Genomic DNA, 59,277 nt, shown 5'->3' on the forward strand with positions numbered 1-59,277 from the left:
GTGTCTTGATTTTGCTCATAAGTTAATGCAGAAAAGCCAGAATGTGGAAGTACAAGATGAATAATATGGGTGAACATTGATACAATGGATGTAATCAGTCTGTGTGATGGGTTGAGCTAATTGGTGACTTTGAAGTCTGAACATTATGTTTTAGGATGTTTTGACTGGAATAACTGAACTCTCATCACTCACCTGTGCTCCGTTGTCTGGCCTCTCTGCAGCCTCTGATTGGTGTTTTAATGCCCTTCTGATAAGACAATAAAATACACATTTCAACAAACAGGATGGATTCATGTTTTAACCATACAAATGTCCAATGGCAGAAGTTCAGACAGAATGAACAAGATAAATTATCACAGCTAACAGAAGCAGTCTTCAGCCCACTGAAAATGCAATAAAGTGATGTTATGAACATATATTGTAATTTAAATATATATGATAAGGTCTTGATAAACATTCAAAAGGAGTCAACATTAGATATGAAGCCATTTCATCAGCTCTCTTTTAAAATGCCTGCCAGTTTCTCATATGAAAACTTTTCACTTACAAATATTCTGTAGTTTCTGTGCTCATGTATTTAAAAAAAATACATTAAAGATTTTCAAAAGAAGTCAATGGATGATGATGATGATGATGATGATGTTGAAGTTCTACTCGTGATTCTTTTGCTGAATCATAATTAGCTGCTGGGTTAGCATCACTGCTGCAGGCCAGAGTCACTGAACAGCCCTCTGCTATCTCACCAGATGAAGTCTGTTTGCATTTTACCATTGAGCTCTTGTCCTTTTGTGCAATAAAATTTTAAAAAGCATCTATATTTCTGCTGTAGACTGCTCCACCATTTTCCTCCTTTCACACAAAAACCAAAATATTCTCATAATCATTATTCGCTGCCTGGTGTGCAGATAACTGAAGAGCGTTTGTAACGCAAGCACAGACATAATTGTAACTCAACCCTGAATTTAGTACAGTAACTCATTACACAGAAAAATGTCATGTGATTACAGTAACAGGTTATTCTGTAATGCGTTACGCTCATCACTGGTCACCGGACAATTCAGGTACACAATGGACCCCATTTTGCCATCAGGAGTCCCAAAATTCTTTGTTAGTCTTGAGGCGACTGCTGTTGTGAATTGGCACGATATAAATAAAACTGCATCTCTGAGATTACTAGGGATAACACATAAATCAATGTTCAGAATTCAGACAACAAAGTCCATCTAGCTGAAAAAAAAAGAAAAGAAATAATGGCGGTCATGCTATTGCTGGTGTGTGGGAAACTCATCATATTTTTTGAGCAACTGGCTTGATAAAATACTTTTGTTCTGACTGTCATGATTACCATTGTTTTCTTTCTCACTCTCTGTGTGTGAGAGAGAAAGTCTGAATTCTGTTTTTATGTGACTGAGGCTAATCTCCCATCTGTCTTTGGCGCTGTTATCATGTGATTCAGAAATGACTGTAAGTTTTATTAGGCTGTGTTTTGAGTTTTGTTCAAAAAAGAATGACTTCATATCGGAAAAAATATATATCACATATGCAGGACACCTTAAACTAGTTTTTTAATTAAGCAGCAAGGCAGAACAAAATCAGGGCTGTATGAAGACACGCGGACTAAACCCCAATTCAACCAGACCCAGAACTGATCCAGAATTAAAACAGGACTACAGCAGTTCAAAATCAGGAATACTTAGGACTTAACCAAGACAGAACCAGAATTAAAACTAGATGATAGTAGCACTAAAAATCATCATTGACCTGCACTACACTTATTTTTTAATTCTTTTTTTTTTCTTTTCTTTTTTCTTTTTTAACCTGTCCCGTTTGGTTCTTTTGCCATCAGAATTATTGTCCAAAGGCGAAGAAAGATGCCCAACGGATTTACTTTACCAAATGGACCATCCCAGCCTTGCCGTAATGGTCTATTTGATTCACCTTTTATTGTTTATTTTATTTTCACTTGTTAAATACGGGACCGACTTGACTGGGGAAAAGAAAGGGGAGAAAGAACAGGAAAGAAAAACAGTGGGGAAGAGGGACGGGGATAAAGGGCAAAAAACAAAAACCAACAAAAGAAGCAGACAAAAAATACATATATCACTCACCTGGATCACCTGTTGAGAAAGAAAAAAGAGAAAACCAGCATAAGAAAAAAAAGAGCAACATAATAAACAACATCACGATGATCTATGGGAATATAACAGTAAAAACTAAAGATTATTGTGCAGCACGTAGGATCGACAGCGCACAGTGTGCTTTGAGGTAGGAGCCAAAAAGGGTGTAGTTTGTGTGTGTGAGTCCCCGTGTGTACACCTGTGAGCATGAGCGTGCTTGTATTTAAAAGGTTGCTTCATGTAATGATCTGCTAGAGGGTGTGGGGAGCCACAGCCCCGTCCTCCAGGGCATGAAGCAGGTATGGAGGAGATCAAGGCTCCAGACATCCAGAGGCTCCCAGAACACAAGAGACCAAGGAAGACCAACAGAGGGACAGCCGCGCCACTATCCCAGAAAGAGCTGAGGAGAGCCCCAGACGAGGGGTCACTCAGCAGCCGCGGAGAAGTCGGGGGGGGGTTGCAGTGACGTTCCCGTGAGCTCTGCCGGCAGCCAGCTGTGCCAGAGTGACCGAGCCCCAGGCCGAGAAGCCGAGGGTACCCCACCCCCGAAGTGGCCCAAACAAGACCCAGGCTCCAGGCCCCGACAAGCAGCCACCAAGGAGTGAGCCGGTGTGTACCTGGATGCCCATCCCCAGTCACAAAGAACCACCAACGCACCGATGACTGAGGGCGTCTGCCACTGGCAGGGGAAGTGGTGGGGGGGAGATAGGCCTCCATACCTTGGAGGGCCTGAGATGTCCCTAGAGAGGTGGCGTCTGATACCCAACCTGACATATAGACACAGACATACAGGCACACACAGATACAAACATCCATTCCCACCCTCATGCTCTCATAAGCAATTACTCAACACTCACCCAACGTGGAGACAGACATAAAGAGACACTGTACACACAGTCACACTCCCCAAGCGTACTCTAAGCCCCAGGTCTAGGTACCCTTGCCCCTAGAGGGGGAAACTGCACCCAGACCCAGGTGGTGTTACCCTTTTCCCTGGGGTGGAGAGACGCATACTGCCCCGGCTCGGCAGCAGCAGGGAGGCCCCACATTCCAGATCCCAATCGGACGGCCAACTCCTCATCCTAGCCCCCCCGCTCCAACAGGCTGCAGAGAACGGGGGTGTGTGAAGACTCCAAACCTCCCTCCGCCCGCTCAAATGTAGTGTTGATGCATGTGTGTTCTAAGGTGCATTTAAAACCCAGGAGGGCATGGAGCTACCTGCCAGAGCAGCAGGTAAGCGCATAGCCCCTCCTGATAGCCCTTGATGTCTACGTGTATTTAAAATTGAGAGGTGGGCAATGGCGCCAGGGGTGAGGTTGTGCACCCTGATGGTCTTTTGGGTACTGTGTAGCTTGCCCACCCCCAAGATCCTATATGTACGTGTAATGAGAGTGTGAGTAATGTGAATGTCTAAGTTGTGGGATAAAATTGAGGCACAGGCAGCCAGAAGGGGACAGAGGGGGGGGGATGCCTCCCTGCACCCTGGTGACACACCTTTACCCCAAGGCTCTGCATGTGTGGGTGATTGTGGTGGAGCGGGAAGAGGGAGGCAGCTGGAGATGGGGAGGGAAGGAAGGGAGGGGCAAGTGACCCCTCCCTGGGGCCAGCTCCCCCGCTGACCCCAGTAGGCACCCGCATACTCTGCAACCCGCCAGGGAAAGGGGGGCCCAGGCCCATCCGGACCGGGGCCCAGTGAAGCAGCGCCGCCCGGCCCCACAGAGCCCAGGACAGCCCACCCGACCCCACCACAGAGAAAGCTGTACCCACCCTGTCATCCACTCATCTTCCAGACTACACAAGACAATAGACGCCCAGGCTGAGATCTTCCTCCACCTCTCCTATATCTCCCCGTCCTGCAGAGTGAGTTCCTGAAGAGAGGAGACCTCCTGCAAGATGTAACAGCCTCCCCCACCAGTTGAAGAGCCCCCCCCAGGTGGCTCGATGAGCCAGCGGAACCCTGCGCCAGGGCTGGGCCCCCATACACCCACCCGCCCACAACCCCGGCAACATACCAACCGGGACCCAAGCCCCCAAACCCACCCAGGGGCAGCCAGGCTACCAGCTCAGTAACCCACGTCCGTCAGCACAGACCCTCCCCTAGCCCCGCTGCACGCAGCCACGAGGAAACCATCACCTAAGAGCCAACAGAGCCCTTAATAGGCCATGACCACAACCCCGGGTTGAGCCCTCCAAGGAAGATGCTCCTGGGGAACCCCCCCACGCCCTAAGCCTGTCCCTGCCCCCACACCAATCACAACAGTGAAGGTGGGACCAAACTATGACCCCCCCACCCCCGCTAGGTGATGGAGCTGATCAATGGAGCCCAGAGCAATTGATCTGATGTGGTGGCAGAGGCTATATCAAGACTATCTAACAGATAATTTCTATATTGGTTAGAATTAAGATTATTTTTATTTTTCCAGTTCATGAGGACTGTTTTCTTGGCTATGCATAGGGCAGTGAAAACCATATGGGCTATATTCTTTTCTGTAGTGACATAATCTAAGCTGCCCAACAAACACACTAAAGGAGAAGTTGGAATGTTACATTTCAGACACTTTGATAAGTCTTCACATATCTCACACCAAAACTTCTGAACTGGTGGACAGAACCAAAGAGCGTGGATATAATTGTCCGGTGAATTGGTTTGGCAGTGTGAGCAGTTGTTGGTAGACGTAAAGCCCATCTTGAACATCCGATGACCTGTATAGTGCACTCTATGTAGTGTTTTGTATTGAATTAATTGAAGACTGGGATTTCTAATTAAATGAAAGGTTTTTAAGCAAATCTGAGACCAGAAGTTTTGGTCAAAGTTAACTGATAAATCCGCTTCCCAGTTTGCAATAGGAAGTGATATTGATTCATCTGTTTTAGAAAGCATTCTGTATATTTTGGAGAGTAATTTGGGGGTTTTAAGAGTAAGAAATTGTACCACACTTGGTGGCGTTTGTAGTTCAACTTGACCCGGTTTAAATTTCTTTTTTAATATGGATGTAATTTGTTGATATTCTAAAAATCTTTTCTTGTTGATCCCATATTGTGTAACTAGTCTGTCAAATGGAATAAATTCCGTTTCTTCTAATATATGCTCTAAATATTTGATTCCTTTACCACTCCAATCTGGAAAGTTTATCATATTATTGTTTTGTAATATGTCAGGATTGTTCCAGATAGGTGTACGTTTGCATGGGATTAATGAAGACTCTGTCAACTTCAGAAACTCCCACCATGCTGTCAGAGAAGAGCTGATGTTGACGCTTTTGAAGCATTCATGTCGTTGGATGTTTGAGCTGATAAATGGTAGGTCTGAAATCTCTAGATTATTGCAAAGTGCTTGTTCTACATCTAGCCAAGGTTCTTCTAAGAAGGTATTATTTAGCCATCCTGAGATAAACTGAAGCCTGTTGGCTAAGAAGTAGTGCTGAAAGTTAGGTAGTTCTAATCCTCCTTTATCTTTGGTCTTTTGTAGTGTTTTTAAGCTTATATGTGGGGGTTTATTTTTCCAAAGGAATTTGGACATACATGAATCTAGAGATCTGAACCAATCTTGTGGCGGTTTAGTTGGGATCATTGAGACTAAATCATTTATTTTTGGTAAGACCATCATTTTTATAGCGGCAACCCTTCCCATAAGTGATATGGGTAGACATTTCCATCTAGCCAGATCACCTTCTACCTTCTTTAAAAGTGGGATATGGTTTAATTTAGTTAGATCTGAAAGCTTGGGAGAAACATTAATACCTAAATATTTTATATTTCCCGATTGCAGTGGAGTAGAAGAGGAATTATGGAAGGAGCAATTAATTGGAAGGACTGTAGATTTTGACCAATTAATTGAGTAATCTGATATTCTTGCAAAAGAGTTTATCAATTCAATGACCCCAGATATATTGGTTTGTGAGTTTTAGAGAAAAAGTAACACATCATCCACATAAAGGCTGATTTTATGTTCCACGTTCTTGCATTTTATGCCCTTAATTTCTGAATTCTGTCTAATTGCTGCTGCTAGTGGTTCAATAAAAATTGCAAACAGTGAAGGGGAGAGGGGGCATCCCTGCCTGGTGCCCCTCAGGAGATAGAAGCTGGAGGATGTTTGGTCATTTGTTTTGACACAAGCTGTTGGGGAATTATATAATATTTTTAACCAGTTAATGAAAGAGGATCCAAAACCAAATTTGGCCATGTCTCTGAGTATTGCACACCTTGTGCTTTTGGGCACTCCAGTGATGTTGCAGCTCTGAAATATGGCCAAACTGGTGGCAAGTGGCATCTTGGCAGCTGCACGCTTGACTTTTCTCAGTTCATGGGCAGTTATTTTGCGCCTTGGTTTTTTCACACGCTTCTTGCGACTCTGTTGACTATTTTGAATGAAACGCTTGATTGTTCGATGATCACGCTTCAGAAGCTTCGCAATTTTAAGACTGCTGCATCCCTCTGCAAGATATCGCACTATTTTTGACTTTTCTGAGCCTGTCAAGTCCTTCTTTTGACCCATTTTGCCAAAGGAAAGGAAGTTGCCTAATAATTATGCACACCTGATATAGGGTGTTGATGTCATTAGACCACACCCCTTCTCATTACAGAGATGCACATCACCTAATATGCTTAATTGGTAGTAGGCTTTCGAGCCTATACAGCTTGGAGTAAGACAACATGCATGAAGAGGATGATGTGGACAAAATACTCATTTGCCTAATAATTCTGCACTCCCTGTATAATGGCCAGGACCTTTGGAAAAAGCCCAGAAGAAAAGGGGTTAGTGGGATGGAATGGCCTCTTCTCCACGGCCACAGGATGGACTGGTTGAGGCGGTGCCAGGGGCCGCCGCTGCGGGGTGACCAGGACCAGTCAGCCCGTTACTGCTTGTTCCCACAGCCATTCCTGTTGTCCTAGGCTAGAGTCACCACCGCTTTGAGGGTCACTGGCCACTGGCAGCAGACCCACTATGCCATCCTGACTAAGAGCCCCTCCACGTACTGCTCAAATACCACATCACTGCAGCACCTCCCCTTGTGTGGGGGCAGGTTGTAGCCACCTGGCCACAGCATCATCCAGCCTCCTGGCGTACACGAAGGTGGTCTAACCCCATCCAACCCTCCCAGAAGTGTGTGTATGCAAGAGTGCTCTGGGAGGCACACAGAGTCTTTGCAGACTGCTAAGGATCAGACATCCTATCAATATGCAATCGATTATATAACTCTAAGAATATATGAGTATATATTTTTAAGCATAAATGACAATCCACAATATAAACCTAACAGACCCGACATGGCTCAGTTTTTAGCTTATTTTTCTGTTCACAATGACTCTGTGCTGTCACTTTTCATTTGGCACTTTGCGGTGGTCACTGCTCCTGCTCTCTGCTCCAGCCACTCCATCCTCCTCTCCGGCCCGGCAGCTACTGAAATAGGGAAAGCATGATTAGATGATGTTCACCGGCTGCGAAATCCACCCTTCCCTGACACCACACCCTGAACCTGGTGCTCCACCCCTCCCCTGCAGCCGAGCCACATCAAACTCCACGACATCGATCTATAAAAATTACAACCAGTAGTCCTGGCAGAGTCCAGCACCCACAGGGAATGAGTCTGGCTTATTTCCAGCTGGACAGCCAAGCTCTGCAAGGCTTGTATAAGGATGAAATGGCTCATAGCAATGGGCCAGACACCTCATACTTCCAAAACCCCTCCCACAGAATACTCCAAGGGACAAGGTCAAATGTCCTCTCGAAGTCCACATAATACTTGGTTGGGCAAACCCCAGAGTTCTTGACTGTCCTTCTGGAATGGTACAGTGTAAGCAGTTGATGACAACACTTGCCTAAGGATGATCTAAATGTTCCCTGCAGGTACTTGGTGGTGACATGGAAGAATGCCACACATATCTGTAGACACAAAAGCAGCCAAGCAAGCAAACAAGCAAGCAAACATCAGCCCAGTAATTATCAACAATCAGCACTGATGAATATGAAACTGTTATAGAAAATGCTGGGGTCACTCCAGATCACTAAATATACACAATACATTCATAAGAGTCTGTCTTACTTGTTCTTCAAGAAATAGAGTAGGCCAGGCCTCTGGATTTCAGAGGTATTGGACTCCATCTCCCAAATCTCCTTTCTCCTTAGGGAAAATATGACATCTATATTTTCTCTGGAGAATTTTTGATGTAGTTGATAATGAGAAGCAGGAACCATTTCCCTAGTCATGTTGAAAAAAGGAAGTAGTAATTTAATTGGTTGAATTTTTGATTAAGGAATAGATATTTTTTTATCAATACTTTGATCTGAATTAATTTTTAAGAACAGAATTACATGGTGTTTTATAGCTGCGCAGTACAGTATTGTGGTGGTGATTTGCATTATTGCCTCACAGCAGGAAGAATCCAGCATATAACTGGGGCATTTCTGTGTGGACTTGGCATGTTCTTCCTTTATCTGTGCTCATTCTGGGCACCTTGGCTTCTTTCCACAGTTTAAAGATATCCATGTTAGGATACATCTAAATTAGCCATAGGGATGAATGTGAGCGTGAATGTTTGTTTGGCTGTCTGTGTTGAACCTGTTACAAATGGGGTACCATGATGTACCCTACAACTCATGGCATCACTGATCTCCTTGACAGTCTGAGAAGCAATCTGTTGGTGTTGGATGGACCGAAAAGACATCTTTCCTTGTTTTCCAAAAACAACTTGAATTTGTCGGACCACAAAACAATAATTTTGCAATTTTGCCTGTCATTTTAAATCAGCTTTGGCCCCATGTTTGTATGTTTTCTGTCCTCAGTTATGGATAAAATCTGGGTTTATCAGTTTGAAAATCAATCAGTTATTTCATTTTGTTTATTTATTTATTTACTTACATTTTATTCAGCATTGAAACTTCTTTGGAACTGGGGTTGTACAATATCTGTCTAGACAATATGGAGTTTTGTAACTTCTGTTTTGTTTGACAAAGGGAAATTAATTTCATCATCGCTTTTATGTACACAACAGTTCTCCTTTTCACTTGATAGTTTTATTCATTCATTTATAAGACAAAGACTTAATATTGCCTGAGAAATTTAGTTCTCATATTTATGATATTCTCCTAACTGAAATAATAAATCATAATAAAATTGAAGTAACAAGTCAAAAAATACAAATGCAGCACACTGAACCAACTTCAGATATGTCTAGTTCATTTGTCATGAAAGAATAAGGGAGTAGGCCTCATCTGGCCATTTTTATCAGTCAAGCGTCCCATTAAATTTGCAAGACGTTCTCACTCCCAAAGCGTAACATTTTATGCTAGGTGACAAATCGTCAACATATAATGCTTCCGGGCACCCTAAATGACGAGGTCGGAAAAAAATGAGGAAACATGAGAACCGTTTGGAATCAATCTACACATGTTTGTTCATTTTCCTTAAGTCGCTTTGGAAAACACTATTTAACGTCATTAAAGTGCTGGATAAAGTTGGGGATAAAGTTATGGTTTGGAGTAGGGATATGGTTAGGGTTCGGGCCGGAATGCATAGCTGGAACGTATATTATCATGAGACCGTCTTTCTTCTGTATTTCACCCATAACCTGGCGCGCATCATAAGAATGCTGAAGGTCATCTTTTGCGTTCCTCAGGAACGCAGCCGGATGTGACAAATCATCAGGATGTTACGAGTGAGAATGGGGTGAAATTTGAATTTTTGAAAATGGTGACTGTGTATAAAAATGGTTCTGATTGTTAAATAGGTCATGCAAAATGTATGTAAAACCCCTTTAGTTAAAGTTGAAAGTCTGCACTTCAGTCACATATTGATTGTTTGATTTACAATCCACTGTGGTGATTTACAGTGGCAAAAAATGTGTCTTTGACCCAAACATTAGCAGGGTCCTACATAAAGACAAAATATGCTTAGTTGTAATATTTGTTAGTTTGGCAAATTTGTAAGAGTCAAAAGTCAAACCTCCAACACAGCACAGTGACTTATTGTCAATGTAAATAAAGTTGTGTAGCTAATGATAGGGAGCTATGGAGAAAAAAAAAAATTCTTGTCCTAAGGAGATCTCTTTTTTTCACCATACAGTTTGCCAAGAAGAGCATATCAAACCTATGATTTGTTCTTGGTTGTTTTCTTTTTTTCCCCACAGGGACATAAGGCAGTAGTGCAAACCACTGTGCCAAGATGCTTCTGGTAGATAAAGTTAATATGATATTTTCTTAGACATGCACTTGAGGTATGATAATCAAACCCTTTGACCTTCAGTGTACTGTGGGACCAGAGACCTCCACTCAGCAGAGCAACAATTATGTTCCAATGTGCAGCAGAGAAATATTGTGCAGCAGAGGGCCCACTTGGTTTACTACCATATCCTCTGACCACAGCACAGGTGATGCTGTACAAATTGCACTGCAACCTCAGCTTCCTGCACAGGAACGTGCAGTGGCTGATATCCCGGGAAGGTTTGAACGCTGCAAGACTGTAGGGGAAGATTGTAGCAGAAGTTAAAGGTAAAGGTTTTGTGGGTCTATTGGACCCAGTTTAGATGTTGGCTCCAAAAAGTGAAGAACACCATGTAGAGCAGGGGATTAGGTGAACATGAACATGATGAACTTTTATTTACCAATTTATATATAAAAGCAACAATATTTTCAGTCACAATGATGATATCAAAGGGTGGCAATACATTTTTTGACTTTTAAACAGGAAGAAGAAGTTGAATTATATATCAGAACTCTAAAAACATTGATAATGTCAATAATTACAATGTGTTTTAATCTCCTTCAACAGAGTTTCTCTTTAACACTGTAACTTTTCCTGTGAAACAAGAAAGCTTTATAAAGTGTTCTGTCGTTGGACTCTTTGGAACCTTTCTGTCAACCATCAGTTAATATGTGAAATTAAGTCAGCATGAAATCAAATTAGGGAAGAGGCAATTATTTTTTATTTGGTTGAGAAAGAAGTTGTTATTTCCTGATTTGGCAACTATGTAACTATAAGAGTATATAAACACTGGTACCAGAGATGTTCTTAACCTCCACGGTGAAGACTAAAGCTACTGGCTGACTCAGAAAAGAGAGAAGACCATCTACAGAAGGTCTGGTACAAACTCTTTAATGATCTTTTCTCCTTTTTTTAAAGAATTGACAGTAATTCGATTCTTCTGTTTTACACAGAGGCACCATGAAGCTGCTGCTTGTGTCTGTACTTCTTTGTGCAGTGATGGTTCTGACCCCTGCTGCTTGTGAGTATTGCTGTAAAGGATGTAAGTATATGTCATTTTGTACCTCTTTACATAATAAGTCACCATTTAATGTTTTAAATTGTTTAGTTCTTACAGATAAAGTTGACAGCAGTGGTGCAGGGGATTTAATTCCAACAGGTCAGTGGACATTTTACTGATTTTAACCAAAACTAATCACATGTCTAAAGACAAGAAGAAAAAACACACCTGTGTTTTGCATGATGTGCTTCTCATTTATAATACAGATGATATATTTTAAGAAGAGAAAGGACAAAAAACCCAACATATAATATAGAAAAGAATTATATATGAGCAAGATTATCTTTGTTATTTATTTTATTACTATTATTACTTTATTCTTTATTTATATTTATACATTTTAATGACAATTTGTGTTTTGAAATTGTGTTTGCAAGTTACTTTGTTCAACCTCACCTTTTAACCTCATTCTTAAATTTACCATCTTTCTTGATTTTGATTGTTTGTAAAAGGACTTTCTAAACTTTATTCAAAATAGGGGTATAAACAGATTAGGTATTACTGTAATAACTAGAATTATATGATTAATAATTATGAAAAAATGACACTTGCATACATATAATTACACTTTATAACTGTGAAGGAGTAAAAATGTCCTGTTTTCTTCTTTCATTGTATTTGTCATTATCTGAAATAATGTAAAATACGATTTCAGCTGGAGTCACATATAAAACTATCTATTTTCCTTCAGGAATAAGTGACCAGGTCAACATGTCCTCTTGTTGTCCTCGTGGTTGGACTCGGTTCAGACGTCGCTGCTTTGTCTATATTCCAACAGCCATGAACTGGGCTCACGCTGAGGTAAGTTTCTCTTAATTGTGTTGCCTTCAGTACTTGAGAAAAACATCTTAAAACACATTTGCTCTCTCTGTCTCTTGCCATTGAAGAGAAACTGCAGGTCCATGGGGGCCCACCTTGCATCTGTGCACAGCAGCAGCGAGTACCATCTGATTCAGAAGCTGACTGGCCCTTATGGCTACAAAACTACTTGGATTGGAGGAACTAATGCATCTGGGGTACTTTTATTCAATCATTACAATTTTTTTTCTGTTTCACAAGACTTTGGTTAGGCAGACTCTTTTGGCCTGCCTGAAATAATGCTATCAACTTCTGTCTTCTAGAAACATGTTTGGTTGTGGACTGATGGGAGCTGTTTCAGCTATACACACTGGTGCCCAGGAGAGCCTAATAATGGCTGTGGCAATCAGCACTGTCTGCAGATAAATTATAGTGGTAATTCAGAGTACAACATTTAATATGAATGCTTAATATATGAATGACTTATAAAAAATAAAAAATAAATAAATTTACTGATTTCTGCACTTGTACTTTCTTAGGTTCCAAGTGTTGGGATGATGTGCAGTGTGACTCACATCGGCCATCTATCTGTGCCAGGAAAATCTCAAGACACCTGGGCTGAGACTGAAGCATGAAATTCCTATAAAAACACAAACTGATGTACAATAGTGTTTGTGTTTTGCTTGCTCCAATTTCTTTATTTCATTTTGAAGCATTAAATTTTTTCTCTCATTGTAGCACCCAACCTAAACATCAAAATGACAAATCAACAAAAACTGCATTGTCTTTTAAGACCTTGTGTCTTTAACAAGAGCAGACTGGTTGTGTTACTACAGCGTTGATTTTTGAAAACTGTTCTTTCTTCTGTTTTTCATTTTTTTTCACTTGTTTTATGCAGCAATAAAGCTTTTAGTCAAGCATCTGTCTGTGTTACATCTCTTGTGTTTAGGAATATACATATTCAGCATTCATAAGACACATTCATTGAAGTTGGGGAATTTAACATTAACCTGGACGTCCTGATGTAAAGTAGTGGTGAGGTGACCATGAGGATTGGCTTTTAAAGGGAGATCACCCACCTGTTCTCCATTCAGACATTGTTTCCCTTATGCCAGAAGCTCCTAAACCCTCAACACCATCAGCCGCTGCTTGCTTTAGGTGCTGTTAACCAGAGTTGTTCATTCATCCTTCCTGTCCGTGGATCACTCATAACACAGTGCACTGGGTGTTACTAAAGTCCCTGTGTGCCTCTACCAACCCATCACTAGCCTTTGCCGAGTTTGGGTCTAGCTAGTTTATCGCTAAACGGGCGCACCAATTTAAAATTAATAATCCGTGGGCATCCTCCCGATTGTGACAGGATGTCTGAGCCGCACATAGACCCAGCAGAATTCGAACAATTAAAAGCCGAAGTGTTGTATCTCCGTGATGTGGTAGATCGACAGAGCACTGAGCTGGAATCCCTCGCTCAGACGATCATCCAGCTTTCTGCATCCATCACCACATTGCAGTGTCAATCCACAGCGTTGAGCGAGGAACTCCGGATTGCACTGCTAGATAAGTGGAATGGAAGGTTACTTGTCACTCTGGATATGCTTTTTGAATGTCAGCCTTGTAAATACTCCACCTCCCATGCCAAGGTTGCAATGTTAAGCTCTTTTGTGTCTGGTCCAGGAGTGGACAGCAGCCCTTTACAATGGCAAGTTTAATGCCTGCAGTAATTAAGCCTTGTTTGTGGAGGAGTTAAAGAAAACCTTTGTTCCCCCCTTTTAATGAAGTATAGGTGGAGTCACAGTTACTTCATTTACATCAGGGTAATCAGTCCATGTGCCACTTTATCTCAGAGTTCTGTGTTCTAGCTGCTAAATTAACCTGGGGAGATACTGCGCCCCGGTCAATTTTTATGGAGAGTTTGGCCAATTACATCCAAGATGAGATAGCAGGACGTGAAGCGCCCAAGACTCTGGGTGAGACTGTAGATCTTGTTTTCTAAGGAGCTTGGAAAGAAAAGATTCTGGACTTCTTTGAGTTGCTTGAAGACGTTTCACCTCTCATCCGAGAAGCTTCTTCAGTTCTAACGGTCAAATGGTGGAGAGTCCCAGATTTAAACCCAGTGGGAGTTTCCCCCAAAGAGGGACAAAGGACCCCCTGATGATCTTCTACCTAATCACAGGAGCCAAGGTGTGAAAACGGGTGTGGGTCACAATCAGCCAGGGTTTCGGGTGAGCTGATTGTGAAACCTGGCCCCACCCTGTCATGTGATTTCCTGAGGTCAGATGGCCGAGGGTGTGAGTGGGCGTTAAGGAGTCTGGGAAGGGATCTCAAAACTGGATTATAGATGGCAGACACCACCTCTGTTCAAAGATGGTCGCTCACAGTGGACATAGATGGCCTCTTTCACTCCTCTTTCAAACCATCTGTCCTCTCTGTCCAAAATGTGAACATTGGCATCCTCGAAAGAGTGACCTTTGTCCTTTAGATGCAGATGAACTGCTGAGTCTTGTGTTTAAATCTGGGACTCTCGGCCATTTGACCTTAGAACTGAAGAAGCTTCTCGGATGAGAGGTGAAACGTCTTGAAGCAACTTAAAGAAGTCCAGACGCTCTTCTTTGCAAGCTCCTTTGACTACGATGACCTGGATGACTGAGAACCTTCACAGACACTTGTTGCGTCTGTCTTTCTTATCCTCCCTCGCTGGTGTCTGCTCTTCTTTTCTGTGCATCTTTGCTGACTTTATAAACGCCCAATTAGGATAACCGCATGTTTTAAGTGCTTCCTTTACACGTGTGTGTTCCTTCTTTTCCCCTTCAGGCTTAGAGGGAACATGTTCTGCCCGGTGGTGTAGGGTCCTGATAACCGCAAGTTTGTGTTCCAGAGGGTGATGGGAGTCAAAGAGGAGGTACTGGTCCGTGTGTGTGGGCTTCCGGTAAACTTCGATGTTGAGGTTGTCATTCTCTTCAATGTGCACAGCGCAGTCCAGGAAAGGTAAACAGTTATCCTTTGTGTCTTCCCTGGTGAACTTGATGTTTTTATCCACAGCGTTAATGTGCGCAGTGAAGGATTCCACTTCTTGTGTCTTGATTTTGACCCAGGTGTCGTCTACATATCTGTACCAGTGACTGGGTACTCTCCCTTTGAAAGAGCCAAGAGCCTTTCTTTCCACTTCCTCCATGTAAAGGTTGGCTACAATAGGTGACACAGGGGAGCCCATGGCACAGCCATGTTTTTGTCTGTAGAAACCATCATTGTATTTGAAATATGTAGTGGTGAGATCTTGTAGTGTAGATCTTGTTCTGCAGATAGAACAACAAATTGTCCCATGGCTTCTTCATGCTCCTCAGGTCTTCCAGCCCCAGAGAGCTACAGCTCCACCACCTCCTCCATCCTCTGAAAGAGCAGCCGCTAATGCCAGAAATATTTCCACTATGGAGCTTATGCAGCTGGGGAGGCTATCCAAAGAGTAGAGTAAAAAGAACCTGTGAAGGCCTTTGTGCTTACTGTTGGTTGGTTTGGCATCTCTGCACCTAACAATCGGGTGACTGAGAGAAATGCCTGTAGTTATTCACTTTGGTAATTGTGAACATTGAAGGAGATGTCCTCCATAGTCACACTTATACTTGTGTTTCCTTAACTTGCATCCAACACTACTATGTTCAGTTTAAATCCAGTTTTCCTTTATGGTTTGATAGAAAATTTTGTTAAACCATTGCTCAACGTATGTCTGCATGAGAGGAGATAATTCTGACGTACTTGTAAGAAGATTTGATGAAAAGGAAACCAAACCTGTAACTAATTGAAAGCAGGTCACAGCTGCGTTGAGGGCTAATAAAAACAAGACCATGTAGTGTCCAGTGTGACTACATGTGCAGTGGGATATTCCAACACTGATTGTGTAACTCAGGAGGCAAAGAAGTTCAGACCTTGCTGCCAGTAAAACCTGTTGAAAGCAGCGAATCTGAGAGTCTTTGGTCATTTGCTTGAGTGTTACCCTAAAGTGTAAAATCAACGACCCCAGCATTTGGTTTATTACACATGGGCCAGAAGTGCAAGCCACAATACGTTACAATATGGCTTTATGGAGCAGACATGACCCCGTGTTCTCAGGTTTCTGCCATAGCTTTTATTATTTGCATAACACCTCCCCCCTCTGGCTTCCATATGAACTGCATCTGAATCAACAACTATTCATGCACATCATGACGTCCTCTTTTTTTATTTGTTTTTTTCTCTCTTTTGATAAATACCACTTCCATTATTATTCATACCACACCAAACTAATTATTAAATAATATATAGAAAGTTAAATTACAGAAAAAAATCCTCACTTTTCTTCAATATGAACTATAAAACAATTAAGCTTTTACAATGGGTCAACAAAAAAAGCAATTTTCTGTTAACATTACTGTAAACAGAAACTCTGTTTTATAAATGCAGGACAGGTTGTTCAATGAAGTACTAATTAAATAAATTACCATTTCTTTACCATCTGGAAAAACTAAGACACAGCCACAACTTTACTTTTTTGTTGAGCACAAAGCATTTTGGTCACAAGGTGGCACCAGAGATCACTAATCTCTCTCTTTGAACTTTAAACAAGATATTTAAACAACAGTTAAGCTGAATTGTCACACAGTTAGTCTGGGAAATAAAATCCGTGTTCCTACTGACTACTGGTGAGATAAAGCAACAAAAGTTAACATTGGAAATATAAAGAGATGTTTCAAAATTGATCATACATACAGCAAAGTACTCGGTATTTAATGAGCTGTGAAGACAAAGCAAGAAAAATATACAAACATGAAATGAGAAGTTTGTTCACATTAGATTTAAGAGATGCTGGTTGTACTTTATGGTCATTTTGGAGGTTTGTGGTGATGATTTATATTCATGGCAAGTCACTTATTACCCCCAGAAACAGAGGAGCCTGATGAAACACACAGCAGCTGTGTTCACACTCTGGGAGGTTTGTTAACGGTGCTGTACTGTGCAGAGGCATCCTCCACAGCAGCTTGGTGTTTTGATCTGTAGAGTAAACAATAAAATGATACTACTATTGTACACGAAGTATTAAAACATTAAATGTAAGGTGCAGTTATCCTGTGTGAGGAGCTGCTCACCTTCTAGCACTTCTGACATTCATGGTGGAGTATGTAACACTCTCTTCCTGGTATCTGTCAAACTGGGCTGAGCTGAAGTTGGAGTTAGCAAAATCTGGCTGGGTTGTAGCAAATTGTACAGCAGCATATTGAATTTCATCCGTCTGTCAAACACATGGATGAGAGTATTATTTTTTGGGGCTTTTTGACTTTTTGAAAATGGAACTAATAAACTAAAACCGTTAAAATCATAAAACTTTCTTCCCTCCTCCCCTCTTACAGTTAAATATCTGTTACTACCTCAAGGTGTCTTGACTTTGCTCATAAGTTAATGCAGAAAAGCCTGAATGTGGAAGTAGGAGATGAATAATATGGGTGAACATTGATACAATGGATGTAATCAGTCTGTGTGATGGGTTGAGCTAATTGGTGACTCTGAAGTCTGAACATTATGTTTTAGGATGTTTTGACTGGAATATCTGAACTCTCATCACTCACCTGTGCTCCGTTGTCTGGCCTCTCTGCAGCCTCTGATTGGTGTTTCAATGCCCTTCTGATAAGACAATAAAATACACATTTCAACAAACAGGATGGATTCATGTTTTAACCATACAAATGTCCAATGGCAGAAGTTCAGACAGTATGAACAAGATAAATTGTCACTAACAGAAGCAGTCTTCAGCCCACCGAATCTGCAGTAAAGTATTGTTATGAGCATTAGTTGTAATGTAAATATATCAGAAAAGTCCAGAAAAGTCTGGATAAACATTCAAAGGAAATAAACATTAGATATGAGGCCATATCTGTATGCAGCTCTCTTTTAAAATTCTTGCCAGTATAAAAGGTTTTGGCTCACAATCATTCTGCAATTTCCATGCTCATTTTTTTTTTTTTAATTACATTAAAAATTTGGACTGAGATGGTTAGTCATATGTTTTAATGCTAAACAAACCCTTTGCTGATATGTTTTTGCAGCAAGTGCACTTATTGCTTGCTTGTTTGTGTAGCGATGTTCTTATAATCTGTACTAACTGATCAGTTTCTCATTATGTACCATGATTTTTAAACTTGTCAATAACACTGCCAACAAAGTCTCAGAGAACTTTAAGTGTCTCGAGTGGACTAATAAAATGATCTCTTAGTTTTTGGTCTTTACTGTGCTCTCAGTGTGAACCTGTACATCTACAGAATTAATATCTGTCAGATGAAGTCATTTCAATGTTTTGTTTATTCCCAAAAGGTTGCCAAATTCTGTAACGTTACATAATAATCACCAATTAGCAAACAGCAAAATTAAATTGTTTATCAAAATTGTGATTACATTTTGCATTTTTCAATGCTGAAGGATTATATTACACATTTTTGTTAAAGATGCCATGAAATCACACAATGCGGAAAAAAACTAGATTATGAGGCTAAAACAATAAAGTTGAATATTTTTGACAAAAAACTGTATTTCTGACTATTTTCTTAAGATTGACTTGAACAAAAAACACCTTTAAAATCCAAATTAGTTATTAAAACATCCCACCTAATCCAGAGCAGGAGAAAGAAGAGTATGATGACCAGAGCAGTAACAGAGACTGAGAGCATGACAGGAAATGTCCATAAGCCTGGAAATAAGTGAAACAAAAACGTTGAACTTAATAAGTTAATCAATGATTGATCATTAAACAATACAATTTTCTCTAAAAATGTTAAAATATCAGGACTTAATGCTGTGAACTAAAACCAAAACTGGATAATCGAGGATTCCAGGATGTTTTTTTATTTTTTCAGTTTAATTTTATTTATGAAAAATCACAACAGTTCGCTCACAGTAGTTTTTATTGTGAGGTGAAAACCAAACAATAATAATATCAGTTTCAACATCAGTTGCATCAGTAACTTACCTGTCACAACAGTGAGAGGATGGGAGGTGGAGCTGCGACGTCCTCTTGTGTTCTGGGCTTCACAGTAATAACTCCCACTGTGTTCAGGTCTGAAGTCAGTGATGATGAAGTTCTGTCCAGATGCTTTTGCTGAGTTATCATTCTCCTTGTACCAGGTGTAATTAGCTGCTGGGTTAGCATCACTGCTACAGGTCAGAGTCACTGAACTGCCCTCCACTAACTCACCAGAGGGACTGACTGACACAGAGGAAAGCTTTGGAGCATCTGGAGGAAACCGAGAAAAATTACTCTGAAATTTTTTACATTCAGTGTGAGAAAATTTCCACCAAGAAAACATTACAGGAAACTGTTATCCAAACTGATCACTGATCTGTTTACTTACACTGGACATCTATGAATAAAGACACAGAGAGCTGATCCTCAGTCTTGCAGTCGTACATTCCTCTGTCCTCAGAGCTGATGGAGGTGAAATGATAAATACCTTCTGGTGTTAGAGGCAAGGTTTGGTTGCCTTTGTACAAAGTGTTATTAGCTGCTGGATCAGCATCTGTACGACACGTCAGAGTGACTGAACTGCCCTCCACTATCTCACCAGAGGGACTCACTGACACAGAGGGAAGCTTTGAAGGATCTGCAGATAAAAGATTTCTTTGTTAAAGTTGGCGTTTAAACTCATGTAACATTACAGCATGATAAACTGTAGCTGGTTTGGAGCTATGATATATTGTTGGTGACACAGTGAAATAGACTCACACACTGATGGAGAGCGGTAATCCTCGTATCCAGAGAAAGCACAGGAGATGTTGTCTCCAGGATTAAAGTAGTCTGTATAAGCAGACGTTTGCTGTGTCGTGTTTTTCTGTCCGTTCTTGAACCAGACGTAAGAAAGACGACCAGCTGGACTGCAGCTGCTTTCACACTTCAGCTCTGCCTCAGTCTGAGTCTGATGGACTGATATTATTCTGCTCACCTTCACCTGCAGAGCTGAATATGACAGCACAGCAGTGACATCATGTAGAGAGAGACTTTATGTGTGGATATGTAACTCTACATTTGATATCTGAGCTCACAAAACAATCACTTTTGTTTCCACTTAATTAAACCTGCTAACATTGTGTGTTCATCAGTACCTGTTACAGTCAGAGTTGTTCCAGGTAAACTGCTCTTCCATTCAAAGCTTTGTGTTTTGAATTTAAAGTGATACTCGGCTGAATCCCTCTCTGTCAGGTCTCTGATTCTCAGAGTGGAGCGTCCTCTCTCTGTTTCAATGACCTCAACACGACCTGCATAGTGGGAGTCTTTTCTGAGGTCCTCGGGGTGTGAGCGATGCTGCTGCTGATGACTACGTTCAGGACTGAACCAGAATTTGGACACAGCAGGATGTGTATGACTGTAGATGCAAGAAATGTCCACTGATGAACCTTTGAGGGCACAGATGCTTCTGCTGGTGTAAGACACTCTGTTACAGGTTTGATCATCAACACCTGAAATATATGAAACAGATTTGTTAGAGGAAGATTTGACTGCAGAACCACAGAGCAGGAGGCAGTTGGGACTTACTGTTGATATATTGGCTTTACTGAGATTTAATACAATACAATACAATACAATTTTATTTATATAGCACATTTAAAAACCCGAAGGCACACCAAAGTGCTTCACAGTAACATGTAGAGTCAACATAAATCAATAACAGGGTACAAATCAGGCACTAGCACAGACAGGATAGAGGCACTAACAGACCAGGAGATTTAGGTAAATACAAAATCTGCTGAGACAAAAACAGCAGTAAAATTAATAAAAAATAATAATAAATTTAATAAAATCTAATAAAAGATTTAACAGATTAAAATTTAAAAGATTAAAAGGGTGTTAACTGCTCAGGAAAGCCAAGTCAAATAGATATGCTTTTAATCTTGATTTAAAGGATTGGACAGAATCCAAGGCTCGAATAGAAGCAGGGAGGCTGTTCCAAAGTTTGGGTGCAGCTGAAGCAAAGGCACGATCGCCTCTGGTCTTCAGTCTAAGCTTAGGTTGGGCCAGAAGTAATTGATCTGATGATCTTAATGCACGACAAGGGGTGTGCAAATTAAGGAGATCAGTGAGGTAGCTGGGTGCAGTGTTATTCAGGATTTTAAACGTGAGTAACAAGATTTTAAACTCAATACGATATTTGATTGGTAACCAGTGTAGATCGACAAGAGCTGGGGTAATGGGGTCAAACTTCCTAGTTCCAGTAAGAAGGCGAGCCGCAGCATTCTGAACGAGTTGCAGCCTTCGAAGAGAGAAGGCTGGGAGACGACAGAGGGAATTACAATAATCTAACCTGGAGGTCACAAAAGCGTGGATAAGTTTTTCCAGGTCCCTATGTGGTATATAATGCTTAGCTTTAGAAATCTGGCGCAGTTGAAAAAAACCAGATTTAACTACAGATGATACTTGCTTATCGAGCTTAAAGGAGCTATCCAAATAAACACCCAGGTTACGCATAGAGTCAGAGAGAGAGTTAGCTAGGGGCCCCAGCAGGGCAACAAGCTGGTCTCGAGGAATATGGCTGTCGAACACCATAACTTCAGTTTTTTTCTCATTTAAAACAAGAGAATTTTCTGACAGCCAATCTTTAACCTCACTCAGGCAATCATACAGAGAGTTCAGTGATGCTGACAAATCATCAGTCAGTTGACAGTAGATTTGAATGTCATCAGCGTAAAAGTGATAGGAAATATTGTATTTTTCAAATATGGAGCCCAAGGGTAGCATATACAAAGAGAATAATAAAGGGCCCAAGACAGACCCCTGGGGCACACCACAGCAGAGAGGGGCAACAGAGGAAGAGTATCCTCCTATCACAACAGAGTAGGATCTGTCAGTGAGGTAAGAATTGAACCAATTAAGGGCAGAACCCTTGATGCCTACAACATGCTCTAGCCTCATCAAGAGTATATTATGATCAACCATGTCAAAGGCTGAAGACAGATCCAGTAAAACTAAAACGGCAGGGCGACCAGAGTCAGCGAATATAAGAAGATCATTATAGACTCTTAACAGGGCCGTTTCAGTGCTATGGTGAGGCTTAAAACCAGACTGGTATTTGTCTGTGATATTATTTGCAACTAAATAAGCCTGTATTTGGAGAAAGACGGCTTTCTCTAAAATTTTTGATAAAAACGGAAGCTTCGAGATTGGCCTATAATTGGCAGGGTCTTTCTGATCAAAATTACTTTTTTTAAGAACGGGGTGCACTACCGCATGTTTAAAAGCAGTCGGGACACAGCCCACAAACAATGATAAATTCATTAAGAATAAAATGCAAGGCCCAATTTCCTCAAAACCTTCTTTGATAATTCGGGATGGAAGGATATCATGCACAGAATTCGAGTTTCTCAGTTTTTCAATTATTCCCTTAAGAGTGGGGAGTGATAGCAGCTCAAAATGAGAAAAGGTGGACATGCATCCTAAAACCGGAACGGGATTCAGCACAAGAGAGTGAGAGTGTGAAGCCTTCAGTAATAAAACTTTCCCACTAAAATGATTAAGAAATTGTTCACAGAGAGCCTGAGAGGCCGAACTCAAAGAGTCCGGACAGGGATTTATCACTGAATTAAAAATTTTGAATAACATTCAGGGGTTGTGGCTATTAGTCTCAATAATGTCTGATAGGAAAGCTGCTTTAGCTGCCTTTACGGAGTTCTGGTAGAGAAAGCGGCTCCTACAAAGAATGTCATAGGATATTTGAAGCCTATCTTTTTTCCACCTCCTTTCGGATTGACGGCAGACACGACGTAAAGCTCGTATAGTGTCATTTAGCCATGGTTGATGAGAAGTTCTGGGACGCTTCATCTTTTTAGGGGCCACAATATCTAAGATGGCACAACTGGTGGATAGCATAGCATTGGCAAAATCATCAACCAATGGAGGTGTGTAACAGTTTAAGTCAGTGAAGTCTGGATCAGAAAGGGCAAAGTTTAAGAAGGTCGTAATGAAGTTAGCCACAGTCTCCGAATTAATGATACGTACAGGGCGATGACAGCCTTTAGAATTTAAGTCAATTGCACGTAGCTCAACATCAAACATGACCAAAAAATGGTCAGAAATACCAGCATTATCAATGTCCATAGTAGAAATATCCAGTGCATATGAGAGGACCAAATCCAAAGTATGGCCTTTAAGATGAGTTGGTTCCCTGACCCACTGTGTAAGATTAAAAGAGTCAATTAGGGCAAGAAAGTCCTTGGCTAGGGGGTCATCAGCACAACAAATATGTATGTTAAAATCACCAGTGATAAGAGCTTGATCATAACTCAATAAAAAAGAACCTAAGAAGTCAGCAAATTCACAAATAAAAGACCTATTGTATTTAGGTGGTCGATAAATCACAGCACATAAAGTCGCCGGAGGTCCGGCAAGCTCCAATAGTTGGACCTCGAAACTAGAGTAGGTAGGAGAGGGCAGCTGCCGAACTTTAAGTTTGTTTTTAAAAACGGAGGCCACGCCTCCACCTCTTCCCGAGGGCCTCGGTGAACTGAAGAATACACAGTCCGGTGGTAGTAGCTCTGCAAAGGAAGAGGACTCACCAGGACGAATCCAAGTTTCAGTCAATAACAGAGCATCAAGTCGAGAGGTGAGGAAGAGGTCATTTAAGATGAAGGTTTTATTCACCAGCGATCTTACGTTTAATAAAGCCATCCGAGAGATCGGCATCTTATCTCTGCTGGAAGTACGTCTTAGCTGGCTTAGATGCCTGTGCCGTACACCATCACTAGTGGACCCAATCCAAACACGAACAGGCAAAGAGATTACCGGAGAGACCGGACAGGCTTGTTTACCGACCGGACAGATCCAGCGATGGTTGAGCAGCCTGAAGGGTGTTGGATCCCGAGCGGATGGAAGTCGTATAATCCCTGCGGTGGTGAGGGAATTAGCAGCAGCTGATACTTTAAGGTAAGCCTTTAAGCGAACACGAAACCCACTCCGTTTGCCCCGCTTCCTATAGCGCTTCTTAGGCGGGGAGCAGAGAGGGGGACCGTATGAACCAGTGGAAGAGATGATACGTGGAAAGGTAGCGTCTCCCAAATTCCAACCTTGATCCAACCCAGCATAGGGAGGGAAACGAAGATTTAACAGAGTATCCCGGTCATAGGTGATTAATGCATAACCATCTGGGGGGCATAGTGCCAGAAAGATAACAAATAATAAACAAATATCAAGGAAATTGATATCCTTGAGAGATCGACAACAGAGACGAGGACGGCCTGCCGTACACACTGGCGCCATCTTTGAATCTGCAGTGCAATGTTTAAAATAAACATGAAGGTGCAGCAACATCTTTTGTGTTAGAAACAGAAATTAATGATCATTAATAAAAAGACTGCAGCAGCAGCTTTATGTCAGTGTAAGACTGAAGTAAACTCACACACTGAAGGAGAGGGAAGCTTCTCGTATCCTTTTACAGCACAGGAAATGCTGTCTGTATAACCAAAGTATTTTTCAAAAGAAGACTCCTTTCTGTCAATATTCACTTCGTTCTGGTACCAGACATATGAATGAGGATCAGGTAGATGACAACTGCTCTGACACGTCACCTTCTTCCATGTAGGATACAAGGTTGGCCAAGTTTTTATCACTTCTGCCTGGAGAACTAAAAATTAAACACAGCAAAATATAAAATACACACAACATTCATAGCTTGTAGTGTCTCAAAGTTCAAGCAAACCTTTTCATTTCGAAATTATGTTACAAATTTTTATATAAGAATCTGACCTGTGACAGACAGAGTGACTCCAGGTGATCCAGCATATTTCCCTCCTGGTTGGTTTGTCACAAATCTGAACTTGTACTCAGCTGAGTCGCTCTCTCTCAGGTCTGTGATTCTCAGAGTGCAGTCTTTGTCATCACAGTGATACTGAACACGACCTGCAAACTCTGCCTCTGTCCTCACATCCACATGTTCATCACCCTTCATTTTAGTAAACCATACAGCTTTTTCAACTACAGTCACGTTCCCATTTACTCTGGATGGGTACGTGTAGGTGCAGCGTATGTCCACTGTTGATCCTTTTAAGGCACAAATCTGAGTAGAGGTGTAAGTCACTGACCAACCATCCTGACCCTGTACTGCTGTAACACAGAGCACATCAGAAACAAAACAATGAATTCTGCTGCTTTTAAAGGTGTGTCCACGCTCTCTACAGTTAATCTGTATGTGAGCTGAGGCAGGAGGACACACACTCTGAAGGTGCAGTTAAGGAATTTAACCTGTGAACCACGAGGAGGCTGAACTGAAGACGGGGAAAAAAACAAGAGAAGTCTTTGTGAGAAAAGAGATGTGACAGAAATAAATGAGAAAAGCAAAACACTGATGTGTGCAAATTTCCAGCTGATGGGAAAGTTTCTTAAAACATTGCTCAACCTTTGTCTGCATGTGAGCAGTTATTTATGATGCAGTTGCAGGAAGAATTGTCAAACAGGAAAAGTGCTCTTGAAAAACAATCTGATGCTGAAACTAACTGCAACCAGGTTACAGCTGGGTCGGGTGAAAATAAGAATAAGACCAAGCGGTCTCAGCGTGACGGCATTCACACTTGTAAACTCAATACAATTAAAGTACTCATTGTGTAACTGAGGATACAAGCTCGCTATAAGAGAGGTCGAGACATTGTACTGTTCAAAATATTTTTAAAATATTTTACAGACTCTTGTTCAGGTGGTTTATTGTATATCAACATCATTAAAATGATACTTGGACCTTTGTGTGATTTTAGTGTAGCTTCACTGTTTAACTCAGTTTGTTTCTTTGTCTTGTGTCTGTGTGTTTTCTTGCTAATGTGACAAAATGGAGGCAGAGGAAAGTTTAACAGAAACTATCTTCTCTTCAAGTCTTGCATAAACAGAGCTGGAGTTTAAAATGTTTAGAAAGTACTAAACTACAAATGTTCCATATTTCTGTGTATTTTCTTATAGCTGATCAAGAGTCAGTTATCTGTAAAATATGAAAATGTAAATATAAAATACCTGACAAAGTGAGAAGACAAATGAATGCAGCTTGTGCTCCTTTCAGTCTCATGGTTGGTGTCCTCCTCTCTGCTGTGGCTGCAGACAAGTTCAAACACATCAGCTGATAAATGTTATATACAGGAAATGATGTCCATCATATTGATCTGATGTGTAGCTGATGGTGCTGTCCGCTGTAGTTAGTGTGCACAGTTACTGTAAATGCCTGAAACGTGATCGGAGTGCAGAATTTCTGCTTTGTGATCTCATTGCGTTTGAGACACAAACTTTTCAGTTTAACCTGCTGCTTCCTTCCTCTTTTTGACAACTAAAAGTGCTGCAATTTCATCATTTTACTTCTGCATGTGCATCCAGTGACAAGAATAAACAGCCAAAACTGAACTGAAGTGGTCTGCACAGCCAAGACAAATATACCACCTCACACACACTATTATTATTTCATTTATTTTATTTAGAAAGAGAGGCAATACATATTAATGAACATTTTAACAAATGTAAATATGCCAGATTATAGCCTTGGGCTAATTTCCATCTGCAGACCCTCTGGCAGGTTGGTGTTACACACAAGTTAGTAAAAACATACAGAGACACTATTTACAGATCATGTGACAAGGAGAAAAACAGTGATTACATTATACTAGAACAAACAATGACAAGAAGAGTGGACAACAGAGGACAATATAGAGAAAAACAACAGAAACGCATTAATTGTATTGCACAAACCCCAGTATTACACATGTCCTGACTGTCCTGATATTGCACTGACCCATTGCAATAATAGTTGTTTCCCTTTTTGTAATACACTAACTCTTTTTCACGTCCAATATAAAGCATGATTAATTAAACATGATCACATGTTTGTGTGTCCCTCAGCCACCCTTTTAAGTGACTCTTAAAGATAGGAAGACTTCTGCTTTTCCTCACTGACAGTGGAAGACTATTCCAGCAGCTCACTCCCTGATATGACAGAGCATTCTGTGAAAAGGTGGTGCGTCTAAATGCCAATTCACAATCACCTCTAACAGTGGCTCAAGTCAGTCGAGACCCGGCAATGCTGCTAGACTTTTACTTAATTAAGTCACTCACTGGTGGAGGCACCAGACCATGTATAACTTTGTATATTAGACAGGCAGATTTAAATAATTTGAAATTAGTAAAATTTAGAAACTTGTATTTACCTAAAAGTTGACAATGGTGATATGAAAAAGGTTTCTTATCTAATATTTTTCAATGCTTGTTTGCAGCATACTTCGATTGGCCCAATAGCAGCAAAGCTCATATAGGACCAACTTGTAACACAGTACTCAATATGAGCCAGTATCATAGAGTGCAGGAATGTAATCGCTATGTCTAAAGTTCTGTATATCAACATTTACACTTCACTGGTTTTTTAACATGTTTTTTAAAGGATAATTTTGAGTCTAGCACTCCCAAATACTTAAATTCCTCAACATTAATTCGTTTTTGTGCACCCAAGCAAACTTTTACTGCAGCCATAGTTGTTTTAGGTTAACTAAAAAACACTGATAGGGTCTTTTTAACATTAAGGCACAGGCAAGAGTCATTCAGTCATTTTTGTAAACCCTGTAAAGCCAATAAAAGCCGATGGGCTGCATCATCAGCAGTTTTGGGTTGTGTAAAAATTACCATATCATCAGCATACATAATCGTGTCCACATTTTTGCATGCATTGGGCAAGTCATTTACATAAAGTAAAATAACAACACATATGTGAGAATAATGAAACCCCATAGGGTAAACGTGACGTTCAGGTTCCTTTATTTATTGTAGGTAGATTTCTTCTGCAGTTGTGCTTCATCCATCCTTACTTGCACACTCTCAATACAGCCACAACAGACAACTATTGCCCATAGTACAAAATACTGAAAAACAAAGACTTACTAAAAAAAGAAAAAAAGAAGAAACATCGACCTGCCACTTCTGTAACTGACTCGTTTGCAGCAGTGCTTGGTTCAGCTGGTGAGCCACCAGTTAGCCAAATAGACCACTTAACAATTTGACTAAGTTTCTGTTTGTTACAGATATCCAAAACAAAACACTAAAGAAAAAGAAAAACAGATTCAACAAAAGCATGACAAAAGAAAATCATCATGGTTTAATCACTGTGGGAATGAGAAACAAACATGAATGTTGCTGGTGCCCCTTTTTGCACACAGCTTCAAATTACATCAGAATAAAGCTTTGAACCAACAACTGTTCCCAGATATTTACAGCATTCAACATATGTCACAATCTGAGCTTTAACAGAAGTATAAGAGAAATGATTTTGTGTGTATAAGTTATTTTATTGTAGTGTCATTGCCTTACAATATCTTGAGGCAACTGTTGTGATTTAGTGCTACATGAACTTAACATAAATTTAATTGAACTGAATTTCCTGTTGTTGAGTGCAAGGTTTGAGTAAATGACCATAAATGTATGTTATCAGGTTCTTCAGACTTATTTACTTGTATGGAGTGGAAGGCCTTTTCCACATTCCCCTGCTGATGTTAAAATGAGATCTATGCTGGAGACTACACTCTAGCTACTTAATATCATTACTAACATTTCAAGTGTTATAACAATTGCAAAAACAGTTAAGAGCATCAGTTAACTCACAGTCTTAATGGAAGCAATGCAGAGTGACACAGCTGCTATTCTTCGGGTCCCACAGGCTTGCTGCTCTAATACTGGACTCTAATACTGGACTCGGCTGAAACCAGCTTATTTGCAGCCATTTTGCTCTCCAAGTCTGCTTTATATTTCCGTCAGACTTTAAATTTACATTTTCAGCTCCTTACTGGCTATGTGGAGGTCAGAAGGTGTACCATGTTTAAAGACACGGTTCCTTTTCTTTATGCTGGATGTCACAGATTTAGTCGCCCAAGGTTTATTGTTAGGATACATTTTAACTCGCTTTGAAGGAATTATCATGTCTCTGCAAAACACAGTGCAACCCCCCCCCCCCAAAAAAAAAAACAACAGACAGCTGGCCGGGTGGCTGTAGCTCAGGTGGCAGAGCAGGTCATCAGCTAATCAGAAGGTGAGCTCTCCAGTCTGCATGCCAAATATCTTTGAGGAAGATTCTAATCCAAAGCTGAATCCCACAAGTCTCTTTAATCATCGTGCCCTCCTGGAGCATTTTTGTCCTTTTTTTCAACTTTTTTTTGGGGGGGGCGGTCATTTTGGCTGTCTCTTGGTGTGGATTATTGCAAGAAATCTTCTTTTTAGTCAAATTTTAAAATATAGTGTCTTTTGCTCTTACATGTCATCCATACTCTGCTGATGCATTGTGCATCCTTTCAAAACCTTTGTGTACAAGAATGTACACGCACAAATTCTGCCATGAAAACCTCATATTGCAATATGTTTTCTCCTTTTTTTAAAATCGCTGAATCACTTATAGCCCTTTTCAAAATAATCAAACATTAAATTATTTTAACCCTTTAAATGCCAGTTTAAACAGTTGAATAATTCTTTATTTATTGCAAAAACTCACAAAAACTGTTATTTTCCATATAATAAATAGTATGGGGATGGGACATTGGTGGTCATGTGTAAAATTATCAGAAAAGCTTTTCATTTTCAAAAACACATCGAATGTATTCACATAAAGAGCATACCAGTGACAGACTCCAGGGGAACCACACACTCTAGACTGAAGGTGGACTGATGTATGAGGTAGCTGAACTGTAGAGAAAGATCTAAAAGAAGCCTTTCTGAGAAAGGAGAAGTCATTGGAGAAATAGTCCCTCCGTTTAACACATTTGTCATTCTTCATTTACTGTGAGATCGGATAACTGCATGGTTAGTGTGAAAAATGCAGAGAAATGCAGAACTAAAGTGTGAAATACTGAACTGTGATAAAAGTATTTTGACAACAAAATGTTCCTGCAATGACTTTTGTTTTTTCAACTTGTTAAATGTCTTTATTCAACATTAAATTTTTACCTCGACCTGAACAAAACACAACATTTTAAAGCCATCACATGTAAAGGTTTGCTTAACTTTATTGTTTCCTTTAGAATTAAGCTGATAAACGAAATCCATCTGCAGCATCAGTGAAATTTTCCTTTCAGAAATAATGTCCATCACATCAATAAATACCCTGACGAGCTCACATGTAGCTGATGGTATTGTGCACTCCACTGTACTTGTTCAGCCAAATGAAATTTGGTGTCATCCACATACCTGAATCAATGACTTGGTGGTGTTCCACGGTAGGATATAAGGTTGGGGAAACCTGCAGTCAGCTGAGACTGAAAAACTCACTTGGATGTTGTTGTGTTTACGAAGTTCTATAATAAAGGAGGCAAATTAGTACATGCTGTTACCCTGTCAGACCAGGGGTGCCGCTAATGAGGCTGAGTAAGAGAGAGGAGAGAAGAAGAGAAAGTAGAGAGAGAGTTAACAAAGATAGAGTGCCACTGTAAAGCTTAAAATAAAGTGTTGAACCCAGTCGTCGCCTCCGCTACCTGATTTACAAACGCAACAAATTGGCGACGAGGACGAGCGCTTCAGTACCGAGCCCACCGCCCTTTTTGAAACATGCGGGTGAGCCGCCGATACCGTTTATGACGTGGCGCAAATTCTTTGAGAACTACATGCTAGTGATAAATGCTATGGGAGATGCGTGGCCGGAGGCGAGACGACGAGTCGTCTTATTACACTGCTTGGGACCAGAGGGACAACGACTGTTCTACACACTGCCGAATCAAGGTACAACGTTTGCTGAAGCCATGACTGCGCTTGAAAACCACTTTGTCCCTAAAGTGAATGTAGTGGCATGCAGGCACACATTCAGACAGCGAGTTCAGCGGGCTGATGAAACTGTGACCCAGTATGTTGCCGCCCTCAGAGCGTTAGCTGCGCCATGTGATTTTGGAATAATGGAAGGTGAGATGATTCGGGATCAACTTGTTGCTAATGCTAATCTCAGTGTTGTTAAAGATAAATTGCTGCTGGAGGAGGACCTTACATTGGACAAGGCAGTTACTATTGCGTGTCAGGTGGAGGCTGTGGTCAAGAATGCTACACTCCTTTCTGCTGCGCCCACGGCCCAGACTGCTGCAGTACAAGTAGGGATGCAACGATACCAATTTTTTCAAACCGATCCGATCCCGATACTTGGATCTGAGTACTTGCCGATACCGAGTACAAAAACTGATACTTCTGCCACACACAAGTTAAACTTAACCGGTAGTAAAGAAACGACCCCAGACAACTCTTTAACACAAACGAAACGTTTACTGAACGTAAGGGCAGAGACAAATACTGTACAACACATCCCTTTTTTAAACTCAAATGATATTCCAATTCCTTAACCAAATGAAATACACTGTATAAATGAAATAATTCCCTTTCAAATTATATTAAACAACCCAACTTATGTTATCACCTTTTGGTAAGTGACTCACTAATATACACTCCAAAACACGTTATATAAATCCACTAAACATACAATATTCACACATGGGCCCCACACACACTCACATTCACACTTGTTGCAGGCCTGTTTGCTGCTCACGCCGGACGATGGAGAAAAATCCTCTTCTCCCCAGTAAGAGCACAAAAGTCTGACTTACAGTTCCGTTGCTCGGTAGGTCGCCATTCACCAGTCCCACACTAAATCCACTCCCTGCGGACCCGATGCTGTCTCTGCTACAGCGCGTTAGCGAGTCACTGTCCAGCTCTCCGACAGTCCATAGCAGCTGCCTCCATGGCGCAGCCAAGCAGTCCGGGCTAGCCTTTAGCCTCGGCGGTTATGGCTGGAAACAGTTTTCCACGGACGGTGGTGCGACCGTTGAAACAAAAAGTCACTTCACCCACACACTGTTGCGAAGCTCTCACACGGTTAGCTTTCTAGTCACACACTCTTTTGTGCAAGTTAACCTCAGTAAAACTAGCCGAGTCTCTCACTTTGGTTCAGCTAACCTCGTGCATCTCTCCATGCCGTTCTCTTCTGTGAACTGTGAACACCTTATGTGGCGTTCAAGTCCATGGGAATTATGAGTATCTACTACCAAATTCCCATCCAGGCTACATTAGTATCGGTTCATGGTATCGGTTGACTTTTACGAGTACGAGTACGCACACATTTTACAGTATCGGCACCGATACCCGATACCAGTATCGGGATCGGTGCATCCCTAAGTACAAGCTGTGGAGGTGAAGGACGCACGTCTTCGGGGAAAAAGAGGAGCGCGACCAGGTCAAGCTCGGGGACCTACATCTAAAGAATGGCACAAAAAGGCAAGTGATAAAGAGCAACAGCGCCATTGCTTCAGATGTGGATCTGAGAAACACCTGGCTAATGATAAAAACTGTCCAGCAGTAAAAGTGAAATGTGATATACCTATATAAGAGGTCATATGTTAATGAACCTATGGATATTCATGTAACCACAATAAAAGAGCAGTGTTACGGGGGAGCGGACGAGAGCAACTGGGGTCAAGCGAAGGAACGGCGCCTGTCCAGTTCTCTCCCGTGCACGTGAAACATAAAGAACTTGCCTACTCGTGTCTTGCTTGCTGTGTAATTACATTGTCTTCAACGTTCCAGCGAATAGGTTCAAGCTACAAACCTATCACCGAGGAAGCCGCACAAAAGCTAGCAAGCCACCGCTATTTTCCCACTGATGTACAAATACCGTTCTGCTTTTATGCATGTTGTCATATAGGAATATATTTTGTTTATTAATAAACAGCACACAGTGGTCCCACTCATCCGTCACTGCCTCGCTTTTTCGCTGATTTTTTTTTTTTTGCACAGTACAGCATTGCATTCTGCAGCCTGATTGACAAATCTCCTCCGTGCTGTGTCTCCTGCGCTTGTCAAATTTATCATGTTTGGTTTTGATAACCATCATGTCCAATAGATAAAACAGCACAAAAACACCCATAACTATGACCCTCATTCGGAAATACACACCTGCACCGGGAGGGGAAAAAGGCACATGAAAGTGGCAGGCAGACGAAGACAAAACACGGCATAATACTTTTACGTTTTGCAATCTACAAAGGTTTGCACTTTGAGAATCAACTTGCGAGAACTGTGACTAAGGTTCATGTGTGTGGGGGATAAAAGTGTATAAAGTGCGTGGCGAGGGGCTAGTTATTCTGACAACCCCTGCTGCAATAAATGAGGGACCACTGTATATACTTTCTCTATGATTATTGTATTCAACCTGTTAACATTTAATATTGTTTTGACAGAACCAACTGATTCTGCAGCAGAGCATCCCCTGTTGCTTCTCCTTGCTCCCCAGTCCCTGAGCTCCTGCTGCACAGGTATGCAATTGTAGCATCAGATGTACAGCAGCACTGATAGCTTTTTACTCGGTGGGATTCCCTTATGATCACCTTTACTAAATATCTACAACTAATCTGATTATATCTTGTTTTTTTTTGTTGTTGTTTTTTTCAATGTTGAAATTAAAATCTAGTAGCAGCCTTCTCATTTCTGTGTTTTGTGCTGTTTTACAGGCCCAGAGAGGAGGACAGCTCCGAGGCAGATGAGGGACTGGTCCCACGGCGGTGGAGCTGGCCATCCTGGTGTCCCTGAAGAGGCCACGCCAGTCTCCAATGGAGCATTTCGTCCTCAGCCTTGTTCCTGCTCTGGAGAGCAGCTGGGTCCTTTTTATTCCTGTCTCTCTGTAAATAGTTATATTTTATATATTTATGTTTAATGTTTTTCTGTTTGAGAATTTTAATATTACTTCAAATAAATTTTTATAATGACTAATGTCTCAGTTCTACTACACAGCAAATGTTGGCACACGACTTGACACATGTAGAATTTATTTCATATTATACTAATGACAGAATATACTAATACAGTGGGATGCAAAAGTTTGGGCAACCTTGTTAATAGCCATTATTTTCCTGTATAAATCTTTGTTTGTTACAATAAAAAATGTCAGTTAAATATATCATACAGGAGACACACAGTGATATTTGAGAAGTGAAAAGAAGTTTACTGGATTTACAAAAAGTGTGCAATAATTGTTTAAACAAAATCAAGCAGGTGCATAAATTTGGGCACCACAAAAAAAGAAATGGAATAAATATTTAGTGTATATCAATGTGTGTGTCTCCTATATGATATATGGGGTGCCTTCGTCTGGACGTGTTTCCCATCCAGAGCTCCACAGCAGAGAGGGAAGTTCCAGCGCTCCTGGAATCCCTCTGTGATGGACCGCCAGTCTCCAGGTGAAGGCACAGCCATGAAGTCGTCCACTAGACAGTCCCAGATGGCCGTCGCTGCCTGGGGGGTGATCTGGCACACCGTGGACACACCGACTCTGAAACTGAACGCGATGGTCCTGAAGGAGTCCCCGGTGGCAAGGGACCTGGACAAAATTGTTCAAAATTAGTATTATGTGTACTGCAGTTACAAAATACATTATTCAAATTCCAAAATACCTTTGTGATGTCAGATTTAAATTACAAAACATAAATCTTACATAAAACATTTTGTAATTATAAGGATAATTACATAACATATATTAGATATAATATAAAACAGTCAGTTGTGTTTTGTTTTAACTTTACCATATCATAATTTGATTGGTAACAACTTTTACCCCTACAGTGAGCCAATCACTCACAATTCCTAGCAGGGGCGTCACTAGGTTTTAAGGACAGGGGGGGGCTTAGCCCCCAAGAGATGCACACGATATGAACGAACGTAGCGAATGAGCACAAAATTTCACAAACAGAAAACAAAGACTGAGAAATAGTTTTCCTACTTTTTTGGACATATAAAACATCCTAGGCCACTTTCAGTAGACATGACTGCAAGACTGTGAATCTTTTCTGACCCATTGTTTGACGCAGCCAGGAGTGCAGCCGACGCAGTGCACTGAAGGACCTTTCGCACAAGCAGCTGCTGACAGGCACTGTTAGGGCAACTTGGATGGTTGCCTTCAGAGAGGGAAACATGTCTGAATCAAGGAGGTTGTACACAGACAACATGTTTTTGGGTGGACATCCAGCCTCTGTTTTCCGGGTAAGAAAGTTTCTGGCCACCAGAACCTCCTCTTTTTTCAGGTCAACTCTGTAGTGCTTTCAAGTTAATTCAAGTGTGGTTCACTCAAGAAGTTCTCAGATTTAGGACTGCATGCCTGGATGCCTTTTAGCAGCCCTACATCTACACTGCAAAATCTTTGATCAAGCTTGCCAACCATCCGATCCACACAAGGGAAAAGTAACTCTCTTTTCAATGTGTCTGAGTTGTTCAATTCAGTGCGTGAACCCACAGTTGCCTCCAGGACAAAATCCTCCATTTTCCTCTGTTTGTGCCTTGTCTTGACACCTGGTTCAGGGATACTGTGGGTGTTACACAGGGCCTTGGTTTTCTCACACAACTCTGTAGCAAATGCATCTGAGTGTTTGCCCTTAAGTGTGTCACACACAGCTTGTTTGCAGATAAAAGCTTCTGCCAGGTCTAAAGTCTCTTTTTGTAGGAATTTGTGGAGTCCTTCGGTTACAGACAGAATCGACTGAAACATCAGTAGTGCATAGACTGCTGAGAACTTGTAGAGCTTTGCTCTGAGACCGACAGCTATGGGGGATCCAATTGCAGAAAGGCACTCCAAAATGGCAGGCAATGTCTAAAAAACTGCACTGATTGATCGCAACTGACATGCCCAGTGAGTGTTTGAAAGTTGCACAAGCTCAGTTTTTGTCAATCCAAGCTTTGCCTGAGTCTCCATGAACTTATGATGATTGTCTAGGGAGGTGCTGAAGAAAGAATACACACACTCCAACAAGCTGAAAAGCTCCACAGCCTCTGGGACAGCCTTGCAAGTATTGCACAAAACCAGGTTGAGTTGATAAGCATAACAATGCACATAGACAGCCTCAGGATGGAGCCTTCTAAAATGTGCTTGTACACCTCCAGTGGAGCCATTCATAACGGCTGCACCATCATATGTTTGTGCTACACACTTAAGCTCTGCAAGACCATTGTTTTGGATCTGCTGCTGAATCTCATTTGTAATGGACTGGGCATCAAATGATTTTATCTCTGCAAGTGCAAGGAAACCTTCACTGCCCCCTCTGACACATACCTGACACAAACAGCTAACTGCTCTGCCTTTTCATCCCTTGCCTCATCGGCCATGATGGCATAGACTTTAGACTTTGTCATTTCAGATACAATGACACTAGTAACTTCCTGGGCACAGCAGTCAATCATGTTATTCTGGGATGTTGGTGAGACACACTGTGCATTTGATGGGGGATTATGTTTTTGAAGAAAAGGATCAAACTCCTTCAAAAGCTCCATGCACGCAAGAAAATCCCCTCTGTTCGGGCTGTCTTCACCTTCATCATGGCCACGAAAAGGGAGTCCCTGTCTCCCTAACATAGAGGTGACTGCAACAATTCGTCTGAGATACTCTCTTCTTTCGACTATCTCACTCACATTTGCAGTTGCTATCATCTGTGCAACGTTTCCCTGTTTGCTAGTTCCCTGGTAGCTTTTCCATGTAACAACACTGTCCTTATGTGTTTGAGCCATCTCATGCTTGCCAAAGATGACTAAAGCTTTCTTCCAGTTCTTGCAACTGACCAAACTATCATGTTTGATGTTTTTGCCAAACACTCTACATGGGAAGCAGAAAGCTGCATTCTGGTTGACTGAATATTCTAACCAGCTGTGCTTTTCAAACCAGCTGTGGTTAAATGCTCGCTTCTGTGTACCAAAAGTATCATGTGGATAGCTCTTCAGCTTCACCTGTCTGGGCCCTGTGTCTTTGTCACCTAAATCAAACCCTGTAGTAGAATGAGTTGCTGCAGCTGCTTCATCATTTTTCCTCTCTTGGCCTGTTTGCTCTCCTAACTTGATCTTCCTCTGCCTCTCGATCCATTTGCCGCAGCTCCTCTGTCTCTCCTTGCTCTCTCTGACTTGAACTTGCCTGTTGACCTTTTTCTCCCTCAGCCTCTCCTTCTGCCTCACCCTTCAAGATACATTAAAACATACTGACTTGTAATGTAAATTGCTAATATCATGACTTCTGCTCACATGCCACAGTAATTTGTTGCTCCCAAATATTTTGAAGTTACAAACATTACATTTTGAGCACGCATGTGACTAAAATGGTTGCAATTTAAAGCCCTGAAAAATATTACTAAATTACTTGAATTGAAGTAATATTAAAATAGAACCCTCAAAAATCTGTGAGTCAGGCTAATTTGACTTATGTATGTATATATATGTATATATATGTATATATATGTATATATATATATACACACACACACACACATACATATATATATATCTTTGCTCTCTCCACTTTCTCACCTTGACTCTCCTAAATAAAAGCTCAAGTTAAACAGGTCTTATATGTTGTACCATGACTGAAATGTTTCATATTTCATATCCATATTGAGTTCCATAAAATTCTAATCAGACTGTCTGCATCACAAATGACTCCATCCTGTGAAATCTTTGACTCACCTCTCCAGCAGAGGTCTCTCCCCTCTCACTCGCTTCTGCCCTGACTCCTACAGGTTAATGGGGATGGAGGAGTGATTATTATTGTTTCCACTGATGATACCTGAATGAGCTCAGCTCCATTTTTCAGAGCTAAAACGAGTGACAGAAATTAACATTATGCTAACAATTTAACTTAGTGCGCTAGCTAGGTTTTTATTTATCAAAATGGGAGCACCTGGTTCATTAATTACATGGGACTCTCTGCTGTTAGCTGAAGCTAACTAATTGTTACTACCAGCCAGTGATGAAGACTTACTTTCTTGAAAAACTTGCGTATATCCATGATTTCTTGCTGTTTGCAGCATGTACGCTAGTGTGTCCGCAGGTGTATACGAGCGGAGTGTAAAGTAGCAGTGAAAACGAGGACTGGATTTTCAGCAATGTGGATGTCTCCTGTGAACAACTGGAACGGATTGGATAACGAAGCACTGACGCTACCTTAACAGTGTAAAGTGAAAGGGACCAACCGAGTTAAAAAAAAACTAAAAAAAACCCCAAAACCCCCACCAAATTATTTAGGGGGGCTTAAGAATATTTTAGGGAGGCTTCAGCACCCCTAAAATAGGCCTAACGACGCTACTGATTCCTAGACATGTCAATCAGGTAGGAATGAAGTAAGACATTAATAGAAATAAAGAGTTGTATGTTGACATGTAGCCCTTTCCTTGCTTAAATCATTGTTAATATTTTTGAAAAATTAACCTGTGATAAGACAGCTTATCAAGATAGAATATGCTAGATAGAACCATATAACTAAAGATGAACCAAACTATTCACAATTTTATCTAGCTCTCAGTTTAAAGAAAGGCTGCTGACCCCTGTTATAGAGTCTGACAGCTGCAAGGATTATATACAAATATTCAACTATACCAGAATTAAACCAGGACTAAAGAAAAAAAAAAGGAGTGAGTATCACTACAAAGATTACCAACAGTGGTCCTCATACCACAGTTTGATATCAGCAAACACTGAGAGCATACATTGATATGACACCACAGCCATGCTATCATTGCCAGTGGCGTGTCTAGAAAATTTTTGATGGGGGGGCCAGGTAGGGGCACAGATTTGGAGAAGGGTGGCAGATGTAATTGGCAGATAATGTTAAAAAAAATTCTACCAACCGTTAACCATAATTCAATAATACTATAAACCTAATAACCGGATGCGCTTTTAACTTTCATTAGAATAAGATTTTCACCACTACAGTGCAAAGTTTTTAGATACTGTGTTGATCAAGTACAAGAGATACAATCAGTGCTTTGTCAGTTTATTCAGCATTCAAGGACAAGTATTTTTACTGCACATATGTTTTGGGCAAAAAAAATTTTGAACATTAAACTACAAACATTTTTAACATACAATTGGCAAATTAGCCAATGCAATGCAAAACTTATTTAAAAAACAAAAAGAAGATAACCTTCTCACAAGCTGGTGTTTGATTTTGAAACAGGAAAAAACGAATGAAAAGACTAACATTTGAATTAAACCTGAAAGCAAGTAAATACTTTCTGTGCCTTCTTTTGATAATGTGTTTCAGTATAAATTGTGCACAAATAAACCTCTTGAACTTTTAATAAGACTCTGTTACATGTTAAGAAGACAAGAAGTACAAAAACATTTGTAAACAGCAGCACTTGTAGTTGCAAAATATTTATGTTTTGAAAGAGAACATTTACTCAAGTACCTACTCTATGCTTCATTGAATATTATCAGTGACTTAGAATAGGTGGATCCTCCTGTTACGGTGACGGTTGGCAAAACGTGTTACAAAGTCATCCAGGCTTAATGATCTTGCCCTTTTCCTCTCAATACTCAAAACTCCAATATTGCTAACCCTCTCATCAGTCATAGTTGTTCGTAGATGATTTTTTATAAGCTTTAGCACTGAAAAGCTACGTTCACAAGTAGCACTGCTGACAGGTAAGGCTAAAGCTATTCGACATAAACGAAAAAGCTGATGAAACACCTCTTTGTAAGGCTCTAGGAAGGTAGTAAACTCCAAAACACTGGAGAGTTCATTTCCACACCCTGCTCTCCTTTGAACAACCTTTCTAGCTTGATACAGCTCATGTTTGAGGTCTTCAATATCATAGTCATACAGACCAGCCAAGCTTACAACTATTTCCTCTGACAAAAAGCTCTTACTCTTGGGGTTTAGTGCCTGTATACCCCTCATAATATCACAATTGGTCTTGTTGAAGCGCTTCTGCATCTCTGCATGTACATGGTCAAGAATGGGGTAAAATACTTCCCTCTTAAACTTGTCCTTGTCATCCTCCTTACACCTGTGTTGCCCGATTGGAGACTCTACAAAATAATCCTTAAGTCTGAGGCTCTCTCTCTGCACCCTTCTCTTAACTGTCTCAGAGGAAACAGTACACTGTTCAGCAATATCCATTGCGTCTTGCCACAGCTCATCAAAACAGGATTCACTTCTATATTGGTCCAAGGTGTCTTGAAGTGCATGAATTAGGTCTACAGCCTTTGCTAGATCAAGAGATGGAGACTGAAGTACATCAGAAAGCAACTTAATTTCCCCTAGAATTTTTCTAAATGTGGATAAATTGCCAACAAATGTGAGGTCAATTTGTGCCAACAGACCCCGTGCCTCCACTGATCTGTCACCACTGTTCTCTAAATCTATCTCATGTAGTACTCTTAATATAGCTGGTAATCTGTCCATTACAGTTTTGCATGCACTGTAACGACATGCCCACCTGGTATCACTGAGTCTCTGAAGCTCTCTAGGAGCCTCTGGATACATGTCTTTTTGAACTGTGATCCATTTTTGGTGAACATATGAACCTGACATATAGACATAAAATTTCTGCAACAATGAAAAAAAGCAGTCAGCTTCAGGGACTGCTTTCACTGCATCAACGATAACAAGGTTAAGGCAATGTGCATTGCAATGTACATAAAATGCATGCTTTGCCTCTGTTTTGATCCTGGCTGCAACACCCCTGCATTTCCCTGCCATTACTGATGCCCCATCATATCCTTGGCCTACAAGATTGGATCGATATTCAAGGCCATACCTTTCCAGACACTGTATGATGTTTTGGGTGAGCCCTGCCGCATCTAGCTGACTTGCTCTCTGGACGTCTAAAAAACTCTCTTGAACAGCCCCATTGTAGTAATACCTTAGTACTAATGACAGTTGCTCTGTTTTCTTTAGGTCTTTTGTTTCATCTGCAATCACAGAGAAGTACTCACTCTCCTTCACTTCTCTGATAATGTCTTCACGTACCATCTCTGACAGACATTCCATTACTTCATTCTGAATGGTGTTACTGGTATATTTTGCATTTCCTGCAGCTTTCATTTTTTTTGCAATCAGTGGATTATGCTTAGAAATAAGTTCCATTATCTCTAAAACGTTCCCTTTGTTTTGTGATGTATCTGTCTCAAGATGCCCCCTTTGGGAGATGTTTTGCATAGCTGTAAGGAGAAGTACTTCAGCAACAGTTTTGATATATATGCGATTTTCCTCTACTTTTTTTTTTATATGCCTTGTCCAAAGCATCACGCACAGATGAATCTGTCAAAATGTTGTTCTTATGTTCACTCCAAGCATACATGGCATTCATATGACCTTCAGATTTCTCATGCCCCTTAAAACCTCCATCTTTATACATCGCCTTCTTCCAGTTTGAGTAGCCTTCATGTGATGTAAAAGGAGTTTCAGAAGCATTTGGAAGGGAAAAGTGTCTACATGCAAAACAATAGACAGCGTCCAGACTTTGAGAATATTCCAGCCATTTGTGTTGTGAATACCATGTCTTGCTGAAGGCCCTCCTCTTTTCACCATGTAGTGTTCGAGGAAAGATCTTCAAGTGTGGCTGTCTAGGTCCCTCCGCTGGATTTTGAGATATATCTAAGTATGGGAGGATTCAATTTAAAAATCAATGAAGAATTGTTTTTAATCTAGAACATCATCTCTTGCAAAAGTGACAGTATAAATATTATAAAATATTTACTGCACAATGTTAACTACCCAACATCATTATTTTGTTTTTAAAGGCTGTCAATATTAATCTATAAAGTAAGATTGGAGGTTAAATACCATGTGGATGGCCTGGTGTCGTACATGATGTTGAAGGAGAAGATGTTTCAAAAGGCACCACATCCTGGTTATCTGGTGGATCATGAACAGGTGAAGAAGTGCCTGGGATAATATAAAAATATTACATTTCATTAAATAGAAAAACATGTTATTTAAAGCAGGATTTTGTTTTAATTTCCAATTATGTACCACAATACATATATTCACTTATTTAATTATTTATTCCCAAATATTAGGATTTGTCCCCTATGGATCAGTTGAACACTTGACAATATAAACATCCCTTCCTTGCATTTTCCTTATTCATTCTCACATACCTTCATTTGTAGAAATCACAGGTGACAATGATGACTGCTGCTCAGTCCACCTTTCCCTGACATTGCTCTCTGCTTCTGGCGTTATTTTAGCCTTCTTAAGGAAGAAATTCTCAATATTTTGAGATCTTTTCATTCTTCACTCCTATTCTTTTATCTATACTGGTTGGCCCTGAAGTAATAAAGCAAAAACTTATGTCACAAACAACAACTTTCCTGATGTATGACCTTGACTGGAAGTCAGGGATGTCAAATTCTGGCACTCATGGACTCCTATCATGCATGTTTTAGATGTTACCTATACCAACATAGCCAATTCAAATCAAATAATCCCCAAACACCTAGTTGTGCACAAGTCTGTAAATAATTCTTTAAATCAGCTGTGTTGAAGTATGGAAACGGGAGGACAGGAGCCTTGAGAAGCAGAACTGCACATCCCTGCATTGAACATGGCACAGCCGTTTCATGGGGTGATTTACACTATTCATAACATGGAGCTGGCAGATAGGATAAGTAATGAGAGAAATTAGCTAGACCGCATAGTGTGTAAGTGGTGCCTTATGGTAAACTTTGGTAATATTGATGTATAAAGAACAACACTGGCTGATGATGAAATACAGACAGGTGACATGGTGAAACTGCCAGTATTAACCTGCAACAAATTCTGCAGCTCCATACAGCAATGTTACGACTTGGATTATATCTTATAACTCACAACTCTTATGCTAGCTCCCCCCAGTAGCCTACTGAAATATTCTGCGGTTGCAATAATTCTTTAAGTGTTATTTTTTCCTTGGTATTCTAATTTCACCGAAGTTTACTAAACTCAACAAACTTAATATTACTTACCGGGACATTTATTTTCTCATCATTTTCTTTCGCCGGAAAATTGTTCTCTGTGGTGCCGTCTTTCTCCTTCCTTTGCCGATGCTGCATTCACTTACACTCAGACATCTGAGCTTCACTACGAAAACGTAATCGTACATTTGATGTTTAATTGAATTTTATTGTTTTAGTTTCGGGGTGGCACCTGGGGTGGCCAGTCTGGTTGTGGGGGTGGCCTGTGCCCCCCCAGGCCACCCCGCTGGACACGCCTATGATCATTGCTAACACTGATAACAGCATAAACTGAATTAAATCGGGACTTGATGAGAACTGTCGAGTATCACTAGAAATATTATAAACAGTCGTCTCCATACCACAGTTTGCTATCAGTAAACACCGACGGCATTCACTGTTAGCATACCACATCCATGTTAGCAGTGTATAAACGATAGTTTAGCATATATTAGCACAGGTATCAATAAAGGACTACCGTATTAAACACTTTTACTAACCTCAGGCAGATGGACAGGCGCTCTGCAGGTGGGATTGAGCGCCTGTAGTTGGTGTCTAGGCGGGCGATCCTGGGACCGACGCGGGACAGCAGGTCCTCAAACTGGGCGAGTGAAAGACGGTGATATCGCTGAAATCGGCCGTCATCCAGGCGCTGCTCCTCGAGCAAGTGGTGAAACTCACCAAACTGCTCACGCCTCTGGAGGACCTGATGGACCCAGGTACGGCGAGGACGTCCTTAACGCCGCTGCTCTGCTCTCCACAGTAAATAGAGAAGGGAGACTCTCTCTTCAAACCAGGGGCGATTCTAGGATCAGAGCTTTGAGGGTGCTGAGCACCCAGAGAGCTGCCCATCCAGGCAAGGTAAACTTTACTCGTCATAGTGAGACTTCTTCCCGTGTCTGTCAGTCCCTCCATCCTTAAATGTCTCCAGTTGTCCCGAGTTCCCTCTGACTGTCTCCTTGGTGCATTTAAACCCCTGTTCCTTCCTGTCCTCATCGTCTGTTGTCTTTATCTCCATTATCAGTCATCATAATTTTACCATCTCTGTGCAAGTCTGCAAATTTCTTTATTAAATCATAAAATTCTTGAATTCATCAAGTCTCTCTGTGCCTGGGTCCTCGTCACAAAACATGACATCACTGTTTTGCACATTTTAACACAATTTAATCCCACATGTGTGAAAGAAAAGCAAAACACTTTTTTGAAAAGTTTGTAACAAAACCATCAAATCTGATAAAGGTTATTTAAATGCTGCTAAAGAAGAATGGATTGGAATTAAAAAAAATATACATATCCTAACCTTAATTAATGCAGAAGAATATTGAATGATGCTCACCGTGAGTAAAAAGTAAACTGAGTGCATTTTTTGGACAGAGATTCACTTTTAATGTGTATGTATAATATAATACAGATACATAAAAATACACTCCAAAAATAGAGTGTATGGCTCTGCAGATTTTTTCTTTTCTTTTATCCTATGTCTCCTCACCTTGAGGTTGGCAAATCTGTCTATCACATTTTGGTGGTCAAGTCTCTCAAGCATCTCTTTCTAAACTGACATCACAGCCAGGTGCTGGACCCTGCTTTGACCCATGGTCCTTCTCTGCCAGGTATGGAGGTGATGAAAGACACTAAAAGACCTTTCACAGCTACAGCTGCTAACTGGGTTTGTTAGGGCAACCTGAATAACAGTTTTCAGTGTGGGGAAGATCTGATTATCTAGAAGATTGTACAATGTTAACATATCTGGGATGACACCAGCCTCACTCTTGAGCTTCTAAAAGTTTTTGGCACCCGTGACTTCCTCTGACTGAAGTTCAATATGGTAATGCAGTGCCAGGACTGACAACCCAGCTTGTTTTGCAGATTCTGTACAGCAGCTTTAATATAGGGAGAACAAAACTTCCAGATTGTATGAGTAAAATTAGTTGTTCTTTTTTTTCTTTGCCAGTTTAACAGTTTCTGTTTTGCCTGTTAGTATTCCCTGTCTGTTTTCTTACCTGGTTCTTCCTGAACTTGTACTTTCTCCTCATGTTCTCCTCTTTCCTCTCTGCCTCTTTCAACTGACAATCACACACAAATAGATTGTATTCAATTAGATTTAAAAAAAAAATATTATTAAGATCACTAATAAAAAAAAAGTCCTCTCTCAGTGTACTTTCAACCAAAAGGCAAATAACCAAACCACATGTACATCTAATAAAGGATATAAATATTTAAAAAAAAAACACTGATCCAACATTATCCTTTATTGATGGCTCCTGTTTTTGAACATAAAAAAACTTCGTCATATCTATTATGAACCTGGCTGTCTCTCTGTACACACACACACACAACAGGAGTTAAAAGGTTAATGGGCATCCAGTCAGTTAGCTAGTTAGTACCTTGGCTTCAATATGCACATATGACAAAATAACCAGTTTCTCTCATTACATTTCAAACAGGACAGTGGTAACAACAGTAGCTACGGACACTGTTAAGTTTTAGATTTTAAATAGGCTGTATACATTTCAATGGGAGCAACAGGACGGTCATATATAGCTGAATTTACTAGAGTAGGACGGATTGTAGGGTAGCAAACATAGTCGGGAAACACGTTTTCAACACTGCAGGTTACCTGGGTGTAATGTTTTTCAGCTAAAAACAAACATGGTCCGACTCCTACCTAACTATATAAAGAGTAATTGAAGGCTAAATGCAGCTAATATTTCCTGTTTTAAGCCAGGCACTTATGCATCCGCTCCGCTGCGTCTCAGGTCCCGGCCACTATAACTCTGGTAGCAACGCGCCAGAGCCAGAGAAGGAGGGAGGCGGGCTGGAACAAACCATTTTGGGAGGGGGTAGGGTTATCTATACTTTTGTTGTTAAAATGTTCCATCTCAATTAAGCACTGTATGCGTTTTATATTTTTAGTAGTGTGTCACACAAACAGCAAATATTGTCCAAAAAAAGTAAGAAATCTTTGGGGGTCTTTGGGGGTGCTTTGATTGATTTTGGGGGTGCTGAAGCACCCCCAAAACTGGGCTAAAATCGCCCCTGCTTCAAACACTAGCTCGACAGCTGCCATCTAGCAAAGATACTGTCTGGCACAACTTCCTCCCACATCCCTCCCACATTTCTGGTTCACGCGCGTAAAAATATGCATTTTTGACGCACGATGGATTTTTCTTGGACACGCGTTGAGGTGCGAATGTGCACGCGTCAAATTTGGGGCATTTTCGCTCGCGTCTATTGCGTTCGGTGTGAACACACCGTAAGATATTTACAACATTAAACATATGTCACAATCTGAGCTTTAACAAAAGTTTACACACAAAAGTTAAATGATTTTGTGTGTATAAGTTATTTGATTGTAGTGTCTTTGCCTTACAGTATCTTGAGGCAGTTGCTGTGATTTAGTGCTACATAAACTTAACATAAATTTAACTGAACTGAATTTCCTGTTTTTGAGTGCAAGGTTTGAGTAAATGACCATAAATGTATGTTATCAGGTCCTTAAGACTTATTTACTATGGAGTGGAAAGCCAGACTCTGAGTTAGCATCAGTTAACTCAGAGTCTGAATGGAAGCCATGCAGGGTGACACAGCTGCTATCCTTTGGGTCCCAAAGGCTCAGGTCGGTGGTTCGATCCAGTCTGCATGCCAAATATCCTTGGGCAAGATACTAACCCCATGTTGCTCTCCGATGCATCCATCGGAGTGTGAATGTGTATGAATGGTAGATACTTAGCACTTAAGAGCTTAGAAAAAGTGTTTGCGTGAATGGGTGTGATTGGGTGAATGAATTAGTTGTATAAAGCGCTTTGAGTGCTCAGACAGAGTAGAAAAGCGCTATATAAGAACCAGTCCATTTACCGTTTACCATATGACGTCTTACATAGGCATACATGTGAACAACGAGTACCGTGTGTGTGTCTGTCAAGATGTGACCCTGTGAACGACTCCCCAAAGCTGGTGCCAGGAGTCCAGCAGTCCACCTAAACAAAGGGCTCTTATACTTAAACAGATACAGAGTAGGTGTCCTCCTATAGTATAAATCAGTAAGAGAAGGTACGATCTCTCTCATAACCTTAGGATGTGTGTGCATGCCAGAACACTCTGGAAGGCACACAGAGTCTTTGCCGACTGCTAAGGATCAGACATCCTATCAATATGCAATTGATTATATAACTCTAAGCATATATGAGTATATATTTCTAAGGATAAATGACAATCCAACAATATAAACCTAACACTAGTGGCTTCAGCAGATCCCGGGAACAACATCGGAGATCTCTGTCCAGAACCAGTGTCATTTAGCTATAGTATATCCCAAAGCATTTGGTCATGACACCCCAATAAAACACTGTGACTGATTAGAGAGCTCTGGAATGAACCTGTCAAATCTCAATCTTGGCCAAAGCTGAAAAGAAACTTAGGATTGTTCCTGTTTTCCCTCTATCAGTGATAATTAGTAATGTTTTGGAGCATGGTGGAATACAGGGCTTTTTTTTTTAAAACAAAACAACAAACAATTTTTCCAGGCCAAATATAGGCCTTCTAAATGAGGCCTCTACAGCTACATAAACTTGGCATTTGTCAACACAGAAGTTTGGGGAGCAGTGTTCAGCACCTGGGCTGCAGATATACAGATGATGATGCCATTGCGCACCATTTCTACTTAAAGTGTGGCACAGGCGCTGTGTCAGGTCATCTCCCAAGTCGGTATCTGAAGAGATACTAACTGACCAGGGCACAATGTTCATGTCTCACACACTAAAAGTGCTTTATGAATTATTGGGCATTAAGTCTATTCGGACCAGCGTCTACCTTACTAAAGAAAACTGGAAAGAGGGTCCAAGCCCAGCAAAAAATGAAATTCAATGGAATGGAATAAATGGAATAAAATTGAGGAAAAGGTGGCCAGAAGGGGACAGAGGAGGAATGCCTCCCGTGTACCTCAGTGAAACACCTGTACCCCAAGGCTCTGCATGTGTGGGGGTGTGATGGAGCAGGAAGAGGGAGGCAGTTGGGGATGGAAGGAGTGGGGAGAGGCAAAGTACTCCCTCCCTGGGGCCAGCTCCCCTGCTCACCCCAACAATGTGCAAAAATTGCAAAAAAACAAAATGAAGACAGTGCAACACCAGACATATCAGAACGATACAGACAAAAGTCAGTGCAGACACAACAGTGCAACGAAGATGTGCAAAAGACTGAGTATTGTTATTGTAACTTGGTGTATGAAGTTATGCATGAGTGTCAGTCCAGTCACTGAGTGTTAAGGAGTCTGTGTGAGGGGTGTATGGGGTCCTCCATAATGCTGGTGCCTTTGCATGGGCAGTGGGTACGATAAGTGCCCATGATGGAGGGAAGAGAGGCTACAATGATCTTCTCAACTGTTCTCACTATCCCCTCACTATTGTAAGGTATTGCAATCTGATGCAGTGCAGTTACCATAGCAAACAGGAATGCAGCTCACGCACATCTGCAGTCATCCACAGTTTCTGGTTGGAGCATGTTATGATAGTCTTGAAGACAGTGACATCGTCGATGCACTTGCTGATGTAGCTGGTCACAGATTATGTGTACTCCTCCAAGCTGGTGTGGTCACTATTTGTTGCAGCCTCCCTAAACATGTCCCAGTCAGTCTGGAATTGGTATAACAGACAGGTTTTCTGAGTATATGAGGTGGGGTCGGGGCTTTGCTCTGTATGTACTGGGAATGTTTGTGTAAACAAGATGCAGTGTGTTTTCCCCCCTCGTCGCAAAGTCCACTTGTTGATTGAATTTCGGAAGCACTGACTTGATATTTGCATGGTTGAAATCTCCAGCGATAATAAACAGTCAATTGGAGTGTGAGTTCAGCTCACTGTTCGCCCTCTTGCAGAGTGTTTCTTTAGCTTTAGAGCACAAGTTGCCTTGTTGCATCCAGAAGTTGAAGTATCAGCATGTGGAGCTAATGTGTTTAAAAATAAGTCTGTAGTTAGCAAAAAACATATGAAGTAGATTCCAAGGTCCTTCATTGCCAGAAATGATTAAGTTAGGTGGCTTATATGTATTTACATGTGAATGTGTTAATAACGAGTTTTTAAATGCTTTCTCATGATCACTTTCATATTGACTTAAAATAAAATGTCTCCCGGTGCTGGTATTGCAGCTTACTGCAACTTGTGCATGCATGTCCATTTAACACAAAAAGGAAAGAGGTGGACTGGCACTTCTATTGCACATTTTGCCATGATACTGGGTTGTAGGTTATTGATGTCTAAAATTTACCTTGAATCAAAATAGAGAAATACTATTAGGCAGTGGCGTGTGAATCCCCACCACTCACAAATACATACACAAACAAAAACATCGTCCTCCAATATTTGCCAATTATTGTGCTGGCTATCTGCTATATATTAAATAAATAGCAGCTATATTACCAAAAGTTTTTTATTATTAGCTGGAAATAACAAGTAGTCGAGGATTTTTTTAACTATTCCTTTTGGAAAAGAAGTAATACTGCTGCTTGCAAGTTAATGTGCTGGACTAACAGTTGGCAGTGTCTGGGTTGGAAAAAATGCCCCACTTCTCTTCCATTTCAAACCCTAATCTGGTACATAGTAATTAACCAGAGTTGTTAAAAAAGTACAGACATTAGAAGTACAGATAGTAGTGTTAAAAAAATGCTCCAGTAAAAGTTGAAGTACTGATTCAACTTCTTTACTCAAGTAAAACTGAAAAAAGTACTGGCTGTCAGGGAGCTGGGTCTGTAACCCAGCGTTTTGAATTTATTTTGTATTTTTGATTTCATGTTAGATTGCAATAATGTGAAGTTGTTGTGGTTTTATTCAGTTAGAGTTTAGTTGAGATTCTAGTTTACGTTTCTTCAGTGTTCATTTATGAGTCATTTCCTGTCCTCTATGTAGTCTGTCTTGTCCTCTGTGTTTTACTTTTAGTTATATTTAAGGTGCTTTTCTCGCCTCGGTTGTTCTCATGTGTCTCTCCTTGTGTTCTGTGTCTCCCGAGTCTGCCATGTGTTTCGTTTCTGCATGTCCACTTTGTCAAGCTTGTGTTGTCATGTCTAAATCCCATTATGTTTCCTGTTTTATGTTGTAGAGTCTGGTGTTTTCATGTTCAGTATGTTTAGTTTTACTTCCCCAGTGGGAATGTTCATTTGTGCCAGCTGTGTTTCCCTGGGTGTTTCCACTTCCCTCATTACCCTTCAGTGTATTTAAGTCCTCTTTCTTCCTCTGTTCAGTGTCAGTTCGTCTGTTTGCCTCCCATCATGTCTCATTAGATCTCAGGTTTATTTCATGATTCTGTTCAGGTCCATGTCCATGTCTGTGTCCATGTTTTCGCGTCTTGCATCGCGACCTACATTTTTAAGTGTTATGATGGTATCTCTCTTTAACTGTTAACTGCCTTTTTCTCTCCATTTTTGTAGAAACCAACTGCTTTCTGCAGGACAATACTGTTCTTTTTGTATAATTTTGAAATGTATATTATTTTTCAGTTTGGAGTAACATTACCTTTTCTTAACCTCTGACTGTTCACCACTTAATTTTGTACCATTAAGGTATTCATTGGGCTTGAACAACTTGAACTGCAATAAATAACTGGGGTGGTCTTGTCATGGGGATTCCCATGATGCATTGAGTTTTTCCTTTCCAGTCACCGTTCTCACTCACTGTGTGTTAATAGACCTCTCTGCATCGAATCGTACATGTTATTAATCTCTGTCTCTCTTCCACAGCATGTCTTTATCCTGTTTTCCTTTTCTCATCCCAACCAGTCGCAGCAGATGGACGACCCCACTGAGCCTGGTTCTGCCGGAGGTTTCTTCCTGTTAAAAGGGAGTTTTTCCTTCCCACTGTCGCCAAAGTGCTTGCTCATAGGGGGTCATATGATTGTTGGGTTTTTCTCTGTATCTATTATTGTACGATCTACTGTACAATATAAAGCGCCTTGAGGCGACTGTTGTTGTGATTTGGCGCTATATAAATAAAATTGAATTGAATTGAATTGAATTGAATCGAATCAAATTGAATTGAAAGGGCAGGAGATCACCTCTCCAAGGTTTCCTCATCTATCCAAAGAGCTGTGACCCCTATGAAACTTTGCAGGTGTGCTGTCCAATATTCAGTAATGGTAGAAACATAGCTAACTTTACTGAGGTGCAGCATCAAAGTTTTTTTCATCTGATTGGCAGCTCCCTCTATTATGGTTCTGAGAGTGTGTCTGGAAATGACTTTTCATTGAGGATGCAGTGTCAATAAAAGTTCTTTAAAAGGTTTTTCAACCACAGAAAATGACCTTCACAAATGAAATTAACCATAGCGGGGCGATCATGGCTCAAGAGTTGGGAGTTCTCCTTGTAATCGGAAGGTTGCTGGTTCGAGCCCCGGCTTGGACAGTCTCGGTCGTTGTGTCCTTGGGCAAGACACTTCACCCGTTGCCTACTGGTGGCGGTCAGAGGGCCCGGTGGCGCCAGTGTCCGGCAGCCTCGCCTCTGTCAGTGCGCCCCAGGGCAGCTGTGGTTACAATGTAGCTTGCCATCACCAGTGTGTGAATGGGTGGATGACTGGTTGTGTAAAGCGCTTTGGGGTCCTTAGGGACTAGTAAAAGAGCTATACAAATACAGGCCATTTACCATTTAATCAGGAGCTTGTCAACCTTCGCCTGTAGTACCTGTCTGTTTGCACCCACCCACTGTCATCGCGTCACTGATTTTTGCTTGCTTCCTACTCAGATTTTATGTTTTTTGTCTGAATTTAGATTAATTGTGCTAATAGAGTATGTCAAAATGAAAAAAAAACATCCCTTTAAATTCAGACGTGAGGTTCTGCTGAAAAGAATGATACCAAACAAAGCAAGATAAACAGTTTTTAAAGATGAAATATAGAGGGAAATATGAATTAAAAGTAGTGAAAAACAGCCAATTATACCCTGGACCCCAGAGGGTGAAGGTTACAAGGTTACTTTATTTATACCAGTAGGCTAATTTGCTTTACAGAAAAAAATGATCGCATTTGGCATCCCCTCATAAAACCCAACAAAAAAACATACAAACACCCATTAAACCTGACAAGCACGTATTTGATAACTTAGACGAGTGATAAAAAATAATGTAAATAAGATTAAGATGAATCAAATAAAACAGTTCTTATTGAGTTCCATGACAGCCACAGGGAAAAAAACTGTTTTTATAACGCTTTGTCCCACAGCCTGGGATTAGAAGCCTCTGTCCAGAGGGAAGAAGCTGAAATTCACCACGAAGAAGATGGGAAACATTGAGGACTGACGAATGAAACTTGAATCAAAATAACACAAAAACGTTTTGAAATACCCAATAAACTCAAAAGCTGGGTCCAAGACCCAGAGCCCTGTGAAAGTGAATAAATGGACTCTTGTCCTGAATCGCTGCTTGTGAGTGTGTCGGCTCCTTGACACAGTGTACTACATAAAGGTAGACTCTAGCTAAATTGTTTGGTGCTGGTAAAGATCATTATGAGGTCAAGCTCATCATTATTGTTATCCTTGCATATGCATCCAATGACCACTGTAATGTAGGCAGAACTGGAACAGAATAAATCCATTGTCATCAAATCTGCTGACAAAGGAGGCGCCATTGTCACAATGGACAAAATTCAATATGAAAATGAAATCTTAAGACAACTAGCAAATCAAACTTTCTACAAAAAAACTTAAATCTGACCCTACAAAAGAATACTTTAAAGAACTACAATTGATACTTGAAGAGGGGTTGACCCAAGGTGACATTTCTCTGAAGGAGAAAACATTTTTATTTAATGAACATCCCTTAAGGGCTTTCTTATACATATTACCAAAAATTCATAAGAACCTAGAAGAACCACCTGGCAGACCCATTGTTTCTGGAATTGGTAGTCTAACTGAAAGAATATCAAGCTTTGTAAACTTCCACATAAAGAACTTTGTACCGTCCTTAAAGTCTTACATAAAGGATAGCTCCCACTTCTTACTTTTTCTCAAAGATCTGCCACCAATTGATACGGATACAATACTATGTACTTTAGATATTGAATCCCTGTATACCAATATTAATCAGACACAAGGCCTAGAGACCTTGGAATATTTCCTTGATACTAGGTCTACAAAATTACCATCTAGATCCTTCCTAACGAAGCTGGCTGCCTTTGTCCTAAAAAGAAACTATTTCTTTTTCAACAACACACCATACCTTCAGATCTCTGGCACTGCAATGGGAACTAAAATGGCCCCCAGTTTTGCCTGCCTTTTTGTTGGTCATCTGGAAGAACAAATTCTATATAATCACCAAAATAACCCTTATTTACCATTCATTGTATCTTGGAAACGGTATATAGATGACGTGTTTTTACTCTGGAAAGGACCAGTCTCTATATTATTAGAGTTCGTAGAATTCCTTAATGGACATTTTGCTGGCTTACGTTTCACCCTCAATTACAGTACTGAAGAAATTAACTTTCTGGACATGAAAGTAACAAAAAAAGACAAATCTCTGTCCACCTCTCTGTATTCTAAACCCACTGATCGGAATACATTATTGCATGCTGCAAGTTTCCATCCGAACCACCTCAAAAAGAGCCTCCCTGTAAGCCAGTTGATTAGACTCAAGCGTATCTGTGAAATTCGGGATGAATATAATGAGAGCAAAGGGGAGATGTTGAACAAATTTAAAGAAAGAAAGTACAAAGAGGACTGGTTAAGATCTGCAGAAGAGAAGGTGAGTACAGTAAGCAGGGATTTCTATTTAGCAACTAAGAAATCTCCAAAACATAAACCTAATCTTGTCTTTTGCACAACCTTTACTCCAAAAACAAGAATCATTAAAGAAATAATTTTAAAACATTGGCATATCCTTCAAAATGACCCAAACTTATTAGGTACCTTTAAAGAACCACCAATGATAACCTACAGGAAAGGAAGGAATATTAAAGATAGGCTTGTTAGAGCTTGCCAGGACCCGAATACTCCAGATAAAGCCGTGATAACCCATAACCTACAAGGTAATATCAAGTGTGGGGCATGCATTAATTGTCAATACACCAAAATCTTAAATCATTCAAAGACCCTATAGGTGACAAAACCATTGCCATAAAGGGCTTTATCACATGCAGAACTAAAAATGTAATCTACATGATACAGTGCCCATGCAGTAAAATATATATAGGAGAAACATCCCGCCCCCTGAAAGATCGAATTAATGAACACAGAACTTCGATCAAGAGGAATGATCTAACCACCCCTGTTGCAAGACACTTCAATGATAAACATCCAAATTCACCATTATTTTTTCTAGGCATTGAAGCCATTAAACTAAACCAAAGAGGTGGTAATATTAATTTTATCCAGAAAAAAAGAGAAGCATTTTGGATGTTCCGCTTTAAGAGTCTGCATCCCAGAGGTATGAATGAGGATTTTTCTATCAATGAGTTTTTGTGAACTGAACCTTTTTTCTTTTTTATGTTTTTATTCTAATTTTATCACATCTCATCTTAAGTCTACATTTTAAGTCTACATTTTAGAGATTTTACATTATAGAGACATAAATTAGGACCTCCAAAAGTTGAATCTGTTCATCTGGACGTAGCGTTTTGTGGGAGAAACGTTTCGTCACTCATCCAAGTGACTTCTGAAGAAGATCCGGAGGCCGGCCACGCGGAAGGCAGCGATGCAGGCAAAACAAATCCGGAGGCTGGCCACGCGGAAGGCAGCGGCGGCGACAGAGCAGGTCTGGAGGCCGGCCACGCGGAAGGCAGCGGCGGCGACAGAGCAGGTCTGGAGGCTGGCCACGCGGAAGGCAGCGGCGGCGACAGAGCAGGTCCGGAGGCCGGCTACGCGGAAGGCAGTGGCGGCGACGACCTTGTTCAGGAGGCCGGCCTCGACCCCCATGACGCCCAACTAGAGGCCTGGAAGGTGGTCGGCGAAAGCGAGGTGGAACGGGCCGAGCTGGATCTGACGGCAGTGTAGCAACTGCGGGGCCAGACGAAGCTGGACCAGGCGAGGATGAAGCTGATGCAGAGGCTGGACCAGGCGAGGATGCTGCAGATGCAGAGGCTGGACCAGGCGAGGATGCTGCAGGCGATGATGCGGACGCTGCAGGCAACGATGCGGACGATGTGAACGCTGCAGGCGGCGATGCTGCAGGCGACGATGTGGACGCTGCAGGCGGTGGAGCAGGTGGTGGCTGAACGGTCTCCCCGGAACCGTCAGTAGAGATGAGGATGCGGTGGCTGGGTCCTCCAAGACCCTGAGCTGACAAGGCGTAGTGCTGGACGGGCTCCTCGGCAGGAGGCTGGACGGGCTCCTCGGGCCCTCCAGCAGGGGCAGTCACAGGACCAGTGGGCACAGGGGCCCCTGGAACACACAGGACAGAACCAGCAGGCATCCGGGCCTCTGGCAGACACGGAACGGAACCAGCTGGCGTGCGGGCCTGTGGCAGGGACAAAACAGAACCAGCAGGTGCACAGACCTCTGGCAGGATTAACTCTCCCAGGCTCTCAGCGGAGAATGATGGCTGAGAGGTCTCAGAGTTCTCAGGTAACATGAGATTTGCCAGCTTCTTGGTTTCCAGGGGTCCAGAGTCAGCTGAGGGTTGGAGCTCAGCCTGTGGGGAGGCCCTGGAGAGAGTTGCAGTCTTTATGAGTGTGTCTTCTTGTTTAACCTGAATGAGAAAAGGGGGCGGCTCAACAGGAGACGGGGCTGCTAAAGACTGAGGTGCCGGTTGAAGTGAGAATGAAACTGGTGGTGGAGAAGATGGTTGAGCTACAGGTAAGGAGGACACTGGAGACTGAACTGATGATAAAGCTAATGATTCCTCTACCAACTGAGCTACTGACTGGGCTATGGACTGTAACAAAGTTTGTAGTAAATCTGGTTGTGGTAGTGACTGAGTGGCTGACGGGGCTGAAGACTGAGCTATGGGTAGCGGGGCTGAAGTCTGAGCTACGGGTGACTGAAATTGAGGTGACAGTGGTGGTGGAGTTGGTGATTGGGCTACAGGCCGGGCGGCTAACTGGGCCAAAGGTGGCTGCTGAGCAGGGGGCACTGAAAACTGAGCCGAAGGGGGCTGCTGGGCAGCGAACTGAGCTGAAGGTGAAGGAGGAGGTGTGATGGGGTGAAGATGGCGAGGAGGCCGTTTCTTCCTTAAGGGAGGATCGAGCAAATTGGCAATAAATAGTGATGGGAAAGACCGCTGGTGCCGAGAATACCAAGTGGCGAGGGCTTCCAGGAGGGCAGCTGAATCGTCCTTCCCTGGACTGCCCATGCTAAATAGTTTGAAGCAAAAACTGGCTCTCAGAGCTGTTACTATTTGTTTTAATCCTTTAATGTCCAAAAAACTGACAGTGAAGGTAGTAGATGACAGGAAATGGTCAAAACATACTACCTGGATAAGTCTCTTATGATTGTCTTCAGCATGGATTACACTCTGGCAGAAACCCCACAGCTGTTTGAGCATTTCCCCATTCGTGGCCAAACCTGAGTCCGCTGGGTCCATTTGGTGGTCGTGTCGTTCTGTAATGGTGTGCTGTGTGAGGGCAGGAGAAGAGGACCCAAACGCTGGACTATAACTCATAATCTCGAGAAATACCATGAACATAAGAACTAATCCCTCACCAAGAATAAGACATATTTATAATCATAATCAAAGCACCAGAGAATAAGAAATAATCCATAATGCAAAAATAAACCAAAACATAAAATCAAAATGCTGGGTCGAACCGACCCAGGACCGTGACACAGGGTTTATGATCTTGGCATTTATTTTCATTTCAAATCCAGCGATGTCTGAATTCATGAAGCAGTTATTTTAGCTTTACGGTGTGTTCAACCTTTTTAATAGTGTGTTGCAACGGCAAGCATCAACCTCTGAAAGAAGTACATGAAACGTCAATTCTGAAAAAACGAATAGAGTTTATTTCAAGTTGAAAAACAAAACTTGTTGGATAATGACGACCTCTGTAGCATTCACAGGGATCTGATCTTCAATATACAGAGCTGTTGTAGCTGCAGGTTTTTCTCTTCTGTTAACAAAAAACAAGCCACAAGTGCTGGAAATTATTTTCTTCTAGATCAGCATCTTTTTGTTGGGAAAGAAGTTTTTACTGCATCTTTAACTTTTACAAACAAATGAATCTAAAAATACACCTTGGATAAGAACTTCTTTACTACACATAACGTAACTGAACAGGTAACAGAAGAGCAAAATAAGCTGTAATTCTGGTCTAATGTTCTGCTGCTGACAAATAAACTTTAAATAACTGGAGCTGAAAGTAAAAATATAAATCTGTATTGCATCAGCATCACTCTCCACTGTGCTGTTTTTTACTTTCTGTTTCCATCAGCTGAGTCCTGTCTGTAGATTGACTGCATCTGTACAAAGTAACAGAGTCTCTGATTAGATCTTCTCACAAATTAGATGGTGAACTTTTGCTTGAAGGTTGGCCTGATGTTTCCATCCAGCAAACTCAAAGCAGATTGCCATGGATACAATCAGATTTCTTTTGAAAATGTGGTAAAATGTTTTTACAGAAATTAATTTACTAAGGATCCATTTGTAACTAGAAAAATTTGCATTTCCTGCGAAAATGCAGTGTGGATGCTGGAACGCTGAAGCTGTCAGCTGAAACTAGCTGAAAAAGCTGAAAAGTTGCAGAAATTGTAAAAACTTTGCAGAAGCAAAGGAACGTTGCTAAAATGTAGTAACTTAGCAGAACTGCAATATCTTAGAGGAAACATAATACTTGGCAGAAATACAATAGCATAGCAGAACTTAGCAGAAATATTGTAACTTACCAGAAACACGATAACTTCCCAAAAATACAAGAATTTCGGAGAAATAGTATAAGATAACAGAAAGAATATATTTAGCCAAACATTCTTAAACATTACAGAAATACTACTCTATAGCAGAAATGATATATTTAGAAAGAAAAATATAATATAGTAGAAATACTATGATTTAGCAGAAATCCTGCAATATAGCTCAATAACAATGATTTAGAACAGATACTATGATTTAGCAGAATAGTAATAACTTAAGTGAAAATATTGGAAAGGTAAAATGACAAGCTGAATAAAAAGGAACATGGTTAAGTTTGCTCAAAACTAATTTTTGTTCACCTGTGAAAAAATAAAATAAAAATACATTTAGAAATACAAATAAGAACAGCCAACAGATACACACAAAATTAAATATGGATACACAAATCAACAAATACACACAAAATCAAATATGGATACACAAATGTACAGAGAGAGACACACACACACAGGGTCTATGCCAGTCAACCAGTCTGAATATATTATATTTTTATCCAACAATGAGATGCTGCCCTAAAAAGGGCTTTGTGTGTGTCTTTCTCTCTCTCTCTCTCTCTCTCTCTCTCTCTCACACACACACACACACACACACACACACACACACACACACACTCAGGCTCACACACACACACACACATAGCATCAGCAAGTGAACAGGGGCTGTTAACAGCATGTTTCTAGGTCAGTCAAACAGCTGTGAGATTCTCAATTTGAATCCACCAATCAGAGGGCTGTGTGCTTTTTCCTGCCAAAACTGGTGCACCAAGTGCAGGCTTTTACAGCACAGAGAGAGACAGGATTTTTGCAGTCTATTTCTCATAGTGAGGACTCCCCTCAAACAAACAGCCATAAATTCCTAACTGTAGGGGCTAAAACGGTCATTCTTAGACCGTTGTGTTCAGAAGACATGGGAGAATCTTGAAATGTTGACCATTTAAAATAAAAATATGAAATATCATAGATATATGACATAGATGATTGGTTGTCTTAGAAGCCATGATTGCCCCAATATGCAAATTTGAATGTGCAAGGCCTAAGATATGATTGGCTGGCTGGGAAGCCATGAAGGCAACAATATGCAAATTTGAATGTGCAAGCCCTCGGATATGATTGGTTGTCTTAGAAGCCATATAAAAAGCAGTAAAACTGTACTATGATTTGGTAGAAAAACTATAATTAATCAAAAATACTATATTTGGCAGAAATACTATTTTGTAGCAGAAACACTATATTTAGCACAAATCTGATGAAATAGAAGAAATAGTATGATTTAGCAGAAATGCTGTATTTAGCACAAATACTGGAAAGCAGCAGAAATGCTATGACTTAGCACAATAGTAATAACCTAAATAGAAAAATTGGAAAAGCAAAATGGACAGCTGAAAAAATCCTGAACATGCTAAGGGTCCCTCAAATGTAATTGTTAAATGAAAAAAAAAAACCAGCAAAAAAAAGTATAACAGTCACACAACCACAAATATGTACACATATGGTAACACACATGCACAGACAGACACACACAGGACCAAATTCAGTCAACCAGTCTAACTATATTGAATTTAAATCTTA

The 59,277-nt window shown here is 41.0% G+C and overlaps 5 protein-coding genes across 8 annotated transcripts; 2 read left to right on the plus strand and 3 right to left on the minus strand.

Annotated features, from left to right (window-relative positions):
* The first annotated feature begins 11,103 nt into the window (after positions 1 to 11,103).
* LOC100696769 (ladderlectin) lies at positions 11,104 to 13,098 on the plus strand. The gene is made up of 7 exons (XM_005464667.3): positions 11,104 to 11,192; positions 11,272 to 11,339; positions 11,427 to 11,477; positions 12,070 to 12,179; positions 12,266 to 12,394; positions 12,500 to 12,611; positions 12,716 to 13,098. The coding sequence occupies exons 2-7, from the start codon at positions 11,279 to 11,281 to the stop codon at positions 12,796 to 12,798; spliced, it is 546 nt and encodes a 181-aa protein (XP_005464724.2). The 5' UTR covers positions 11,104 to 11,192; positions 11,272 to 11,278; the 3' UTR covers positions 12,799 to 13,098.
* Positions 13,099 to 16,373: 3,275 nt separating this feature from the next.
* On the minus strand, positions 16,374 to 26,428 carry LOC102077851 (sialoadhesin). Of its 2 annotated transcripts, none has more exons than XM_019363423.2 (11): positions 26,176 to 26,428; positions 24,925 to 25,278; positions 24,578 to 24,802; positions 20,295 to 20,648; positions 19,918 to 20,148; positions 19,547 to 19,795; positions 19,165 to 19,428; positions 18,804 to 18,885; positions 17,771 to 17,825; positions 17,294 to 17,436; positions 16,374 to 17,198 (listed from the first exon to the last, which is right to left on the minus strand). In XM_019363423.2, exons 1-11 carry the CDS (start codon positions 26,273 to 26,275, stop codon positions 17,126 to 17,128), a joined length of 2,130 nt encoding a protein of 709 aa, XP_019218968.1. In that variant the 5' UTR covers positions 26,276 to 26,428; the 3' UTR covers positions 16,374 to 17,125. The 2 variants fall into 2 exon arrangements, with proteins under 2 accessions (XP_019218968.1, XP_019218967.1); XM_019363422.2 differs by having other exon boundaries at positions 24,925 to 25,281.
* Positions 26,429 to 30,454: 4,026 nt separating this feature from the next.
* LOC109203683 (uncharacterized) lies at positions 30,455 to 32,633 on the plus strand. Its single transcript, XM_019363424.2, has 2 exons — positions 30,455 to 31,247; positions 32,329 to 32,633. The coding sequence occupies exons 1-2, from the start codon at positions 30,750 to 30,752 to the stop codon at positions 32,536 to 32,538; spliced, it is 708 nt and encodes a 235-aa protein (XP_019218969.1). The 5' UTR covers positions 30,455 to 30,749; the 3' UTR covers positions 32,539 to 32,633.
* Positions 32,634 to 34,633: 2,000 nt separating this feature from the next.
* LOC109203684 (zinc finger MYM-type protein 1-like) lies at positions 34,634 to 38,393 on the minus strand. The gene is made up of 3 exons (XM_019363425.2): positions 37,937 to 38,393; positions 37,642 to 37,688; positions 34,634 to 37,138 (listed from the first exon to the last, which is right to left on the minus strand). Exons 1-3 carry the CDS (start codon positions 37,961 to 37,963, stop codon positions 36,199 to 36,201), a joined length of 1,014 nt encoding a protein of 337 aa, XP_019218970.1. The 5' UTR covers positions 37,964 to 38,393; the 3' UTR covers positions 34,634 to 36,198.
* Positions 38,394 to 39,092: 699 nt separating this feature from the next.
* On the minus strand, positions 39,093 to 43,115 carry LOC109194332 (zinc finger MYM-type protein 1). Of its 3 annotated transcripts, none has more exons than XM_025901276.1 (3): positions 42,910 to 43,115; positions 41,747 to 41,848; positions 39,093 to 41,557 (listed from the first exon to the last, which is right to left on the minus strand). In XM_025901276.1, the coding sequence occupies exon 3, from the start codon at positions 41,204 to 41,206 to the stop codon at positions 39,398 to 39,400; it is 1,809 nt and encodes a 602-aa protein (XP_025757061.1). In that variant the 5' UTR covers positions 41,207 to 41,557; positions 41,747 to 41,848; positions 42,910 to 43,115; the 3' UTR covers positions 39,093 to 39,397. The 3 variants fall into 3 exon arrangements, with proteins under 3 accessions (XP_025757061.1, XP_025757058.1, XP_025757057.1); XM_025901273.1 differs by having other exon boundaries at positions 41,747 to 42,232; XM_025901272.1 differs by having other exon boundaries at positions 42,064 to 43,112.
* Between the last annotated feature and the right edge of the window lie 16,162 nt (positions 43,116 to 59,277).

The sequence above is a fragment of the Oreochromis niloticus genome, linkage group LG3 (assembly GCF_001858045.2).
Source record: "Oreochromis niloticus isolate F11D_XX linkage group LG3, O_niloticus_UMD_NMBU, whole genome shotgun sequence".
Taxonomy (NCBI): Eukaryota; Metazoa; Chordata; class Actinopteri; order Cichliformes; family Cichlidae; genus Oreochromis; species Oreochromis niloticus.

Coding starts and splice junctions, on each gene's coding strand:
- LOC109203684 (XM_019363425.2), bottom strand. CDS start 37,963: ATGGATATACGCAAGTTTTTCAAGAAA. Junction 37,689..37,936: donor TACGCAAGTTTTTCAAGAAA/GTAAGTCTTCAT, acceptor ATTAACCTGTAG/GAGTCAGGGCAGAAGCGAGT. Junction 37,139..37,641: donor GAGAGACCTCTGCTGGAGAG/GTGAGTCAAAGA, acceptor TGTATCTTGAAG/GGTGAGGCAGAAGGAGAGGC.
- LOC102077851 (XM_019363422.2), bottom strand. CDS start 26,275: ATGTGTTTGAACTTGTCTGCAGCCACAGCAGAGAGGAGGACACCAACC. Junction 17,826..18,803: donor TTTCTCCTGCTCTGGATTAG/GTGGGATGTTTT, acceptor TTGTCTTATCAG/AAGGGCATTGAAACACCAAT. Junction 17,199..17,293: donor AATGTCAGAAGTGCTAGAAG/GTGAGCAGCTCC, acceptor TTTACTCTACAG/ATCAAAACACCAAGCTGCTG.
- LOC100696769 (XM_005464667.3), top strand. CDS start 11,279: ATGAAGCTGCTGCTTGTGTCTGTACTTCTTTGTGCAGTGATGGTTCTG. Junction 11,340..11,426: donor GGTTCTGACCCCTGCTGCTT/GTGAGTATTGCT, acceptor TAAATTGTTTAG/TTCTTACAGATAAAGTTGAC. Junction 12,180..12,265: donor TGAACTGGGCTCACGCTGAG/GTAAGTTTCTCT, acceptor TTGCCATTGAAG/AGAAACTGCAGGTCCATGGG.
- LOC109203683 (XM_019363424.2), top strand. CDS start 30,750: ATGACGTGGCGCAAATTCTTTGAGAACTACATGCTAGTGATAAATGCT. Junction 31,248..32,328: donor CCACGGCCCAGACTGCTGCA/GTACAAGTAGGG, acceptor GTGCATCCCTAA/GTACAAGCTGTGGAGGTGAA.
- LOC109194332 (XM_025901276.1), bottom strand. CDS start 41,206: ATGCTTTGGACAAGGCATATAAAAAAAAAAGTAGAGGAAAATCGCATA.